This window comes from Cuculus canorus, chromosome 2 (assembly GCF_017976375.1).
Source record: "Cuculus canorus isolate bCucCan1 chromosome 2, bCucCan1.pri, whole genome shotgun sequence".
In the NCBI taxonomy this organism is placed as follows: Eukaryota; Metazoa; Chordata; class Aves; order Cuculiformes; family Cuculidae; genus Cuculus; species Cuculus canorus.
In genome coordinates, this window is record NC_071402.1 from 42,054,382 (window position 1) to 42,126,470 (window position 72,089).

Sequence of the window (72,089 nt, forward strand, 5' to 3'; positions counted from 1 at the left end):
CAAAGCTGGTGAGGGGGCTGGAGAACAAGTCTTACAAGGAGCGGCTGAGAGAGCTGGGGTTGTTTAGCCTGGAGAAGAGGAGGCTGAGGGGAGACCTTATTACTCTCTACAACTACCTGAAAGGAGGTTGTGGAGAGGAGGGAGCTGGCCTCTTCTCCCAAGTGACACGGAACTGGACAAGGGGAAATGGCCTCAAGCTCTGCCAGGGTAGGTTCAGACTGGACATCAGAAAAAAAATTTTCACAGAAAGGGTCATTGAGCACTGGAACAGGCTGCCCGGGGAGGTGGTTGAGTCACCACACCTGGAGGTATTTGAAAGATGGGTAGATGAGGTGCTCAGGGACATGGTTTAGTCGTTGATAGAAATGGTTGGACTCGATGATCCAAGAGGTCTTTCCCAACCTAGTGATTCTATAACTCTATTGTTTGATTATACAGTATCTAGTGTGGGGCAGTCAACTGATTGTCCTCAACCACAATGCAGAAGATAATCTTAGAACAATGTTTCTCCAAATTACCAGGATTGTTTTCACTTCTAGTTTTATGCTTTATAATGTTTGCAGCCTTTCCCAGGCTGATAAAAATCCAGATATTTTGTTGCATATCGTCTATACTCATCTGACTCCTTATAAGTACAAAATAAAGAAATTGGCCTGTATAAGGATTCCATCAAAAATAACTTTTCAATTTCTAAGTTAAGGCATTGATAACTATTCTTAACTGTGTTTTAATCTGGTCCACATCTCCTCAATTTAAAAGAACGTAACGTATAGCATCAGAAGTTCTACCTTCATCAAGCTATGTCTATTGCTTCTCCCTACCACATTCAATCACTTACTCTGCTAACACAGGAAATCATGTTTTATTCAGAAAATTTGTTCATGAAAAACCTGTGTGCTCTCGCTACGTGTATGGCAGTGTTAATTGTTTAATCTTTCTGGTTAGGCCAAATGATTTGCAACCCTCCAGGTCAGGCTTTCCTTAAGAAAAATACACTCTATCCTTTCACCTTTCAGAGAATCTTCCTCAGGACTGTAAAACAGACTGCCATGATTACTCTCAGTAAGCTATCTCCAATTTTTAGATTTTTTTTTTGTTGTTGTTGTTTCTACCAGTTCAAACATCATCATTTTTAGAAAACTGGAGATTGCATAACTATCACTTCTGAAAAATTTCGCTACACCTAGTAGTGTAAAACTATTGATTTAAAGGCCTAATACAGACAGAAGCCAATTAACTTCCACTTGAATAATTTTCTCCATAGTTCTTGACTACTGTAAATTTTTTTCCCATGAGTTGTTCTTCCTCAGTGCTTTGTATTTAAGATGCTATTAATACAGCACAGTGTTTCACATGATGGTCTCCATGCTTATGCTGTAAGAGGAGGGAAATCTTGTTTGACAAAAGAGTTTTCCAAGCTGTGACAGCCATAGTTAAAACTGACACTGTTTATCTTCCTGTTATCAAGGATAACAGAGGTAAACTTTGGAGATCAGTTAAGTTTCTCTTGCTTTAAAATAAATCATGAGAATTCATGCAGGCTACAGATATTGGAAAATATCTGTAATTTCTGGGTATTACTATAGTTCTATTTTAGGCAGTATGAAGAGTCAAGTTAACATGGTTTGTTTATATGGGATGTCACAACACTGTTATTATTATTAATCACTTGGCACAAAAGGAAGCTTGGAGTCTTTCCAGACAAACTGTGAACTCGAGTAAATTCACACAACACTTGAAACAGCTGAAGAGGTAGCACCAGAAACAGGTTTTTATCTGTCTCAGACACTGAGATTCACTCCCAGGTGTCAATTTAAGAACACTTTAGGTCTGTGATAAATTCAGCTCCAAAAGGACCTACTTACACTGTACGAGCAATCACATATTCCAGTCAAGACCCTGCTCTCAACTGAGGTGCTGTTCCACAAGGATGCAAGTCTTTAACAGGTCTTATGTCGTATCTGCCAGTCTTGTGTTATTGTCTTGAACATCCTTAGGACACCTGAAATTGCATCAGACCTTGAAGTTTAGGCAAGTCTATCAGGCAAGTATTATTCTGAGGGCATTTGGATCACAAAATCCATTGATGAAAAATACATTGAAAACCTTGAGAAAATATTTCTTAGGGGACAGATGAGAACATAGCACACAAGAATGACTATAAATGTCTCCAAAACTCAGGGATATGCTATTGCCTTGTTGCTGATGTAAATTAAAGACGAAGTTAAAGGCAATCTTACTGTCACTGCTTAGCTGCTACGTTGCAGAGGTGGGGAACAGTATAGGTTACACTGCAGAAGGAATCACGAGGAGCTTCTAACATTTATGGGAAAATTCTGATCTTAGATCCGCTGCCAACAACACTTACCATGAACACATCACAATCAAAGGGGATTAAAAGCAGCCACTACTTTTCCTATGTAAAATAAATTCTTAGCAGCAGTAGTAGTACAGTGTTGTGTAAGGTGAAAAGCTATGGTATTACGCAAATCCAAACCGAAGTACAATAAATGGTTCTGGATTACAAAGGGCAGCTACCTGCCCTGCTAAAGCTTAGGATCCGTGCAGTTATTTCTGCAATACCCAGACCATGCATACACAGCAAATTATATGAAGGCCATTTGGGAATAGTAAAATGAAAATTCTCGCCCAAGGATCTGTGTTGTAGCCAGGGACTGTTACACAAACAGAGGAAGCAGCACAATTATGTCAAGGTTGTCAGGCAAGAGAACAAGCCTGAACATGCTGTGTTGTGTTACTACAGTAGGGGGTTCTCTACAGCCGTATATTGACTGCACTATTAACAGGAAGTGTATTTTGATAGCACTAAGTAGTCATTCTGAATTACTTTATATATACCAAGTTAATGCAAATAGCCCATCTTGACTGGCAAAACATCTAAGGTGCCAGGAACGCAAGAATACTCATGTCCGATTTATCCCTAAAGGTCTGCCTGTCACATTAGATTTTTCAAATTCTGCTAAAACTAAAGAATTACCTATAAATACTAGCAAGTGATTTGCTGCGTTTCTAACATAGATTATAAACAACACATTGCAATTGTTATCATAAAGTATAGAAATGAAGATCAAGCAACTACAAGTTGTTATCAAGTCATATTTACCCCTTCTTAGCCATCTAGTGGTCACATTCCCTGGCAAGACTGCCCCTGAAGGCAGTTAGCACCAACCTAACTACATTCTCACCAGGAAGCTTATTGAGGGAAAGTAGTTATTTGCTCCCTTATGCATATTTGATTTTTTTTCTAGTAATGAAAAGATACGATAGATGAGTTGTGAAGTCTGCTCTACATTTTTAAGAGGAGAAAATTTTGAAGACAAATCAGAAAGAGTAACTTTTGCTCTAGAAAAAGTTATAAGGTGCTACAGCGTTGCTACACTGGTATTACAATCAGAGGGAAATGCTGCATAGACCCAAACCTTCAACAGCACTTAGCAGCTCCTCTGACAGTTTTGTCAACACTGATGTGCTGAAAGATACCACTCAAATGCAGGCTGAAGGGTTAGGCACTTGCATGTCTGCCTCGAGCCAGAAACAAAGCTCCCAGTGCTGATAGGGATAAGTTGCTCCACTACGGTGCCACATACACTACTAACAGGGCAAAACTAGACTGAAGAAAAAAAAATAACCAAAAAAACAACAACAAGAAAAAAACCCACAGAACAAAAAAACAAACCAGTAGTAATTTAGCTTGGATCAGTGTTATTGGTATTGTCACCATGAAAATTGCTTGTGGAACTACAGCCTCAGATTTGTCACTCAGGGTAAAGCCCTGAAAGAGAATTTTCAAACCGACTGTTTCCTTCAGAGTGGTGCTCTGAGCTTCATCTCCTTAATGCAAATCCTTTTTTAGTTCTTTTATTTCTATCTTGTCAAGGTTCTTAAATTTCTAAAGGAAGTGTTTCATTGAGTGACAGGCTGTTTGGAAAATTGTCTTTCCTGAGATTAGATTCATCTGGATGAAATTTTTGCAAGTCTTGAAAGTCAAAGCCTACTTCTCTACATCTTGTAACCAGAACAGGTGGTGAATGACTATACAACAGACTATATTGAACAGTCTATAAGTGACTACATAAGCTTACTTACATAAATATCCCAACCCACTCCATACAACAAACCCATCTGTATTAGCCATCCTCCACACTAATGACATGGGATATAGGTGATGCTATTCTTGCTGGGAAGTTAGTAAGGAATGCTTTAGGTGCTCTAAATTGAAATCAGACTCTTTTCACATAGATGAAACACACCTGTCTCTCTAAGGCTCCTTGCAGGATGCTAGGAAAAGGCTGAAGGAGTAGAAGATATTTTTCAAGCATTTCAGTTTACGGCAACAAAATAACATCCTTGTTGTTATTCACATTTTCTGCGGGGATCTCCAGACTGTAAGTGAGTAGGTAAAAAAACAGCACTTTATTCCCCAAGACAGTTCCCTGATCTATTCACGAACAGCAAAACAGACCTTTTATTTTTTTTCCTCAGCTTTGCACGTGGGTTTCTCATTCTTCTTTCCAAGGATATTTGTAATGAAATAAACATAGGAAATTTTGGCTGAGAATAGAAGCAATAGCATTTGTATCTTGACAAATCCTAAAAAGTTTTCCATGCATTAAATAGCTCTCTACAGGTTTAACTGTAATTCCAAATCAACGATGAATTAAGTCCATTCTTTTAAAAGCCCAAAACATTTTGAATCAAGGTTTTTACATCAATATTAATGAGTATTTTTGTTATATTACACTTTCAGACATTATACCCCATTCAAAAGTATGAAAAAGTTATATATATTGCATTCATCTGATGCCAAATCTGCTTCACTTTGCTCATGGAAACCACTTACTATTTTCACTGCTGATTTTAAATGAGCAAAATACATTGACATCTTGAAAGAATACGCACGTAATCAAGGAAGTATATGTAGTCTAGCTCGGAGTAACTTACAGAAGTAGCATTTTTCATCAAAATAATCAAAGCATAAATGAAAATCAAGACTACACAACTGACTGTACTCTAGACTGTTCTCCAGTAATACCAGTCTGTGCATTTGAAACCAAAATTTGTATTGTATCAACCAATCAAAATCCATAAATTCACAAATATTGGTTTTACTTTCCAGTTAATTTTAACACAACCTTTAGCCAACAAAACATATTCTAATATTCTTTATCTTTGTTCAACAGGGGACAAATTTTTGTTTCAAACAGGATGTGTGCAGGATAAATTTTGTTTCTAAATGGCAACAACAAGAAGCTTTAAAGTAAATCAGACATAAAGTTATTCCACAATGCCTTGGAAAGAACCCAAGACTCACTGGTACCTAAACATATTCTCTATGGGTAAATTGAGTGGCCACCCTGAATGTGAACAATAACTATATTCCCCTGATAACTCCACGTAATAATCTGTTAAATGAGTTTTCTCTCTGATAAGGAAAAGATGGAAATTGATTTTCTCTGAACTGTCGCTTATTAAAAATGCAGATAATACTAGAATCCTACTTTAAATAACTACTTGGTAAAATTTTATTTTAATGAAAATCTTTGTTTCTAAAACCTTACTTAGGTATTTTTTCACTGTCAGGTACATATGAAAAATAATACCACAGAACAGCTATGATCTACAAATTAATTATTTAATAATGAGAGGAGATATCCATAACAAAAGAGCCTCAACAGCTCAAACATTTTTAATTAGCTTGTTACTTTTTCGCTGTAGGGGAAATACATTCCTATAACAAGTGTTCTGAAATAGTCTGAAAACAGCTGGAAACAGAACTTAAAATTTATTTCATTGTGAAATTCCTGGAGACTGCATCAAGTTTCAGGACAATCTGTGGGTTTTTTTAAAATTTAATAATGTCTCAAAAGCTATTTCTGCATGTGCATTAAAACTGTATTTTTTCTGGTGCTCTTCATTTTGAGATTCGTTTTACTAAAGATCTCATGAGGTCACAATAATGTTCGTTTTACCTGTGTCAGGTGACATATACCATAACCTTTGGGTGTTTCAGTTTCTTTTTCTCAAAACTTTGAAACTTACATCATCAATAGTCTAAGAGCTGTGGCATTTTCAAAATGTAGACATACATATGCATTACATTCATGCTTTAATTAAATCTAAGACAGACACCTTAGAACTAAACTTAATCTCAACAAATACAAAAAAATAAAAGAAATAATGAGAGTATGCTACAATGTACTAGCTGTTTTTCAGCTGCAAGATTTTCCATGGACAGTAATACACACCGTGAGAAATGGCCTGTCTCTACACAATCATGTACCTATTTAATTAAATACATTTTTAAATCATTGAAGTAAGCAGAGGTGCTTATTCATAATTTACCTGACAAGAAGTATGAGTTAGCCATTATTTAGGACTATGGTCTCATAGTTAAATTGGTTTTTCTCCACTAAGTATTCCAGACTCCTCCACTTAATATTGGAATCGGTATCCCAGAATTTAAAATATATATATCAAATTACATTAACATAGTAATTATTCCACATACAGCCATAAATTTATTAGTTGCTAAAACATTTAATATATTTCCTTGTCTGAAAATCCATATTCATTTAAGAAAGATCCAGTTTTTTTAGTAAGTAAATCAATAGTTTCAAGAAAATCCATAAAGAGAACAATATCTCACTATATTAATATGGAAACTAATCAAAGCCATGTGGCGTCTGTAGAACAGCTCTAAGGAACAAAACAAAACAAATAAATTAAAATATTAAAATATTTAAGAGCATTTACACCCAGATTTCTAATTTACCATACTGTTGGGCTTGGATGTACGATGACCCTTGATTTATCATGACAAAGAAAACACTGTCCCTTTAAAAGTTCCACAACCGTGCTCTGATAACCTGAGTTAATCAGGACAGCCAGAACCGTCAGGGACTGACAGGTACAATACTTACCAGCTCATAAACTCCTCACGCAGCAGCTCCAGGAAACCAACCATGAATCAGGGTGAGGAATTCAATCTGCACTGCCCACACTTAGACATCAGTGTCAAAGTAGGCGCTGCACAGGCAAGCCCCAGCCAGCAAACAAGGAGACAGGCAGCCACACAAATTAGCTTGGTACCCAGAGCACGCAATGGAAGCTCTTAAACACACTACACACCGCTGAAAATGTGCTTGCTGTAGCCTGTGAACAGAGATAAAAACGGGATAAAAATCCCTACACAGGATTTTTTGGAAAATAGTTTATGGCTGAACTAACACAATAATTAAATTATATTCCTAAATCAGTGGCCACCTCTGGTAAACAGCCCAAATGCCCACCAAGTAGTATACTTAGACGGTATCAAATGTGGTAGAGGTAGTGACGCCTGCAACCAAAGTAATCCCAGACTTTCTGTTCCAAGAATATGAAGTCAGTTTTCTGTAGTTTTAGTGACACATTTGGACCAAGAAATTTCATCCCAGACAGCTGGCTCTAGCAGAGTGCAGACGTTTCAGCTAAAAATGGTCGGATGTTTCAGAAAATAAGGCTAGGAAAAAGTTATTTCAACTGTACGAAACCCATCTTAGGACCCTTTTGTAGTACAGTTGTACTATTTAGCCTGGGACAGGCATTGCCTCAGCATCAGAGGTATGACTACTATTGTCCTCCGCGAAAAGCTGCCCAAGTTCTAAAGCCGAAACTCTAAAGCATGATGAGGATGCTCCATCATAAAGGTGGAGAGAAAAGAGGAAAGTTTTACAATGAGATACGAGAAAAGGGTACCGTTTGGGCAGGAACAGAATCAGGAGATACTGAGGAGCAGGAGTAAGGATAAAGAGAGCAGGGAACTATGACACGGAAAGAAAAGGGGGTTAAAAAAGAGCAAAGCAATTAAAGAAATAAAGTTTAGAATATGAGCAGATTTCAGACAAAGTGACAAAGTTTGGTATTTTGAGAATGGAAAGAGGATAAACAAACCAGGTAGGAGTGTTTTGACTGTTACAGAAAAGGAAAAATACTAATGTGAGCAACAAAAGGAATATAAACTAGGCAAAGAGTACAGTATAAGGAAACTGTAGCAGAAGGAAAGGTACAGAAAAGACAGAGGCAAAGTAACAGTTGTCATTCCAGAAATGAGAACTGAACCAATTATTCCACAGGCCTGGCATAATTTCATTGTCCTCTACTACTACTTCAAAAACCCACTATCAACATTTACTCCTTAGTCTTCACCTTGTGGCAAGTCAAAATTCAAGCTCATGCAGAAGGAGAGGATAAATTTGATAAGGCATTCCTCAACTGCTGTTTCATTTCATGAAGATGATGTATGAAGTTCTAAGAAGAAAGCAGCATCAGAAGGCAGACAGCAAATGAAGGAGAAATCAGCGAGAGGTCAAGTGAAGCAGGAATATGGTCACCTAGAGGTTAAGACACATTAACAATGCTTTGGAGAGCTGTATCCTCTAAACAGTATAGTTAAAGTTCTATGTAGTAACAGATATCCTTTGAGATTGATTGCATTGCACCGGTGTCTCTCATTTCACCAATCAGTTTGGGAAGATGTGAAGAAGGGTTGAGCTCTCATAACTGCAACTGAAGGCAAGAACAATTCAATTAAGGAAGGAAAAAAACACTAACAAGCGCTGTAATTATAGGGCATTTTTGGTTAAAATCTTAATGTATCATTTCTGTGCAAGACATGCATTATATGTGTATATCTTTTACAATTATATATCATAACATCAACTCACTCAGAGTTCTTAGAGCTGCACTGCTAACCTTAATTCTGGAAGTTCTTTGTTTAACTTCACTTTGGGATTTCCTAAATTAAACTCACTTTACTTATTTACTTTCTTTTACAGGAGGACTGTTTCTAAATTTTATAACAGAATTCAGCTAGGTACTGTGGCTATTGTATTATAGAAAAAAAAGATAGTCTTAGGACATCCGTACCAAATCAATATAAGGAAAAAACAATACAGATAAAATTATTATTTCAGTACACCTAAACATCTATTCAGAATGTATCTAATGTTTGTCTTTACTGTTCTTTTGGCTTTCTTGGAACAAGAGCATTTGTGCAATGGCATGAGCAAGAACAACTCCAATGGCATTAGAAGTCTGTAACTGAAGGAGTATGACTACCATAATGGTCACCAGAAGGACTAATCATCTAGGAGTCACAAATGGACTAATCCAACCTGTTCAACTACAGTTTTCACTGTTTTTAAACTTGGACTAGTTTATCACTGTAACACGTTCGATGTTTCTTTTCAGACAAGTACATTGTATTAAAATAAGAATGTCTGTTTTTCTTAAAACACTGACATAAATACAGTTTTATTTCCCATTTTACACCCAGCCCCCTAACATTAGAAACTCAACCTTGTCCTTCACACTATCCTTATTGTAAAGATGAGGGGAAAAAGATGTTTTAACATCCTGAGGCAACCATGATTTCAAGTGAACTTACTCAATATTACATTTACACATAGTTAAAAAATGTCACTGACATCAGTAGAAATAATCAGGGTTTCTTCCTACCCAAATAAAATAACATTTTCTGAATTAATAAATAAAACATTACCTGCTCAAGTACGTTGCTACTAGATTATTTTTCTGAAAATAATGCAGCTAGCTCTGTGTACAAAATAGGCATTCAGAAAGTGGTCATCATTTAGTTTTTATAAAACTAAGCATGAATTACACATACTGAGTTTCTGTAAGATTCCTTCATCCATGACTCAGACTAAGAATCTAATGTCAGACAAAGTAACATTTATCAAAACATATTAGGAATTTCAGTTATATCACTTTTGTACTGTCATTTGTAAATTACAGTATTTGAACTCTCTACTACAATTAATCATTGCAATTTGAAACCAGTTTGGAACTCTTCCAAACAGAAGAGACATCAGAAACATTGCTGGATTTATGCTTAGCTGACAGTGTTATGATGAGAATGAGATACAGTTGGGCTCTAGCACTGGCAGAAATGTCACAGAGCAGTACAGCCGAACATGCTAAAACCCCTTCTGTTTTAATGACTAATTGATAGTGTCAGTTGATTGAAAGCAATGGAGATCATTTGGGCAGCATTGTTTTTTCCTCTCTACTAATAAAAGCCTGAAACCCATGACAAAAAAAAATGGTGTAAATCTACTTGAAGGTAGGTGGAAGTGAAAGAACATTACTAATGCTATCTGTGAATCAATTGATTCAAATAGAAACCACTAAGTAAATTACCTTCACACACCCACAAGAATCCAATGGGGTTCTAGGCCCACATTAAAAGTAGTATCTCAAACTTACCTAGCGTCTTTTGTTATAGAGACTGTATTTTCAGGGAGAAGGTTTTTCCCAATGCATAAATAACAACCGCAAATTCCAGCTGGAACTTACAAATCAGAAAGAAAGCCCTACAAAACACAAAGTACAGTCATACGTTCTGCATGTACTCCAAGAGACAGAGAGCAGGTACAGCTATGTAACGGGAATATAACCACACCTCTAGGAACAAACTTGTTTAGTCCTGGAAACACTTTAGAGCCACTGTCATGGTCAAAGTGTCACACGGTACTTGCATTTGCTTTACTCCACCTTAGGGCAAGAATGATTTAACTTCAGATTAGCCTCCCCAAAGGGCCACATGGCCAAGAAAAATGACACAAACAGATGAACATGTACTCATTTTACTGAAGTAATTAAAAAAAAAGTATAGTTAGAAACACAATAAAAAATAAGAAACGTCGTTCTTCCAAGAACAACGTTAACTTGGAGCGCGGATGTAAAAAAAACATGTAAACATGCTGGCACAGCAGTCGAAAAACAGTTCGAACCGTGCTTTGAAACTGCACGAAAGTCCCGTAGTTCTACCCCGATGGGCGGAGTGCCGCTCTCCCGACGAGACCCCAATAAATTAGATAAATAGGAGCGGGGCGGGCGCCCCCCGGCAGTCCGTCCGTGCGCGGCCGGTCCCTCACACGCCGGGGTAGCCGCAGTAGTAGACGGCGCTGCTGGCGTCCGACACGGCCGAGGAGAGCGGCGCCGCGCCCTCGGGCAGCCCGGCGGCGTCGTGGCCCGCGAAGGGCAGCCCCAGCTCGGGCTTGCAGGCGAAGCGCAGGTACTGCTCGAACTCGGCGCGGTCCACGTCGCCCAGCAGCTCCTCCTGCGGCAAGTGCTCCAGCGGCTCCCGGCACGGCACCGCCTCGGGCGGGGGCGACGGCTGCCCGAGCGCCCCCGGCGGCGGCAGCGGCGGCGGCGGCCCGCGCCCCGGGCCCGGCGGCTGGCATACCTGCCCGTAGTAGGCGTGCGGCGGCGCCGGGCAGCCCAGCAGCGCCTGCAGCGACCCGCCCGGACCCTCGCCCGCCGCCGGGTACTCGGCCGCCGCGTGCGGAGCGTAGCCGTAGGGCGCCAGCGCGCACTCCTCCCGCAGCCCCGCCGCCAGGAACGGCGCCTCGCTCTCCGCCGCGTCCAGCGGCGACGGGTCCGGCGTGGGCAGACCGTACCCGTCGAAGGCGGCGCCCGGCGGCGGGCGCTCCCGGTACTGGCTCGACGCGTAGCCCTGCTCGCCGTAGGGCGGCCCCAGCCCCTCCGCGCACATCCTGACGCCGACCTCGCCGCCCAGACCGGCCGCCGCCGCCTCCGCCAGCCCGTGCTGCACGAAGCCGCTCTCCACCCGCTTCAGCCGCTTCACCTGCTTCCGGCGCCGCGGGCGGTACTTGTAGTTGGGGTGGTCCTGCATGTGCTGCACCCGCAGCCGCTCCGCCTCCTCCACGAACGGCCGCTTCTCCGACAGCGACAGCGCCTTCCACGATTTACCTGCGCGCACAGACGCCGTCAGACCGCAGACCGCGCCGCCACACCCGCCCGGGCTGCCCTTCCTCGCCCACCGGCACCCGCGCCCGCCACCCGGTCCCCGGGGCTCCGGTCCCTGCAGCCGCCCGACGGGGCCCCCGGCGCCCTCCCGGCCCCGCTGCCCGCCCGACGGGACCCCCCCCCCCCCCGACGGGACCGCCGCCCCCGCGCTCACCCAGCATCTTGCTGAGCTCGGCGTTGTGCAGGTCCGGGTTCTGCTGCGCCAGCCGCTTGCGCTCGTCCTTCGCCCACACCATGAAGGCGTTCATGGGCCGGCGGATCCGCGCCTCGCTCTTGCTCCGCCCGCCCGCCGCCCCCGACGGCGCCGCCTCGCTCTTCGCCTTCCCCTCGCCCCGCGGGCTCAGCGACTCTGCCCACGGGCAGGGGCCCACGGCCGGCATCATGATGGGCAGCGAGCACCGCCCCTGCGCCTGGTCGTCGCTGCTGGCGTAGCCCGCATCGGGGCTGCTCATCTCGGGGCGCGCCGAGGCCGAGCGCTCCGGCGGGGCCGCGGGACGGGCTCGGCGCTCGGGCCCCGCTCGCTGCTGGCGGCCGCCCGCGCCCGGCCCTATTTCAGCTGCGGCGCGGCCAATGGGGCCGCGGGGGCGGGCGCGGCGCGGGACGGCGGCGGCTCCCGCTGTGGCGCGGGGCGGCCCCGCGGCTCCTCCCGGCCCGGCACCTGAGCGGGTCGGGGCTCCCCTCGACACCCCGTTCCCTCCCACACTCGGTTACCCCGACTCCGAGATGCTCCGGGGCCTCCGCGCTCCCGGCCGCGGCGGCGGAGCGCTGTGCCAGGCAGAGATTCCTTCCCTGCTCGCTGTCATCGTCGCTGCCCCACCGGACGCTCTCCTCCCCTCTGTGCCTTTCCTCCTTGTCACGTTGATTTCATTGAATCGCGGCATGTTCAAAATTAAGTCAGATCCTCGAAAGTTCATCGAAATATTAAGAAAGGCTGTGAGGGTCATGGAATCATAGAACAGTTTGGGTTGGAAGGGACCTTAAAGATCATCTCGTTCCAACCCCTTTGCCATGGGCAGGGATAATACTGTTTGCTTTCCTTGAAAAGCTCTTTTTGGAGGAGGGGTTGGAATTTGGCTAATTATTACTGTCCCACTGCAAGCGACACGTGAGCGTGGTCCTGAGAAGTGGGACGTGCTCATCGGCTGTGATAACTCTTCCTTTTTAAACTTTCTAGCATTTGATCGTATTTTAGATCGTATACCAGGAATTCTCATTTAAATAAAAAGGCTGTGCAGTTACAGGGTGAAAAAAAAAAAAATACTGACTCTATCGTTCCCTCATTAATTAATTTTCCCGGCCGTTAAGGATAATGCCTTTTCCCCTCCAATAAGGCGTGTTTTTCCGTGCCAGACCCTCTGCCGGGAGGGCGGTGCTCTCCGGCGGGGAGTGGGGGTGGGAGCATCCCCCTCGCTGCCCTCGAAGAACTCAGTCTTCTCTCCTGCGATCGACACGGAAATTATTTAAGGGATCTTACATTTTCCTGACCGGTACCTCTGTGTTCGTATTTCTGTTGAAGTCGAGAGTAAATGGTTTTGTGTTAGATCTTAACAAAGCACATGGTTGACCTGAGTTATTTAGTCCTCGTCTTCCAGAGCAAGTATGGAACTAGGAACCCGGGAAAGCGAATGTAAATGCCTGCAGGCCGGAAAGGGCCCGAAGGTTGGAATACATCTCGAGGAACAATCATGCGGCCATTTAATGATAATAATGGTAATAATGATAATTATGTGAACTTCAGTTTCATAGAAATCCGCTCGGACAGAAATTAGCTGAATACATTTAAAGCTCCTTCGACTGCAGGAAATAATAGTTTCTCCCCTCCATTTTTTAACACAAGCACACATAAAAATATCACTTATATTCTTTAGATACGCATTTTCAATTTCCCTAGTACAGAAATCTGCAGCTGCCGCGTTCCCCGCTGTAATCGGGAGCCAATTTTTAAGGGAGAAAAATGACACCCTCAAGGACAGGGGCAAGCAGACAGGGCCTATAGTACAACTCCGCCTTGCTTTTAATGGGCTGCCTCCGAGCCCGAAGCTGCACCGCTGCTCTCCTCGGAGGTCTGCACGGCGGCCCGTCCTCTTATTTCCCCTCTCCGTGTCCCTCTCGGTTAGCCTGGGAACTGTCGCCTGCTGTCCTTGTCTGGAGGATGCTGAAGAGAGACGTGGCTGCAGAATATTTGACCAGGAGACATGCCATCTCCAGAGCATGCAGCCGGGTGAAACCACAGCCTGTCTGAGAGCTGGGATCACATCATGCAATTCCTTCACGGCACCGAAAGACCTGACAGCGTGAGGTTAGAGGGCTTGTCCCATAAAGCGGTTCTACAGGTCATCATCGCCATTAGCAGCTCCCCTGAGGACGTGTTTCGGAGTGTCAGAAAAGGAGATGCAGCAGCATGCAGAAAGGACGTTAGGAGCGACTGTAAATGAATCGCATACTCCTCAAAAAAGGGCGGTGTTGAAACCAGTTTCGGAAAAAATATAACCCTCTATCTGCGCGCGGTCTTCGTCCTCGGAACTCCACATGCGCCTATGGGACACTGCAATCCCGGATAAGAAGGGATCTTCAGCGTGGACAGCAGCAGGGGCCGGGCGGCTCTGCACCCCTCAGTGCAGGCAGAGGAAACAAGTAACGTACCCTTTTCCTACACGTGTTCATAACCGATCGTTTTACGGGGTAGAAACTGATCACTCCCGATGGCGAGAATTTTCTTTTCTCTTTTTTTTTTTTTTTCTTTTTCTCTTTTCCTCTCCTCTGAAGGTGTGGGCTTTGGGACTTTTTTCCTGCCCAAAGAATAAAACCGAGGATGGATTCAGCAGCATCCAAACTAGAGAGAAATCGCCCAGACGTTAATAGGAACAAGGAGAATTACATAGCACTTGTTCTGGAAGGGATTCACATCTTAGTTGAAATCTCTCTGTGCTACGGACCTCCCGTGGGCTCCTGAGCACATCATTCAGGGTGCGACAAGTACGCATCATTCAGGGTGCAAAAACAGTATTGTGAAGGAGCAGCGTGAGAGAGGCCCTGGTGGGTCAGTGCACTGGGTTGGATGCAGAGACAGTTGCCGCATCTAAGAGACCCTATTCAAGCACTCGGTGAAATAAACTGTCCTCTTTTTGTAGACAGGAACCTGAAGCATGGCCATCGAGCTCTGATCTCACAGGCATGTAATCAGTGATCGCATTACTTGTCTGTTTAGCGTTAAGCGAATGTGGGTATGCAGGTACTGGATTTCACGGTCCTGGTCCTAAAGCACGTTGTTGGTGCAGCTATACAGGGCTCGTTAGCCATTGTCAGGCCTGGTGCACGCTAACATCTAAGTAAAGGACAAAAGGAGATATTTGCAGTGTTTTTCTGTCCCGTCTGGATAGTTGGGCGATTGTAACCGAGTTTGGCAGCCGGGAAAGCGCATCCCGGAGGACCGCGAGAGGCTCGGAGCGGCGAAGCCCCGGGCGCGCAGCGGGATCTCCCCATGGGCTGCAGCAGAGCCTCGGGGGACACGGGCGGGCAAGGACGCTAAATTGTCCGTTGGGAACCCTACACAGCTCCCTTCCATTAGTTGCAAAGGACCTGCCGCTGTCGCCTGTGTCCCCCTGCTGCTGGGCCGGTGCCCGCTCCGGTGTGGCTGTTGGTGCCCCTTCCTTGGCAGGCATGATAAAATTGGGGGGTTTTGCTGTCTTTCACAGGCAATTTAAACAGCGGGGAGGTGTTTAGTCCAAAACAAGAATAAAGCCGCCAGGTAAATAAGTGCAACTTGTCTATAAAGAGAAATTCTGCAGCAGTTTTACAGCTAATGCCTTTTACAGATTATTTTCCGTCCAGTTTGCAAAGCATACAGGTACCAGAAACGGATAGAAAGCCGACAAGCGAGTGTCGGGAGTTTTTGAGAGCACAAGACCTCGCTTCCTGACATTTTCACTCCCAGCTCTTCTCCACCAGTGAGTTTTTATTCTCCCGTTCTGACTTTTCTGCATCACTCGCCCTGTGTTAGATGAACATTGAGCTGGTTTTAATTCAGCATCTTTGTCTGAAGTCTCTTTCTCTCAGGTTAGGCCTGCTTGCCTTACTACATTTAAGGAAGAGAGCGTGTGCGCACATGAACACGCACCCGCACACACACAAACTCAGCCCTTTCCGACTGCAGTGTAACAACCACACAAGGAGCTCGTCTGTGTCAGGAAAAATCGAGGTCCAACTATGGACCTCTTGAAAACTGACGAATTGGTGAGACAGGAAAAACAACAACAACAAAGATCAAACCAAAACAAACCCACAAAACAAAGAGTTGAACAACTTCTGGTCACAAGTGTCCTGCATGAGCTGCAGAGAGCACTCACTGTCCCCTGGGAAGGGACCTGAAGGCGCTGCCCTGCTAAATGCCGCTGTTTAACTGGAGAGTGGCTGTTTTGGCAAGGTTAGAGAAGTGTTTAAAGATATCATCCTGTCTTTTTTTTTGCTTACTTTTTGGAGTAAAACAGAACTGCTAAGAGCAAATGCAGTTTCCAGGAAGGGAACTGCCTTGGGTGCAGTGCCCGAAACAGGGTGGCAGTGGCATATCCTGACTCTGGTGAAAAGTGGAGCAGAGTGACAAGGGTCACCTAGGTCTGGGGCAGGTACTTGCAGCCTTCCCCACAGCCTCCCGAGGCAGGTAGCGGCCTGGGAACTGCCAGAACTGTGCCACGGAAAACACTTGTGAAAATGATTTAATCGATCACGTTTGGGTCCCTGTTTTAATACTCACTTGTCACAGGCACTCATGGGACTTGAGGAAGATTTAATGTTTTCAAAAGGGCTACGGGACAGATTTGGGTGTATGTCATTTAGAAGCGGGAAGCTAAGACATGCTTTATGGAAAACAGGGCTTGAAGCGAGCGTTAGAAAATTTGCTCTAAGTATATTGTAAGTGCATAAGCTTGCTATATATTAGACATATTGAAGAAGATTCAGGCAATTCTTCCCACAGGAAGGGGCGAGAGGGTAGGGAGGAAGGAGGGAAAGCTACACATCTGGATGCATAAAGGAAAACCATGTTCCTTAGATTTGAGCCTGAAAAAGCAGTATGCAATGGGTTGCTGTAAGATCTGCCTATACACCATCACCACACACTGTTTGGCATCCAGGACTGCTATGCTGGCCGATCTTTTAAAAATATATCTATATTTATTTAACGCAACTTATTGCCCGTCGCTTCCGGCAAGTAAGTAGATGGTTTTGCACCTTTGTCATGAACCCATTTACAATTTCATGTTCACTTCAGCTTTCAACTGCCTGGCTAGTTGGGGTGAAGGAGAGAGGAGGGGATTAAGACCTGCACCTAATTTAAAAATGACAAGAAATAGTTGCCAAATTTATCAAAAGCATAATAATGATTTATTGCCAAGAGCAAGTACTGTCGTTTTACTCCAGAAAGCAGTGAACATGGGTGAAAAGGGCAAAACTCATTTAGTTTGATCTTGTAGGTTGAAAACATGTAATAAAACGAAAACTCGCGCAGTACAAACCTATCATTTTTCATGCATATTTCTTTACTGGGTATACATATGTATGCTTAGGAACACGTTACGAATCTTTCCAAATTAAAATACAAATAAGACACTTAATGTCTCTGCCCTGAGGTCTCACTTCACTCAGGAATACATCATTTTTCTCCTGCACACGTGGAAAAGGAGTGGGAGAGAGAAGCAGGGTGGGTATTTTAAGTATACCTAAGAAACCTGAAGACTGATTGAAAAGTAAAATGGGAAGGTTAAGAAACTAGAGAGTAGTGTATTTCACGGAATACTAAAAGTTTGAACTCATTTTATTTCCAGATGCACCAATAGTATGCAATTACATAGTCAATTTTTGCCAACGAGGCTGTGGTCGAAACTCACCGATCAAGGCAGTTTGCATCTGGGTCTGTGTACACTGTTTTATCTTTAGCAGGTATAAACATAAGCCTCTTTAAATATAGTTTGAAAACAGACCCCATTTACTTTCCCGTCCTCGTGAAAGACCGGTTAATCAGTGGGCAAGTCTGCCACCTCGGCCTTGGTCCCCTCCTCCCCAGGGCTCAGTTCCACAGCTTTATCTTCGGAAGCAAACGACCCAGATGACTGTTCCCCCCCCTTCCTCCTATTTAAGTAATAAAACATAATGAATTTATCAGTTCCACTCGGCAGCTGGACTCAGTCCTACCATCTAAATGAAAACGCCCTTTTTTTCCCATGAAAATTTAACTGGAAGGCGCATATTTGTCAATCACAAAGATATTTCTATCTAGAGTGGCGATTATATAGTATAAGGAATCTCTTTAGGAAAGGAAGATTCTCTGACGTGCCGCCGTGGCTGGGTGCCCCAGCAGGCTGCTCCAGAACAGCCTCCCCTATCAGAGGCTCGTATCGAAGTTTTTCACCTACTTTGAACCCCTTTTAACTGCTCCTGTTCTCCCCAGAGAAGATCTGATACCCTCGTCCCCCGTTCCCCGTCTCCTTCCCCGGCGCAGCTGCTGAGACAGGAGAGGCATTCTCTCCGGGGAAGTGCTTTAACTAGCGTTTATCGGTCCATTTCAACCAGGCGCTATTCTTAATGACATCCAATGTGTCCACGATTGCACTAAAACCAGATCCAAGTCCTTAACCCGTTTGGGTCGAGAGCTATCTTAGAGCCTTTTTACACGTCAGACATAAAATAGGTCGCCTTTCTTTTTTTTTTTTTTTTTCTTTTTTTTCAGTCATATTACTTAAAAGTCTAAAAAACCACCAATAAAGTAAACAAAAAGCGAATATACAACAAATTAAAGAACAGCGTGGGGTAGACAGTTTCTGAACGCTTAAAATTTGTTTCTACGTTGAGCAAAAGAGAAGGAAGAAGGCTGTGTCTACAGAAGGGGTGAGAGGATCTATTGCTCGGTGTAAGTGACATTAGTAAAAGTACTTAAAAAAGAAATAATAATGGATTACAAAGGACGATAATTTCTCTTCCAGGAGATATCAGCGACAAGTTTTATTATTTTCTGTTTATTTGTAAAAGTGCAAAATTATTCTGTACAAATCCAACATATAAAAACGAGCACTCTGTACAAATTACAAAAGCACACGGATCTCTAACAAGATCCCAGAAATAGTTTCCCACGTGGGTAAAAAGGATCACGATTCCACAGCAGGAACAGTTTTACGAGTCACCGCCGGACAGCGATGGCAACACCTGCCGCAGGTGGACGGTCAGACGGCGTGTCTCCTCCTAAACCTCGAGCAGGTCACGGCAACCCGGTCAGTTCTCAAGACTCCAATAAATTAGATAAATAGGAGCGGGGCGGGCGCCCCCCGGCAGTCCGTCCGTGCGCGGCCGGTCCCTCACACGCCGGGGTAGCCGCAGTAGTAGACGGCGCTGCTGGCGTCCGACACGGCCGAGGAGAGCGGCGCCGCGCCCTCGGGCAGCCCGGCGGCGTCGTGGCCCGCGAAGGGCAGCCCCAGCTCGGGCTTGCAGGCGAAGCGCAGGTACTGCTCGAACTCGGCGCGGTCCACGTCGCCCAGCAGCTCCTCCTGCGGCAAGTGCTCCAGCGGCTCCCGGCACGGCGCCGCCTCGGGCGGGGGCGACGGCTGCCCGAGCGCCCCCGGCGGCGGCAGCGGCGGCGGCCCGCGCCCCGGGCCCGGCGGCTGGCATGCCTGCCCGTAGTAGGCGTGCGGCGGCGCCGGGCAGCCCAGCAGCGCCTGCAGCGACCCGCCCGGACCCTCGCCCGCCGCCGGGTACTCGGCCGCCGCGTGCGGAGCGTAGCCGTAGGGCGCCAGCGCGCACTCCTCCCGCAGCCCCGCCGCCAGGAACGGCGCCTCGCTCTCCGCCGCGTCCAGCGGCGACGGGTCCGGCGTGGGCAGACCGTACCCGTCGAAGGCGGCGCCCGGCGGCGGGCGCTCCCGGTACTGGCTCGACGCGTAGCCCTGCTCGCCGTAGGGCGGCCCCAGCCCCTCCGCGCACATCCTGACGCCGACCTCGCCGCCCAGACCGGCCGCCGCCGCCTCCGCCAGCCCGTGCTGCACGAAGCCGCTCTCCACCCGCTTCAGCCGCTTCACCTGCTTCCGGCGCCGCGGGCGGTACTTGTAGTTGGGGTGGTCCTGCATGTGCTGCACCCGCAGCCGCTCCGCCTCCTCCACGAACGGCCGCTTCTCCGACAGCGACAGCGCCTTCCACGATTTACCTGCGCGCACAGACGCCGTCAGACCGCAGACCGCGCCGCCACACCCGCCCGGGCTGCCCTTCCTCGCCCACCGGCACCCGCGCCCGCCACCCGGTCCCCGGGGCTCCGGTCCCTGCAGCCGCCCGACGGGGCCCCCGGCGCCCTCCCGGCCCCGCTGCCCGCCCGACGGGACCCCCCCCCCCCCCGACGGGACCGCCGCCCCCGCGCTCACCCAGCATCTTGCTGAGCTCGGCGTTGTGCAGGTCCGGGTTCTGCTGCGCCAGCCGCTTGCGCTCGTCCTTCGCCCACACCATGAAGGCGTTCATGGGCCGGCGGATCCGCGCCTCGCTCTTGCTCCGCCCGCCCGCCGCCCCCGACGGCGCCGCCTCGCTCTTCGCCTTCCCCTCGCCCCGCGGGCTCAGCGACCCTGCCCACGGGCAGGGGCCCACGGCCGGCATCATGATGGGCAGCGAGCACCGCCCCTGCGCCTGGTCGTCGCTGCTGGCGTAGCCCGCATCGGGGCTGCTCATCTCGGGGCGCGCCGAGGCCGAGCGCTCCGGCGGGGCCGCGGGACGGGCTCGGCGCTCGGGCCCCGCTCGCTGCTGGCGGCCGCCCGCGCCCGGCCCTATTTCAGCTGCGGCGCGGCCAATGGGGCCGCGGGGGCGGGCGCGGCGCGGGACGGCGGCGGCTCCCGCTGTGGCGCGGGGCGGCCCCGCGGCTCCTCCCGGCCCGGCCCCCGAGGAGATCGCGGGCTCCAGCTCGGGAAGCTCTGCCCTCCCCCCCCCCGCGGTGCATTCAAGGGAACTGAGAGCGCGTTCCTAAGTGACCCTCGGGCTCCGTCCCTGCTCCCCGCAATGGCAGCAGAAACCGTCCAAACAACCCTCTCCGGAGGAGGCGCGCAAGAGGTGGAAGGGACAGATTATCTCCTAGACACCCTATTACACCCGGAGAGATGCAAGGGGCTTCTTCTGTAGGCAAACTTGGAAAGTTATTTGGGAAGAATAAGCCAAGTCGTCAGCGCTGTCTCCCACTTCAGCCTCCTACCTCCTAATGACACCTTAGCGTATTTTGCCTCGCAAGCCCAGGAAAGATGGAAATTGCTTGAGATATGAGGATACTGAATGCTCAGTAAAGCTTATGATATATATCCTAACCCACTTTTTTCATACTTCGTAATAAAGTTATTCAGTATCTGCCAAACGCGCAAATATATATTGTATATGGCTTTATAACTTTAAATCAGTTATGATTTAAGTTGAGCTTCGAAGTATGCATGGCTTGTTGCATTACTTTGTTCGAGATTTCTCTGATTTGCCTGAATAAATGAACTGTAAATACAAACAGATATTTGTAAAAAGCCCATCACTTGCAGAAAAAACAAAAATTCTATCTCACCACCGTACATGTTCTTCTTTGGCATACAAACTACTGTAAAACACGCCGTTTTCACGGTCGCTCTGATTAATATTTGCATTGTTATGTGGTGCTATTAAATGCATCAATGCTTATTTGGGAAAGCGCTGAACTTCAAACTGAAGATCAAAGAGGTTTATTTGGTGAAGGACACCTTTGTTTGGGTAACCACTTCGATCAAATAAACCAATATTGTAAGTATTCTCACTGAAATTAAATGAATGAAGCCGACATCACTATTAACTTCTCCTGATATTGTATTTCCTGTTTTCGTGCAACACAAAACCTGTTCCTTTACACTTGATAGCCAGTGGATACTCTAAAATGAAGAAAACGCAGTGGAGAGCTGTAACTGCCCAAGACTAAGACCGGGAAAGGTAGTTCTTGGGGCACGTCTTTCCGCTCCCCTCTGTTTGTTAGAGACTATAAGCAAGTAATGTATTTCCAGACTAATGGTATCTTATATTTATCCCTATTGCGAGGAGTCGAAACTGTCCCCGAAAGACTAGTGTCTGCCTAAAACCAAGCAGAGACAAGGTTTTAGGCCCCCGCCGTTCAAACCCAGGAGCCTGTCCAACGCCACGAGGCTGCGATTCAAAGAGCTCTGCTTTTCTTCCTTGTGTCAGATGCTGCAAAAAAGCAGCGGAGGTGAAAGCAATGTTCCTGCACGTATGTATGTGTACACTGATCTCATACTAATATATAATAATGCCATTCTTGCAAAAGCGTAATGCATTTACAATTGATTGTAAAAGAGGTGCATCGGGACGGTTTCCCCTTGGAAAGCAGATCGTCATCACAGAATTGGAATGCTCCTTAGGAATTAAGTGCTTTTTCGCTCGTTTTCAGTCCAGTGCCCCTGGGACTACGCTACCTTAGGGCGTACCTTTCTAAGGTTGGTGTGCCATTGACTTTATTTTTATGGCTGAGGTTGTGACATTCCCGACGCGACGTGCTAGGGCACAGAGACCTTAATCCTAGGCCAGCTGCCCGGGGACAGGTCACGCACTGAAGAACGGATGATACCCAGAGACGATTCGGAATTAAACAGGATTCGAATCGTATCTGAAACAAAGTCAGGCAGAAGGAAAGTGTCTGTATCTTTCACCGCAGAGAAGAGAACACTTCGCTGAGGGGAGAAAGCGAGGTAATTTCCTAGCAAAACAAAAATCAAGAAGGCAACAATGCACTGCCTTAACGAAGCCTGTGATTTCCAGCGACTCCCACACCAGTTCCCAGCTCAAGCCGTATCGCTGGCTCAGGGAGAACCGAGCGCCGAGGGGTTTAACGCGCAGGAGAGAGTATTACCTTTTTATACGAGCTGATCTCGTTAAAACGACAAAGCGTCCCCTTTACTCTATTTAGTAGAAACATTTTCGTCAGTCAAGGGAACAAATCCTGCAAGAGCTTGCGCTGAAACCGTTCAACGAGTAGAGGGACTGCTGACAAATACACTTTGCGGAAATTTTGAGGTTGTCACTTCCAGCAGAAAAGAAAATGTTTTTCTATATAATGAACATGAGGTAATAAACTAAGCAAACTGCCGCTGACTTTGTTTGGGAGATTTGTGCAAACTGTTTCTACAGCTCATTGATCTGGGATCAAAGAAAGAATGGTGTGTTTTGAATCTAAGCCGAGAAAGTAAAAGCTCCCTGGTTTGTACAGAAAATGTTGGCAGTTTGTGACCTTTTCAGTGCCCCTGGCATCATAAGTAGATTATCTCACCTTTTTTTCTCGCTTTCTGCGTTTTGACTGTTTAGGTACTTTAGGATTGTAACTTTACAGCACAGACTATGGCTCAAGTTGTCCTCTCTGCTCCTACCTCCCTTCCCTGAAGCTCTTACTAAAGAGCTTCTTCCGACGCTCCTGCAACCTTCGTGGTCGCACGACTCCTGGGGTCATTCGTTAACTTTCCCAACCTAACAATGCCGCCGAGAGTTCATCCTTCTGATTTATTGACCTTTTAAACCCGCCGGTACACAGCGCGGGGGCGCGGAGCGGGGATCCTCCGGCGAGAGATGTGTTTCTATTTCGGGTCCATTACAGAATGCGGTGTTGGAAGTGGTGCTCCCACCGTTATCAGAGCCGACCACAAATGCCACATGAAAAGCAGCAAACATCCGGAGGGTTTCCTGCAAATCGAGCAGTTTCTCAAGACAAGAGCCTTTTTTTTTTTTTTTTTTTTTTTAGTGTGTGTTTAAAGGCAACGCGTTTTGCCTCTTTAAAGCAGTTTCAAACCCACTAAACGAAAGCAGACCAGCCCGGCAACCCGGCATAGAGTGCAAGAAATCTCCCCCAATCAAGACTTTTTAGGAATTTGCGTTAGGAAAGTGTGTGGGTGGCAGAGAGCCATGTCAGGAACGACCCGCTATGGGAGGGGAAAAAAAAAATAATTAAAAAAACACAACAAAAATAAAGGGAAAGGTGTCCTTTTCAGAAATTCTACGTATAACTATAGAAACAGCGTTAGCTACTTGACAGGAAAGCAATAGTCCCCGACGTTTAAAAAGTTACTTCTTCGCCTCCTACGTCAGTTTAATCTGCAAATTGCTTTCTAGCAAATACACCCAAACACCAAACAAAAATCTCCCTGCAGGCAGAGCGGAGCCCCTTCAGGGGAAACGCAGCGAGCTCGGCAGCTGCCGGGGACGGACGGGCTGGGGGAACAGCACGGTCCCTGCCCGCAGCCCTGCGCTGCCGCTTTGCTGTGTGTTAAGCAACCGTGACACCGCCTTTTTTTTAGGACTGAAGGGTATCCTGCGCGGGGAGAGGGATGTGCGCGACTTCCACCTCAGAGGTAAGAGCCCCGGGACCCAGCAGCTGTTGACTCCTTTCGCCAGGAGCAGTCCTGAGCCTGACGAGCGCAGAGGAGGAGGGAGAGCCCTGGGTAACCTTCTCGTTTCGCTCATCCTTTCTTCTCAGCGCTGGGAGACGCGTAATTTATACACATACAAATAGATACTTCTCGCCATCTGTCGTTCTTCCAGCCACATAGTGGCATATAGCACTCCTGTGTTAGTACACTGAGGGACAGTCAGAAAAATTCCTTGTCTAAAGGAAATGGTGTTTCTATAAAGCTAATGAAGGTTTGAATTAATGCTTTGTTCTGGCGGTGCTCGTTCTGGAGGACCCGAGGTGCGGGACAGAGCCTCCACCGCGCTTTCTCCTAGGAAGGAGTTAACTCTGCTGCCCACGGGATTGCTTGGGCTTGGCTTTAATGGAGCTGTAGCGCCTTTCCTGCCCCCGTCTCAAGCCGTAAATCAGATGTATGGGAATCAACGGGAAATGCCATGTTTAACTAACACCAGTGCTAGGTGCTTCTGCAATATCTATTCCAGGTAGATAATACGTGGAGCCAAACAAATTCCAATGAAGACAATGGTAAATGCTACTCGATTTAAACGACATTGAAAGGAAGCCTAGAAATGGCACTTTCCTCAAACTGCTAAAAACATAATCCAGTTCCAAGGCTCACCATCTATTACATTAATAAATTGATCTACTCCTTAATATAAAGATTAAATAATATAAAGATTATATATATAAATATTAAATATAAATATTAAATATAAAGATTTATAAATAAGATTAATATAAAGATTAAATAATGAGGCTAAGATCGCAGACTTGTTGCATTCCAACAATAAAATTCTAACAGCTTGACTACTCAAGGAGTTCCCAGCTTCATTATGCTTTCGCTGCTCTTTGATTTGAGAATGAGTGGCATAGGACCACAAAGCAGCACAATAGGTGAGGCCGGATTGTACCTCCCTACACCTGAATTTCCAAGAACAGAAATCCTGTTAGTTTCCATACTTAAGTATATGCAAGTCACAAAAAGCCCAAAACGAAACACCCCCCCCCCCCCCAAAAAATACTTTATACAATGCTGGAGCCACTCCAAAAGATCAGGGATCTGAACTGGATTAAAGAATTTGGCCAAGCCTCTGTATTTATGCTGAGTTTATGTCAGCAGAGCTACTGCAAACTTGCACCTGTGTAAGAGTTATTCTGACGTGCTAGATGCAAGTCATGTAAGTATACGATTAAAAAGCTCATCCCAGTTACATAGGAATGAAATAAATTTCTTCTTCGTCACCAATCGGTTCTCAAAGAGTCCTTATTAAGGCCAGAAGAATGAGTGTAAATAAGACATTCTCTAGAAGATGGGCTGTGCTATCTTATAATATGCCATCGGAGTCTTGTAGTGCATATTTATGCATTGCTTCCTTTAGTAGGTAGAAATATTTTGCCATAATCTCAGAGCATAAAGTCCTTTGTCTTCAGACAGAATAAAATTGTTACATTATATAAATGAGAAAGCAGCTGAGATGGGCAGTTATTGTTCCATCATACCAGTTACTCACAGTTTCAGAAGAGATGGTCTGGAATTGTAGCATATGGAAATAACGCCGTGCTAGCATAAGGGGTAGCAGAAGTATGTTAGTGATACTTACAAAATTATTAGATGATGGTTAGTAAATCCAAACATCAACGGCTTACCATTTGCAGTTCTGATGAATCAGCAGTGACAAACAAGTAAGGACCATACAGAAATCAAGAATGGATTTGAACCCTCAGCAAGATAAATAAAACCTTTTTCCTCGATGGACAATATAATGCACTTTTATTCAGAAAAAAAAAGTGATTGCTGTCCTTTCCTTCTCAGATAGTAAATGTTGTGGTAATCTTGTTAAAAATAGCTGCTCCTATGTGACCAAAAAGGGCATTCTTTATAACCAAGATATATGAATACAAAATTTGATGCTGATTTTGCTAATCACTGTATCATATTGTTTAAAGCTGTCATTTCAAAATTTCCCCACTGGAAATGCTCTGAATTGTCATTGTATCTTTGCAATTATATTCAGTGATTAAGTGTACCATAACTTTTGACATCTGACATTTATCCAGATAAATAAATTATGAAAAAAAGCACCAGGCAGTTGGGAGTATTAGGAAATTAATTTGGTTTCATTATTTGATAACTGCAAGTGTTTGTGTTTCTGATGTTTATGTTTCTTGGATACTCTTAACTTTTAGAGTAAATTTTAATTGCAAATGAATTATTTTATTATGCAGTCATATTAATGTATTATTTGAATATTAATTAACATTCCAATAATGTTCCATTGAAACATCATAGGAAGTTGTAGATTATAAGAAAAACACAACTGCACATCTTCCAAATCCAAAGCAGTCAATCTGAGCATGTTTCTGATACCTTCTATCAAACTTGCAGCACTTTCAACGGCAGACGTCTGTTTGCTTTACAGGGCACAATGAAGTCTATAATTTCTCTGCTTAGAATCCATTAGTATTCAATGTTCTGAACGCCTTTGGCTACCACTAAGCAGTGAGAAAAGGCAACTGAACATGGTCATGGGATCATGACTAAGACAATTAGAAACTTTAAATAAAATGGACAACTAAGCTTGAAAAAACTACCAAGCTATGTTGAGCAATACAGTTTTTTTTTGATCCAGCCATTATTACTTGGTCCTGAGATATGTTTAGAATTATCTAGCTTTTGATTTGACCGTCACATCTATTTCACTTGCCTGGTCTACTTCTGTTTGAATAAAATTTAAGAACTAAAAGTCCCCTCTCCTCCTCCTTTGTCCCCTTAACATCACCTTTTTATCTTCACACAGCCTTTGAAGAGTATTTGCTGAAAGGATGAGAGAGCAGTTATCACACAAGCTGAAAACTTAAAAAAAAAGAAACCCCAACCCAGGAATTTCAATAAACTTAGTCTGTAGCTAGATCAAGAACTAGAGATCCTCACTCCTACTGCAAACAACCCGCAAGATCTAAGGCAATTTCTACACAGCTATCTCCAGTTTACCAGTTCTATTAAGAGAGGATACCTCTTTAACTGGGCTCGAGATTTAAAGATTTCAAGAATATTCGATTTAGAAATCTTGCTTCAATGATAAATTTAATGACTTTTTCAGTTTTTTTAAAAATTCAGTCAATTCTTCTGTAGGAGTCAGTTTATGTAGTACCTAGGTACAGCCTGTGATAGCCTTCTACCATTAAAGCCTGGAGAGATTTGAATTAATGAAGCAAGGTGGATGACTACAGAGCTTTAGTTTCCGGGTTTATATGTGTACAAATATACTTGCTACAAAAGCAAAGTGTATTTGTGCTTTTTTCTTCAGACCAGTATCCTGCAAAAAGTAATGCTAATAAGTCGCTCAGCATAGGATAAACCGAAAACCACCTAAGAAATATTAATCAACCACTCTGGTGATTTACTAAGGCCAGGGTTAGAACTGAAGGACAGTAAAATTATCTTACACAATTGTAAGACCTAACTTTCCATAGGCATCTGTTTCCAGCAGTCAGTCTCCTGGCCTCCCCTTCCAATCAGTGAGAAATTGAAAGTTTGCTATTGCAAGACCAACGCCACTTCAGGAAACAAAGAAAACGAGTGTTGACAGTTGCTAGCTATACTTTATATGCCAGTGCATGCGAGTGCTCAAATGCTGTGATTATTCATGTAAAAAGAAAATCTGAACTAAGACAAGCCAAAACACGTAGGTAGTTCAGTTGACAACCACTCAACCACTCACCAGAGGGAGCCCATTTTCCCCAAAAGCCATCATCTGTAGTACAGCCAGCCTGGTACCTGCTGGGTCCTCAGAACCACCCCTCTGAAAACTCTACAGCTGCTGGGAAAAGCAGTTGCTAGCTAAGGGAGCCACGCAGACACACCGTGGACAGGAAAATACAAGGCTGTAAATACTTTCTGCACCACAAAAAGACCTTTGATGAATAAGATGTTACATTTGCCTTTTAAATGGAACATTTTTGAATGAAATCAGTTGTATATCTACAGCATGTCACTGACAGATGTAAACATTTTATATTGTCCTAGGTAGCCTTCTTGTGACTGCTAGACTATATTTGTGATATATTGCCACTGAGTACTCTAAGCTAGGTTCTTGCAAGAAAAGTATTACTTTTTCAATAGAAAAATAAAAACTTTACAAAGAAAGACATTTCTCACTTTATCTTACCTCAAGAGAAAGAACCACCCTTCTAATTTGCTAATAATTCTCTATATTCCTTAAAGTCTAACTGAAAAACTCTAGCGATCTATCTTGGATTGCAACTAAGCACAGAAAAAAGTCTGAGCTCAAAGCTAACACCAGAACACGTCCTGTTCAAGAAGGACCTGCAGCTTCTTCCAGGGTCAGATTGTGCATGTACAATCAATGTTTGGAATAGGGCATAATACAGAGGTTTCTTGGCAGCTTTCAGAATCCAACAGAGCTGCAAAAGTTGGGTTTTTTTTTGTTTTGTTTTTAATCTTAGGCCAGCTAAACAGAAGATCCGTTTAGCAGTAAAACTACATTGCTGCCTATCGGAACAGGAAAACCTTGTAGTGAAGTTACATCAGCAACGATGTGTTTCACGTGCCTACAGCTGCATACCTCCAGGTATCTGCCCTTTTTTTCCTTCAATATTGTGAAATATGATTAAGTTACTCCATTTGCTTTTAGTGTCTTGTTTGTTCTTCACATGTTTCTTCCTTAATTACTGGTGAATACGTTTCTTCAGCATCCTTCTTTTCTCAGAAACTCCTAGTTGGCAGTCAGTAGATGCCACAACACAGACACGAACTGGAGATCATTAAAAATCAAACCACACTGGTTATCAACTTTCCATAAAAAGTAAATCTATTGGTGCAGCTTTTATTGGGCTGTGTGTGTAAATCTCTTTTTCAGGTTTGCAACTGTGCAGCAGCACATTTTTTTGCCAGTTGTCAGACTAATTCAACAGCAAAATCCAAGCAATGAAGATTTTGCCTGGGTAAGTGATGGTTGTACATAAGTTGTAAGAAGTATTTCAAACTAATTCTTAGGATTTCCTTTTCAGTTTGTAGCTTTGGAAACATTCTGAAATGCAGTCAACACAGTTTTATTTAAATATGTTTTTATGGAACTAAGGTTGGGTATATCACCTGTCTTTGGAAGGATTCCATATTATTGGTGACTCATTGGTCCGTCAGCTTTCCCTAGCTAGATATTGAACCTGAACACAGCACCAGCAACACACTAGCCCATCAGGACTTCACTTTATAGGAGCAAGAAATTAATCTGAAATTGAAACAAGAAGATAAGACAAAGTTATTCAGTTACTAAATTACATACAAGCATGAGTATGGAATCTGGGGAATCCCTTTGACAGATGAATACAGAGTTTAGTCTTATGTCTCAAGAGAACTCTTACTGTTAGGCACACAAAGCAGTGAAATACTCAACATGTATTTTTTGCCACTAAACAATTAATTTACAGAATATTTGATAATATTCTTATTAATCTTATGCATATGTTTATAAATCACTTATGTCATTGGCTCAGCCAATGAAATTTCAAATTTAACATTTCAAAATTTCCAACAACAAAAGAAATGGCTGCTGCTCATTTGCCTACAATTGGTTAATAAACATGCATTATCATTTTCTTATAAAAAGAAAAAAATCTGTGAAGCTATTTTTAGCCTTGCTAGATGTTTTCAATAAAAGAGAGGTGTTAAAATTCATAGAATCATAGAATAGTTAGGGTCGGAGGGGACCTTAAAGATTATCTAGTTCCAACCCCCCTGCCATGGGCAGGGACATTCCACTAGATCAGGCTGCCCAAGGCCCCATCCAACCTGGCCTTGAACACCTCCATGGATGGAGCATCCACAACCTCCCCGGGCAACCTGTGCCAGTGCCTCATCACTCTCATAGTGAAGAAATTCTTCCTAATGTCCAGTCTAAATCTGTCCCTCTCCAGTTTACACCAATTCCCCCTGGTCCTGTCCCCACAAGCCTTTATGAAATAGCCCCTCCCCAGCTTTCCTGTAGGCCCCCTTTGGATACTGGAAGGTTGCTATAAGATCTTCTCTGAGCCTTCTCTTCTCCAGGCTGAACAACTCCAACTCTCTCAGCCTGTCCTCATAGGGAAAGTGCTCCAGTCCTCCAATCATCTTTGTAGCCTTCCTCTGGACCCATTCCAACAGTTCCATATCTTTCTTACGTTGAGGATTCCAGAACTGGACACAGTATTCCAGATGAGGTCTCACAAGAGAGGAATAGAAGGACAGAATCACTTCCCTCACCCTGCTGGCCATGCTTCTTTTGATGCAGCCCAGGACAGTTGGCCTTCTGGGCTGGGAGTGCACATTGCCAGCTCATGTCAAGCTTCTCATCAACCAGCACCCCCAAGTCCTTCTCTGCAGGGCTGCTCTCAAGCACATCACCCCCCTTTGTGTACTGAAAATGGGGATTGCCCCAACCCAAGTGCAGGACCTTACACTTGGCCTTGTTGAACCTCATGAAGTTCTCAGAGTCCCACTTCTCCAGTCTGTCCTGGTCCCTCTGGATGACATCCCATCCTTCCAGTGTGGCAGCTACACCATTCATTGAGGTGTCATCCTCAAACTTGCTGAGGGTGCACTTGATCTTGCTGTCAATATTATTGATAAAGATGTTGATCAGCACTGGTCCCAGTATGGACCCCTGAGGGACACCACTTGTCACAGATATCCATCTCGACTTTGAGCTGTTGACCACTACTCTTTGAATATGACCATCCAAACAGTTTCTTATCCACCTTACCGTCCACCCATCAAATCCATATCTCTCCAACTTAGAGAGAAGGATGTTGTGGGGGACCATGTCAAAGGCTTTACAGATGTCTAGATAGATCACATCTGTCGGTTTACCCGATCATAGAAAGCCACCAAGTTGGTCAGACAGGACTTGCCCCCGGTGAAGCCATGCTGGCTGCCATTAATCACCTCCCTGCTCTCCATGTGATTTAGCATAGCTTCTAGGAGGATCTGTTCCACGATTTTCCCAGGCACAGAGGTGAGGCTGACAGGTCAATAGTTCTCAGGGTCATCTTTTCTACCCTTTTTAAAAATGGGCACAGCGTTACCCTTCTTCCAGTCACCAGGGACTTTTCCTGACTGCTGTGACTTTTCAAATATCCCGGAGAGAGGCTTGGCAACCACATCTGCCAATTCCCTCAGGACTCTGGGATGCAGCTCATCAGGTCCCATGGACTTATATGTGTTCAAGTTCCTCAGGTATTTGTGAACCTGATCCTTCTCTACTGTGGGAGGGGGTCTACCCCCAAGTCACCATCTTGCTGTTTCATGACCCAGGAGGGGCCAGGAGAGCAGTTATTGGTGAAGACTGAGGCAAAAAGGTTGTTAAGCACCTCAGCCTTCTCCTCATCTGTTGATAGATGATCCCCTTTTCCAGTCATCAGTGAGGGTACATTCTCTTTGATCTTCCTCTTTTGATTGATGTACCTGTAAAAGCCCTTCTTGTTAGTCTTTACTTCTCTTGTCAAGTTCAGTTCCAGCTGTGCCTCTGCCTTCCTGCCTACACAACCAGGCAGCGTCTCTGTACATGTCCCAGGTTCCCTGTCCCTGCTTGCACTGCCTATGCCGTTTCTTCTTCTTGTTTAGTTTTACCAGCATGTCTTGACTCAGCCATACCGATCTCTTCCCTTTCCTGCCTGATTTTCTGCATACGGGGACTGAGCACTCTTGCACCCTGTGGAAGGCTTCCTTAAATATTTTCCAGCTCTGTTCCACTCCCTTGTCTCAGAGGACCATGTCCCAGGAAGTCCTACAGAGTAATTCCTTGAAGAGCTGGAATTGTGCTTTCCTGAAATTGAGTGTCTTGCCTGGAATTCTGCTTTCCTGAAATTTAGTGTCTTGCCTATACTCCTCACCGGTCCCATATCACTCTGGATTTTGAATTCCACCAGTGCATGATCACTGCAGCCCAGGCTGCCTCCGATCCTAACGTCACTGATGAGTTCGCTTGTATTGGTGACCATAAGGTCCAGTATTGCTTCTCCTCGGGTAGGGGTATCTATTAGCTCGACTAAGAAATTATCTTTGATGCACTCCAGGAGTCTCCTGGATTGCCTACAGCCTGCTGTGCTTCTTCTCCAGCATGTGTCTGGGTGGTTGAAGTCCCTGAGTGGGATGAGAGCGTGCAAGCGCGAAGCCTCCTGTAGCTGAAGGAAGAAGGCTTCATCTATTGTCTCTCCTTGATTGGGCGGCCTGTAGTATACACCAACCACAAGGTTCCCGTTGGTTCTTCCACCTTTAATTTTTACCCACAAGCTTTCTTGTGGGTAAATAAAAAAATTCAAAATCTATATTTGAAAACTAGTGTACCGTGATATATGTTCCAATGCTCTCCCAAAGAGAAGCAGAGGAGTCCTGGCACAGCCCTTGCAGAAACACTTTTCCAGCTTGCTACATGTGCACTTGCACATGTTGACTTTATTGGATTAAAGCCATAGTGTTGAGATATACAACACATTTCTTCTTACAGTACTACAAATAAAAACTAACAGTGTTGCAGCAATGAGTGATTAGAAAGCTACGATAGCACTGCTTACAAAAACTTTAAATAACGTGTAATACTGAACTGTATAGTTGCCTAAGAGGTATATTTCACTAGAAATAAAAAGCCATTATTATAAAAGTTATAATGGACATTAAATTATATTATGGACAGAGACTGTTGATTAGTGGCTGCTTTCACAAAGCAGAGATTATTATTCAACTTTACCCACTTAAGCAGGGTTTATAGGTTCCCATATATTTAATGTGATCTCATCCACAGAGCGGCCATATGTTAAGGTCGTTTTTTATAGAAGTGTAGGTCAATATCTATCCTGCAATACTGAAATAAGAGATGAATAGAAAGACATATTTGTATGACAAAATTTGATAACAAATATTCTGAATAAAATATTTTTTCAGTGATGTATCTTAGTACATAACTTAGTTTCAAGTGTTTTTACAGAAAGAAAATGAAATGAAAATATTAATTAAATACAATACGTGGTACCAGAAATAATTTGGACATATCGCTAGGAAGATCACAAAGCGTTCAAGGTTATGTTTTAAATTCCTAGCCAGAATCAATAAATCTATCCTAGTAACTTTACAAGCATGAGACATTTACTAGGGGAAGTTTTCTTTCAAGAGCCAATTATTATCCACTGCTTTGTTAAAAATAATTTAAGAAACGGCCAACCAGCTTGAATTTTAGAAAAAGAGTTTGTTGCAATGTTAGTAGCATTAAGGCAATTTTCCAGAAATTACACAGTTCAAAATCAATTGTATAAATTTCACAGCAAAGAATTATTAAAAAAACCGAACAACAACAAGAACAAAGCCCAACCAAACCAAAAAAACCCCGGCAGTTCTAGATGTGTTTAACCATCTTTTTAGGAGAGGCTGTGACCAGATCCCACTTCCACGGAATAACTGCATGTCTAAACAGAAGTGTTGTCCAAGAAGGAGGAAGATCAGCACTTCCATTTCAGAAGACTCTGAAGGGCATACAACTGAGACAGCACACCAAGATCACATATATAGATGCAGCTTCACCCTTTGTCACAAGCTAAATTGGACATTATTTTGAACAACCATCGTATCAAGAACTAAAGCAAGACATTAAGGAGAAACAGCTCTCCTCGAGAGTTCCTGTGTGACTGCAATGCTGGATGACCAACTAAAAGTCATGTTTATCAGGCTACTACCTACTATTCTTACCTGGTAACTGAGGACATTCTGAAAAAAAGAGTTGAAACTTTTTCCAAGCTGAGCTTGTGTATACCATGTCACTACAAAGGGAATTTCAATTCTATTTTTCATCCGATATATGCTTTACAAAGGGGTCTTAGTATTGGTAGCACCCTTCTTTACCTTTGGGAACTCAGGACAAACAGTTATTCTAACCAACTGATCTCAAGTTGCAGGAGAACAGGAAAAGGCCATGGATCACGTGCTTCTCCCTTTCCCTTTCCAGTTTTAAGTGCAGTTCTGTGCTAAACCCAAATACATTGCCTTCAGTTTCCCTTTCTCCCATGTTCCTGCTAAAACGCCAGGGGAACCGGAGCATTATTAGGGCTCTTTAGCAGATTCATCTTTGGTAGGATGATTAGTCAGGGAGATCAGGAATAACAGACTGATTATGGTCAGTTATAGTGAAAAGGGTAAATCAGTGGTCTGAAAGAGAATCAGTGGTTTGGAACCCAAGCTGGGTTTAAACCCTCACTTCTACTGTGCATTCTGAGAGCTAATCTGAAACAGCAGCTTCACTCTCCTTTCTTCTAAGATTAATTACCTTTTTCCACGTTGATCCCAGAAAACAGAGGCAAGTCAAACAGTGGCAAGTCATACAGATAGAACAAAACCGGCTATATTTGTATATAAAACAGCACTTATTTTATAGTACACATTACCACTATGAGTCTACATTATTTCTTTCATTATTTTCACTACTAAAAGTGCAATGGCGAGCACAAGTTTGATTTTAAATGGGTACCAACATCACTGACTACATGAAAAAAAAAGTAGCAAATAATGGTCAGATGAGTTTATGTAGTTACTGTAATAAGTAACAAAATTAATCAGATGTAATTATTCCTTTTATAAATTCTGTCAGATGCCAAAATATACAAGGTACAAAATTATTAGGAAAAACATATTAATATTGCAAAATTAATTTATACATCTAAACACTAAAATTTGGATAGTTAAAAAAAATCTTGGTCATTTGTAAGTACGTTTTTATCTTTTTATAAAAAACAGGTATTGATAGTGCTGAATGAGTATATGTCAAATTCAAAATTGGGTAATTTTTGTTGACTCTTTTTTCTACACAGTGATTTCATACTGCCTAATTTCAGGCTCTTAGCTTAGGTATTTGAGATAGTTTATTAAAGATAAGTAGGAAAAAAAACCTTAAAAAATGTTGAATTTTTTTGATTTTGCATTTTTAAACTCTGGACAGTGCCACTACTACTCCTTCCAAACAACAACTACATTTTTATGATAAGGATATAATATAATATAATACAATAAGGATATTGTATATAATTTGCATAGAAATTTTGATTCCTTCATTTATATATGATCCTATATAAAAGTTTAGTCATTAGACATACGTGTTGCTTGCACTAAGTTTCAGATATACCTTTTTTCTTTTAGTTAAACTTACACAGAGAAGAATTTCCACTGTAATTTTTTCGTAAGTATTTTACTTGCAAGATGAGAATCTGAGATTGTTAATGGTTTGCTATAAAAACGGAAGGACAAATAGACTGAAGATTGATATGTATCAACTACTAGTAGAAATAAACTTTTAATGAAGCTGATTGATGGAAGAGGGCATATATTTATTAATCTCGCAAACTTCCAGCAAGTGAGGAGGGTCATCAAGGAGTTTCAAGACCAAGACTGTAATTAAAACTATCTTGAAAATTACGCAAATGGTCTAAACATTATAGCATAAAATTCAACATGGACAAGTGCAGGGTATTTCAATGAGGTAGGAATAATCTATGTTAAAGATAAGGCACTTAAAAGTAAGAAGTAGTACTGAAGAAAAATATTTGGAGTGCAATTGTAGATGACAGTTTGAACACCATTCGATAATGTTGCTGAGAGGAAAAGAGAAGAAAAACCCCATGACAGTGGGCTATATTGATATGAATGTTCTCTACAGCTTGTGAAGCAATCTTTCTCCTCAGAGAAGAGGAGACAAAATAATAGTCTTCATGTTACTACCTGGTTATGCACTGCAGATTAATATGCACCAACAAGACAGAAAAATCATGTCGAACTTAAAGTGCATTATGAAAAATTTATCTTTAATAATGAGAAAAATTGTTAAAAGAAGGTGAAGACAGTGAAGCATTGGAATATATTGCCTGTGGAGAACAAAACCTTTCATTTTTTATAAAGAACAGCAACTATGCTCTAAAAACAGGCTGAAAAACACCTGCTAAAAATGGGACAGGTATAGTCAATCTCACACAAGCTGACAGAATCACAGAATGGTTGAGGACAGATAAGACCTCTGGAGGTCGACTGGTCCAACCCTCCTGCTCAAGCAAGGCCACCTAAATCCAGTTGCCCAGGATCATCTCCAAATGGCTTTCGAATATGTCCATAGATGGAGACTTCACAACATCTCTGGGCAACCTGGGAGCAAGCAAACCAGTCAGCTCTGATGTTCCTTCTGTCCTTGGTTTTCTAAATTTTAATGAAAAATTATGCTAATATTTGACTTTGACTTTAAAACTAACTTGCTGATTTTTCTTCATCTCGTACTTAAATCCTTGTTTTACGATTTCAATTTCATAGTACAGTTTTGTTTGTTTAGGAATTGTTATTCATAAACTGCAGAGAAGAAAAATCATGTCCTATGTTACGCTCAGTCCTCAACAATATTTAATAGTCCCCCTCTTTAGGTCCCTAAACAGTGAATTGACTGAGCTGACTGTAATGTTTCTGGCATGGAATTTAAAAAACTTATTTCTAAAATACAGCTTAGTAAACAAATTTTATACCCAGGAAGTATGTAAACAAATAACCTCTCAACAGTGTTCCCCTCGAGAAGAAGCTATAACTATGAAATTCTGATTTCACATAGTACACTCAGATGATGCTTATTCTTCACAGTTCAGTTTTCAGCCTCATACATAAAGTACAGTAGTTCCATTGGTCAGCCTTGCAACAAAGAGAAGGGATGTGTTCCAGTAATTTTAGATATCATTGCCTTATGAGCTGTGTAATATTTGCAGTGAACAGGGCAGAACAAATCTTCTGCGTGCACATATCACTAATTGCCCACATAAAGATGTGGAAAAGTAATAATGTAAATTATAATGAAGACAAAAATTAACCATATTTTGAAAATCTTATTTTTCAAGTGAGCTTCAAGGATTTTTTTCTAACTCAACTTAAATGTTGGAATTAAAAAAAATAAAATCAATATTCAGGTCTGAAACCACCACAAGAAGAAAATGACAGAGAAATATTTCAAGAAAGCATACAGTTTCTCCCTCACTTCTTAATAATCCAGAATCATATGTGGTTAGTACTGACCTTGCAATTTATATCTAAGGACATGACAGTTCACATGTGATTAACATCTCTGCAAGCATCTCCGTCTTACCATATTCTTTAAGATATTCTGCTACATCCTAGGATACCTTTCCTAAATAAACTCCAGAAGGTAAATACTTAAGACAATAGTAAATGAGGGGTGAATGAATGTAAGAAGATCAAAGGTTCTCTGAGGGAACTGAACTACAACAGAAGCTTTCAACCCAGGTTAAAATGTCACAGGGTGCTACCTGAGCACTCCATTTATCAATTTAATTCCTTCAGAATCAACAAATAAACTTTGTGACAAAGATAAAGAAAATTTAAACTTGTATTTCGTTCTAAAAGCTATCTTTGAAGTTACCTCATGCCTTAATGTATAACTACCATTTTGTCACACTTTTTAAAACATTGAAAAAGAATTTCCCAACACAGTAATGAAAAGATTCACTCATATTGAGTCACAGACATACGTACCCCAAAAATCCAAGTATTATCAAATGGCAAAATAACAGTAAAACTATTTTTCATTTTTTAAGAATTTGGGGAAATAGATACCAGTTTTCCACTCAAGCATGTCTTTCCAAGATGAACAGCAACAGACATTAACTGCAGAACTTGTATCGCAGAAACTCCAACTATGAGAAATTCACAGAACTAAACACTATGCTCAGATGTTCTGGCCAATCTTTTAACGTAGGAACTAAAACTTTGCTTGCGAATCTAAGTATTGGTATCTAAAGGCTGTTTTGCATTCATATCCGTACTTTGAACAGAAAGATTTAGTTGGTACCAGATCTGTGCACACTAATCCATAACTGGGATGTATTTCTACTTCTCCTCCAGAAATCATTCCCTTTACTGAGGTACTTAATATTTTTTAATATGTTAAGTCTTGGTATAATTATGCCCCATGAAAAATGCTGTCTCAAACTTTCCCTGTTCACACAGTGGAAGGATGGGCAGAGAGCTCCAGTTATTGTTTTTCTTTCTCATTTTTTTCCCCCTCCACTTTGACATTGTCTGAACTGCAGCAGACAAGAATACTGGCTTCTGATGTACAATGAAGAGGGTGAGGAAAGGGAAGGTCGGCTTTCTCATGCTTCCCATAATTAGAAAAGTCAAAGGGAAAAAAAATGGCCTGTGAAGATGTAACTGCAAATTAGGAAAAGTTATATAGTTTTCAAAAGGTGGATGCATAGGAATGAATACAACAGAAGGCTCTATTTGCATCTAGGATGTTGTTGATCATTTAGAAAGGGTACCGACTTGATAACACTGCACAGAAATTTCTAGAAAGAATTTTAATTCTCTTAGAAAAAAAAGCAACTTGTGTTTTGCTTTTTTTTTTTTTTTTTTTTCCGCCCAGCACACACCAAGAACGCTTCCAAGAACTACTGAATACAGTGATTTAGAAAACCAATAGTTCTGGTAGTATTCCCAGTTTTAATAACTCACTGCTATACTTAGGCATGTACATTCAAAGCATGAACTACTGCATTTTCCACTTGTTAAAGAGACCAATACCAAAACCCACGTGTAAACATGACTTCAGCAGAATCCTACAGCTTTATACTTGTAATTCTGTTTCAGTCTACTGCCCTCAGGTGTTAGGAATCAGGTTAGTGATGAGTCTAAGCGGGAAGAATATGTAAAATTTCACAACAATTACTGAAACAGGTAGGACATGGAATTGAAACTGAAGCAGTATGTTTGGGGAATTTTATTCTATACCTGTATGGGAATGAGGAAACATACTGCATGTTTGAAGGAATGAAAGGATCTCAATAGCCAAGATGATGAAGTATATTATAGAATATTAGCAGACAATAATAGTTCTTAAAGGGAGTGGTTAATTTCTCTCAAGTTGTAGGACTTGGAGTACCATTGTGGCCTGGAGTAGGTTCCAGATAGTGAGTTTTATTCTATAGTCTGTCATGCTCAAACATCCCTTCCCTGGAGAAGCTGTGTCTTTGTCCAAGGACAATGCAGAATGTTTAGCAACTTCAAAAAAATAGTGTGAAAATGAAACAGAAAAAACTCAGATATTTTAGCAGGGATATTAATATAAGAGAAGTTTCTTGAAAATCCTCTTAAGCAGAAATTGCATAGTTTTTCAGACAGCATATATTTCTGCAGGTTTCATGGAACCTGACAAATCAAGACACTTCACAGAAATCTTTCTTAAACTCCCGACTTCCATAAACATACTCTAACACATACTTCGTTATGAAAACCAGCCTTTCACTTGGACCTCTGTGTTCAAATGCTGCCTTCTTGAACTCTGACAAGCTTTATTTTTTTATTTATCTTCAGGAGACAGAACACTGATTTTTAATCCAAAGAGTTTATGAACAATACATGTACATTCTTATTTGGGAAATACCCGGTAACAATCCTGTATAGCAATTCCAACCAGACTATCTGTGTAAAAGATAAGCAGATTTAGCCAAACATGCCTTTATCTGGGATTGCAATGCATACAAAGAATCCTGAAAACGTTCCAATTTCAGAAATTAGCTGTTTGTTTTGGAGCACCTGTATCAATAACAACAAAATAACTGCTCATCTGCCCTACAAAATTGCAAAGGAATGTTTTGCTTGCAAGTCTGAGAGGGAATAAAATAAAAGGAAATGAAAAATTACTGTCATATGTAGATCCTGATGATAAGCTCACAAAAGGAATCTAACAGCTACCTTACAGAACCTTTAATTTTTACCTCCAAAACAATTTAGGATGTTTTCATGTCTGAAAAATCCAGCTGTTTCTGCAATTTAGAAAGGAAAGTGCTGTCAATACCATACCACATCTTCTCATACATCCTAACCCTGTCATCTCAACTTCTTAATTTGACTTCAAGGTGATGTTAACACCTTTATGCACTAAGTAAGGCAAGGTACATTTTAAAATGAAGCCATATCTACCAAGTAGGAAAAAAAATTTATGAAAAAGTTCTGTCTGCTTGTCTGACAGTTATAAAGCTGGCAATGGGCTTTTCCACTATAGAAAAAAGTTCTTTATTTACTAACCACATTTTACCTATCAACCTGTTTTGTTTCCCTTTTAAAATTTTATTTATTTATTTTCCATTATTCTTCAGCTTGGATTTCCTGGGTTTGCTGAAGCTGACTGACTTATTATGACATGAATGGCACCAAAGTTTGAAAAGAAAAATCCAAAGCTGAGTGATATTTGGGCTCGAGTCCCTCTTCTACATGCAGTATTATTTTACAAATCAAGATCCTGAAAGCAGAGGTCTCCAAATTTCATATGCAAAAGTGGCATGGTCTTTGTGAGACTATTTATTGTAATACCATTTTTACAATCAGCTAGTCAAATGGGGATGCAGTTGGGGTGCTTAGATGGAAATAGCTTGATTGTTAAGAAATTTATTATATTTCTATAATAAAAATGGTGTGTTTCAGAAATGCAACACTGATGAGAAGTAGGAAAGAAAGGATACCTGCCACTGGAACCAGCCAAATGCCACCAATATACTGAACAAAACTTGGAAAGCTTTTATTGACTAGCAAGCTCAGCATGTTGGAATAATAAGGAAGTTTGGAATTTCCTCTCTCATTTGGTGTGTCTTTGCAGAACTATCAGCTGGTAACTACATCAGACAGTGCTATGTATAGCTTTGTTGATTTACAGAGCTCTTTAGAAAGCACACGCCCAATGCTTTTCTTCATATGAATAATCCCTATAGAGAAACTGCCAAGCATACCCAAAATTCAAAGAATGAGAGAGAATATCACTTTTCAAAATTTAGGTAATTATAAGGGATACTTGTTTAATTTCAGCATTATCAAATTGAGGTAATCTAACAGAATTAAGAAATTCTAATTCTACTTAAGAAAGCAGTTGTTCTTGTCAAAGGACAACTTCTTGCAACACAAAGAAAGAACAGTTATGAAGAAAAGGAAGAATGCATTAATTCATTCCAATCCATACAATTGATGTAGTTTATCTGCTTTGTTTTTTTCAAAATGTACTTAGTTTTTCAATATCATTAATTCATTTATTTGAACTGTTATTTTTAATAATGCTAAGTGAAAACAAATAGAAACATTGAAGAAACAATTTAGAGTTGTTTTTCAAATATTCCTCATTATTTTAACTTTTTAATTACTTGCATTACAGCAGTAACTTCAGAGACAGGAATAATGTCTTTCTTTACCAGAAAATACACTGAATGTTATTACTCCTTTTAAGATTATATAGAACAGAGTTAGAGGTTAGATGATTCACTTCACGTCACATTGGAAAATCTGTAGCAAAGGTCAAATTAAAACTTGATCAACTGAAGAAAAAGCAGCCAATATTCACGCTCATTAAGTAACCTCATTAACATAAATGTATGGTGGCTGCTTTGCTTCAGAGTAAGTCATCTCACCCACCCAGATTGCTTTCCTTCTTCATTCTTCACGTGCACAAATTCTGCTCAACTGCAAATGGGAGAGGCTGAGCAAAGGAAGAGAAAAGAATCAACATTGATTTCTGAATAAATAATCCCACTTTGATAATTTGACATTGCTAATGGAACAGAATTAACATAGTAATTCAAGTACACTTTATTTAGGACATTCCTAGAAATGTTGAATGCAAAACTGGGTTTTGGACTGGATCCTGTATGGTGCTTACCAGACATGAATAAGTGTTTAGCATTCATATTCCTGCTCAGAATTTCTGCAAATCTGCAGATTTTTTTTAAGTTACATCAGGCTTCAAGTAAAGAAGTAACAGATCTACAGATAACAGAATGATTTCTGAAAGCCGCTAGCATGACTTCTCCTTTAGCAATAAATATTGTGTGTATGATGAAGAGTTTACTTTCCCAGAAGTGCTTTTGGGATTTAAGATTGCACAAAAGGGCTGTGAAATGTGTTTCCCTCAGTTCTGGCTCTTTGGTTCCTGGAGCCTCAGGTCACATTCAACCCATAGTTCCTATCAAGCTTTTCCCAAGGGACGTTTGGGCTCCTGTAGTAGCCAAACTTCCCTGGAACAGGAAACTCTATTTACACTAATGTCTTAAAGCCTGGTGCTCATCCATAAAAGGAAAAATAATACTTTTAGGAACTGTGTTTTTCTTAACCTTTAACAGACCATGAATCTAGTCTAAAATGCACACGCCTTAAAAGTGTGTTTCCATAAACCCAAGAAAAACTGTTTGTGAATAAGTTAAAAACCCCCATTCCCCTGAAGTGCCGCAGCATTTTGACAACATACAATATCTTGACAGGAATGTGGAGCAGAAAAATACAAATTTATCTGTCAGTTTTCACTGTCTCATATGAAAAAAAACCCACCTATAAACAATAAGAGAATAAAATGTTAATAACTTTTACCGCATCATTTTTGATGCAGGTGATTTTTTGGGAGTTGAATAGTAAGCGAGTGGGCAAACTTTTGTTTCAACTATTGCTTCAGAGAGGAGAACCAAAGCCTTCCTTGAGGAAGAGCCCTTACAAGAAATTCTACCAAGGATTGAAAATAACCCTCATAATGACAATGTGGCTCCTGAACAGAGTCTGTAAGAGTCTGTAGTATCTGCTTCATTGGTATTAAATTATAAAAGTCTACTGGGAAGATGAAACACAGTAGATCCTTCTCCCTGTTAGTATTATGTGTTTCTGCTCCTCATCCTTGTTAATTGATTGTCTCTCAAAAAACATACGTAACTTTGATTTGTCAAGCAGCTTTTTTTTTTTTTTAAACTGCCTTTTGCATGCAGGAGAGCAATCAATTAAAAAGCGAAAATGAGATTTTTTGTTAAAAAAACCCCTGAAGACTCATTATGACTTCATCGAAATCTTAAGATGCCTTTTAATTTTACAAAAAGTTTATATTCCTCAGATATGAGCTTTTATTTACATTTTGATTATTACAGTACCAAGATCAAACTTTCCTGCATTACCACAGCTTATAATCACATTATTGGTCTTTCTTTCCCCATGACATCTTTTTTTCTGCTTTCTTTTTTGTGACAGCTGAAGTGAGACAGTAAGTTTCTGTAAAATGCCTAGTCCTTTATAAATCACTTTAAATAACAGCACCTGTCCTATGCAGGATAGGTGTGCTGAAGGCTGTTTTGAGATGCTGAGTTGCTTGCATGAATGCTACTGGAAATAAGCGAGACAGCTCAATGCTGTGGGTATCTGAGTCTCTATACGAAAAACCTAATCGGCAAGCTTTGTATTCAGACTGGCATTTTGTTTTGAGATGCACTGATGGTTTCATTAGAGGTTCCTTGATTAGCACCACTCTCCTTCCAAAGTCGTTGTCTGTTCAGTAAAATAAGGTACTTCACTTTTGGATTCTTATTCATATTTTTACAGAAATCTACTTTCCAAATACAGAGATTTCAACTCCTTTGTTAAGCTTAACTTAGCACCAGCAAAGAAATTCAGGTGCAGACGATGTAATCTGAGTGAAACTGCATTTTTTATTCTAAGTGCAAACAACAAAATGAAAGATAAAGGTGCTGTTACAGCAGCACATTCTTAGAGATGATATTATTTTGGTTGAGGTCTACTATTACAGTTTCTGGTCTGACGCTGAAAGCTGCAACATGCAGTCACCTTGTTTACTAAGACTGGCAAACAGCATCTGTATGACCTTTTACAAACCATGCTTTGATGCAAGATCTTCAATATTTTAATTACGGCTCCTCAAATGGACAAACCTATTTACTTTTGTTCCAAATGTTGGACAACTTCTGGCCTCAGACTAGAATTCTGGAGAGGTCGTAATTACATTCTAGGATATTAAAGGAAGCAGAAGGACACGGGGGTTTTCCATAACTTTCTTTCACTAATCACAAGGACTTGACAATGTAATATCCATAATCTGCCATCTAGGAAATGAGTAAGGTCCCTAAAAATAATTGGGAGTATCCCAAGGTGAATAAGTGTAAATCTACGAAAAAAAAAAAGATATGTTATCTCTGTATACTGCTACTAGTTTCTTTATCTTGGCATTTGTCCATCTCTGTCTCGTTCTTGTGCTGAATTCTCTTATCTGTCTAAGCCTCATCATCACCTCAATTCTTCAAGCTCTTCAAAGAGGCTGGTTAGATTTTTCATTACTTCCTATTATTACATTCTTATTTAAAGCTGAAATATAAGAAGAGATAAACTTACTATTAGTAGAAAAAGCTTTATTAAAATGTTATTCTTTCTCTAGATTTTTCTTTTCTCTAGTCCATAATTTGTGAATGAAACATTATCCATTACTACGTAAATATTATTTTCCATCTAGATCTTTAAAAGAAAGATTAATGCATTTAATTTAACTAGATTATTCTGGTTTACACTCATTCTTTTGAGCTACCAATTATTTTCTTGATTTTAAAACATAAAGTCTATGACACCAATTATGTAATAGGTATCATTCAAACACAGGGATCTGGGTTTCAGTTACAACCCACACAACAAACCTGAAAATGTGTCTGTTTGGTCAAACATACAAATGGCATTACTAATTTAAAGTTGCAGCTGAGCATGTTTATGAGGCTTTGTTCTGTTAAAACTTTTAATTTACCTGACAGACTCAATTTTAATGTAAACACTTATAGTTTACTTCCACTAAAACTACTACAGAAGTCAAACACTTATTGATACTGATTCTAAAACACTGTCTCACAATGACTAAAAGACCGTACTAATGGTGTACAAGATCTGACACATTTTACAAAGATGAAAAGCGGTACGTCTAGAAGAATAAAATGTCTTTCTGATATGACACATATCCCTGTTTTTAGATATTTTTCCACAGAAATGGAATAGTATATTTAAGATGTTCTGTTTTCTATGTAAAACAGAGGCCTAGAATCCCCAGCTCTGAGTTCCATTTTCTTCCCTCTGTCATGTGTTGTCCATTTCATGTTCTGAAAATATTTGGGAGACAAGAGATATGAAGAACATAACTAGTGTAACTGCATTACCAAGACTTACTTCTGTATTAATTTGGACTCTGTGTTGATCATCTAACTAAAACATAGATTTGCAATCTAAATCATGTAGCACTTCTCAATCTCTGACCGAGGTTTTAATCCTTGTACATCATAGTACCAAATACATATTTTTTTATCCATATATGCAGTCATGTTTTGAGCTATCTTTTGATTTTCTGCAACTGTCTGATACAAGTTTTCTGTCACAAGGATATCTAAAGGGTATCTATCACTTTGAAAATGGTAATCACTACAATATGTAGGCAACTGTATAAATTGCTAATCACAACAGCTGGTAGCTTGAGTTTCTACAGATTTATAGACCTAGACAGACAAAATCTAGCTTTAATAATTCAAAATCTATGCTTAACAATTACAACTGGAAAGCTATTTTTAAAATGACAGTCAGACACAGTATAAGAGATTAATTTTCATTTAGTACTTGGGTAAATAACGTTTGTCAAACATCTAGACTATGGATCTAACAGCTTGGACTCACATTTAAGAAGGAGTAGGAAGTCTATGTATATAATAGAATAGTTGACAGGGACCTTTAAGGTCTTCTAGTCTAACACTTCCCCTCCACCCGCACTCCACTGCCATTGGCAGGGACACCTTCCACTAAATCAGGTTACTCAAAGCCTCATCTAGCCTGGTCTTGAATATTTCTAGGGATGGGGCATCCACAATTTCTCCCAGACCTTCAAATATACTAGATTAAATAGTTCCCAGCATGTTTTATTTCAGCAATATAACCCCACACACATAACCCAACTACCCTTGCTTTAATATTATCTAGACAGCACTGGATTGATAAAACAGCTCTCTGTTCTTTCACTAAAGGAACTCAGTTCTATTTTGCATGGGCACAGGACAATTGTACCCAAATGTATCAATTTTAGCACAAGATGCCTGAGATTTCAAGCTGCTCCTTCACTCTCATCTGGACTGTTACGCAAAAAAGCTCTGAGGATTTAACAAACAAAAATTCAGAATTTATGATAAAAAAAAATATTTGCAGTTAAAGTTTTGTTTAGTTTTTAAACAGCTTTTTACCATTCTTTCAAATAATTTCAATTGATATTAGTTTCAGCTGGCTGACAGTCAGCTGAATATGAGCCACCAGTGTGGCCAGGTGGCTAAGAAGGCCAGTGGCATCCTGGCCTGTAACAAAACAGCGTGGCCAGCAGGACCAGGGAAGTGATTCTGTCCCCGTACTCCGCATTGGTGAGGATGCACCTTGAATACTGTGGTCAGTTTGGGGCCCCTCACTACAAGAAAGACATTGAGGTGCTGGAGTGTGTCCAGAGAAGGGCAACAAGGCTGGTGAAGGGGCTGGAGAACAAGTCTTATGAGGAGCAGCTGAGGGAACTGGGGTTGTTTAGCTTAGCAAAAAGGAGGCTGAAGGGAGACCTTATCACTGTGTGCAACTACCTGAAAGAAAGTTGTAGGGAGGTGGGTGTTGGTCTCTTCTCCCAAGTAACGAGTGATAGGATGAGAGGAAATGTCCTCAAGTTACACCAGGTGAGGTTCAGATTAGACATCAGGAAAAATTTCTTCACTGAAAGGGTTATCAGGCGCTGGAACAGGCTGCCAAGTGAGGTTTTGAGTCACCTTCTCTGAAGGTATTTAAAAGATGGGTAGATGAAGTACTCAGATATATGGTTTAGTGGTGACAAATATGGTTGGACTCAATGATCTCAAAGATATTTTCCAACCAGGTGATTCTATGATTCTATAATTTAGTGCTCCATAAAGTTGTACTGGGTGGAAGCAAGATTTCTGGCCCCAAAACCGTATCACCTAAATGTTCATCTATGAATAATTTTCCACTATACATTGTATGTACATGCACAGGTAAAGAAAAGCATAAAATCAACACATATGCACAGGGAATTTTAATGGAAATTACTAAATATTATACTTAATATTAAGGTGCTATTTTGTTTTTTATTTTTAAACGTATAATGTACTGCATTTAGGTGATGAACTATTAAACTGGCAAACAAGTCTCTTCATGGTAACTAGATATAAGCTTTTTGCAAGAAGCGTATTTTAAGGAAGGATGTTTAAGAGGAAAGGATGTTTGAGGTATGGAATGGGTTTGTTTAAAGGTATTGGTCAAATTTGTATGAGATGACATTGCTGACTTCAAATTTTCACTAGAGATAAATGTGGATTAGGAATTTTAAAGTAGTTTCAAATATTCCATCATCATACATAGAGAATTGTTTTATTGGAGCCTTTTCAGAAATACCAGGTCTCAGTCATTTCCTCTTCCTTTTATTCCCTCATTCTTTCTTATCTTAATTTATAGTGATGTGTTTATAATAACAATTTAGTGATACAGACACTGGTTAAGCAGCAGGAACCATCCGAAAATGACTTCATCAAACATATGAATCCTGTCTTTTGCATTTGTCCTTGACCTGAGTATGGGAGGTACCACCAAAACAGGAGGCCTCATAGACGGATGTCAAACTATCCATGAAATTGCCAGCCTAAGTTGTCTGTAATTATGAAATCTCCCCCCAAAAATATATAACCATTCTTTTGTTTTATGACTATAAAAAAAAAAATTAAATCTAACCTAACCCAAAAGTAACGTAATGAGTTTGACCACTTCTCTTCCCAACTAAACTTTAGAGGCGAATAATACTGAGGTCTACAAAGATTTTGACAATCACCCAAATTCAGTAGAAATTATTATTGTCCTCTTGGAAAAATATTCTGTTTCAAGGGAGGATCTCTAACTTAAGTGGCGTAATACAAGCTTTTCCTTTAAAACCAGAAGTTACAAACCTAATAAGCAACGATTTCAATACATTTGTGGAAGTCTTTGTGAAACTGTACAGGACAAAGTTGTAGCACAGCATTGCATGCGGTATTGCCAAGGACAGAACTTCAAAATCCTCACTGGTGCGCCCTAATCCTTTACTCTCCCTTCCTTTTTCCTCCCAATTCTGTTTATCCAGCCCTGCAAAACCTGAGTTTGTGTTCATCACTAAAAGGCTTCAGATCAGTTTTAGCACATCATATGGAGCTTTCAGTTATAATCGATCTGATTCCCCTTTGTTTCTAGCTAAATATTTAAACCAATTTCTAAAAATGCACCTTTATTTAGAAAATATTGCATATAAATATTATACAGGGGTAAAGAAAGTCACAACATACATCTGCACTACAATCAAAAAGTAACTGTAGCTTGTGTTGACAGACAAGAGTTGGTTTAAAACGGTTTAGGCCGCCTATCAATACAGCCCAGTAACTGTTCCACATCAGCTGCTAAGTCTGACTAAGCTACCAGGGAAACAGTGGCTAAATCATGTGTTACCAGTTCCAAACTGCCAACATGGAAAGAAGCTTCAGTACATTTAAATGAATAAACATAGCATCTTCAGAAAAAACTAAAGCCGTGTATGGGCAGAAGAAAGGGAAGTAGGCATGCACAAATACAATTAATACATTGAAGTAAATTATATAGAAGGAATAAAAAGAAACTTGTCCCCTTTAATTAATTAATTTTTCTGTAATCTGATCAATATATATTAATTATTCAGATGATAAGTACTGCTTCATTCTTGTGCTACACGAGTATTTCTCTGCAGACCTTGTAAATATGTTTCTGATTTTGATTTACATCCTTATGGGTTGTATACTGATTTATTCTTACAGAATATCATGCATGTAATCACACATTAAGACTAGAAATATCTAGAGACTTACAGTTCGGGTTTATGCATACATCGCACTGCTACGTATGCATATGCTAAGTATACTGACAGACGTTCAAGAGGGAAGAATTTCATAGATTAGTGAAAAAGCTCTCTTTAAGTTTTCATTTAAGAAAAAAAGCATTATAAGTCTTCAGACTGAAAGAAAAATCAAACTAAAAGGATGCCAAAGTGCTTTACCAATGTCATAAATTCTCCCGAGAAATGGTTCCCATGAGATAAGCTCTGTCTTTCATTTAGACAGTGAAGCTAGAAAGTACTAGCTATAGTTTCTCACTCATCCGAGCAGACCTGGCAGCCAGCACACTTCAGCAAAGAGCTAAGCCCTTTCACTATCACCAGTGTGGCACACGTGAGCATTATAGAAAAGTCTATATGAAGCTGGCCAACAGACCCCTTTGTAAGGTCTCTTCTATGACAGGAAAACAATAAATCTATGAACATACTAAATACCCATTAATTCCTGAGATTATCTTTTAAGACAGATAGACATACAATCATCAAACTAACTAGCATCTCATACGAGTTTAAAGTTTAAGTGTAGAAACAAAAACAGAAAAGCTTTCATGTTCATAAACTACTACTCCACTTCAAAGTGACATTATCACCGCAGTCTGAGGATCCTTTATATTACACATTTCTAAAGATTATAACTCAGGCAAGAGTCATAAAAATGTTTTGTGTTATCTGGTGAGCTGGAAGAAGCCATGGATGTGACTTTACGGATGGTTTCCCCAATAATTTTCAAATTTTATTTTAAACACTGTCCAACAATCAAATAATACATAGAAATACATATAAATACAAACAAATAATACATAAATACATTAAAATTTCGTATGGACAAAGCATTTGCTGAAAATATTTACTTATATCCAATATACATGTAGTTATAAAAACTCCCCATTTTATAATGAAGCCTACCGAAAACATTAACATTCAAATTGGCACTTCAGAATGGGGGACTAAGTAGGCTGATGGAGAAATATCAGTGCAGACACTACACTTCCACCACTCGTAATGGGTGAAATAACTTCTGATAAACTTTTTGTATGATAATGATGGTGGAGGGGGGGAAGATGGGCTCCTTTTATTAGTAAAACTAATTTAAACCAAGATGAATGATCTGATCTGGCATGTATATGATTCTAAACGTACAGTTAGATTTGTACAGATAAGAGGGCTAAGTATACAGATCCAACCACAGGAATGAGTTTTAAGTGAAATAGCAATACATGTGAAGACACCTGTTATTAAATTAGTGTCTTCATTTCTATATCAAGGAAATAGGAAAACTAAGACGTATCCTGCTAAGAAAATACTTTTCTGTACTTTATTAATTCTAAGCACTTCAGCCAACAGGACTGCAGAAAATTAAAGGCAGATTACCTTTCTAACACATAAAAAAAAAATGTTGAAATCTGATAAGCTACTACAGGACCAGTAGAGAAGTTAGTGAAAAACTCGTTCATAAAAGTGAAGAGCAAGGAATGTATGGTACGTCACATTGAACTAATTGATAAAACAGCACAGGACCTTTGCTATCAATTTAGAAGAAGCACTACCTCAGTTTTTTAGGTCTTGCTTTAATTCTTATGTGTACTGGTTTTACTGTTCATCTATGTAGGTGATTTCATCATCTGCATCTTATATTTTTATTTAAAAGCATCAGTACTGGGAGGAGCTGTCAGACCCCTGGGTCATAGAAAAGGCACTACAACCCTCCTTTCTGTTAAGGGAGCTATGGATTTATAGATCAAATGATAACTATATGGCAAATACTCTATGTTTTCCTGATTATCAGGAAACTTTCTACATCTGAAATTCTATTAAAACTTCCCTGAGATACAAGTCAGTCAGTCATTTATTAATTTGAAAATAAAAAATGGAAAGAACAGTACAGACAATTTTAAAAAATCAAATGGACATTAAACAACATATAAACACTTCCATGAAATATTTCTTTCTATTTCACTGATATGTCAAATTGAGGTGTTTGGTATCATCTGGTAAACATTCCTGTGTCAATAAAATATGCTCTCTTCCGAATAATGCCGTCTGAGTTAAACTATGTAGACAAAACTGTGACACATTATGATGCTTACACAGGTTTGACTGGGATGATTGATGATTATAATGGAATTTTTTTCTGAAAAAGGCAAATAATTTAAAACTCGTGGCTTGTATTTTGACATCTTACTGTTGCACAAGCCCCAGCACTGGTATTAAAGACCTTACTAAAGCTACAGCTACTTTCTTAAAATTTTGTACTTCATAAAACCTGAATTATTCCCTCTCTCCACACTTCACTAACCCTAATGGGTATTCCCTTATTTACTAATGTAAGGGAATATTTAAGAATAAGCCCTAGTAATCTTGAAACGTATTTCCTTCTTCCTGCAATGAGGTTTGGTTGCTGTACAGAAATCAAAGTAAGGTTTTTAACTGCTGTTGATAGACCCTGTTCCTTCACTCCACCAGGAAGATTCTAACAGACACGTATCTAGTTCAAACGAAGATGAAAATCTGGCCTATCATACCACAATCTCTCTCTCATCTATCTCTATCTCTATCTCTATCTCTATCTCTATCTCTATCTCTATCTCTATCTCTATCTCTATCTCTACCTCTATATCTCTCTCCCCCTCTCTCTCTATCTCTGTCTCTATCTCTATAATAATTAGATTTTCTAAATCGTATGCCTTTAACATACATCTACACTACAGAGCTATTTGTTTCCTAAACTAAAATGAATTGGAATGTTTATTAAATATTCATAAGTCAGTTGTTAATATCTCATGAACATCTCACAGAAACTGAGACTGTTATTCCTCATCACCAATAGGAACATAACATGCCACAAGGGCAAGAGATAAAAAGGAGTTGGAAACAGCAATGACAGAAAACATCAGACTTGTTCTAAGTGTTTTGGGTTTTTTTAGAGATAGTGTATAAATTAAGAGTTCTTTTCTAGTAAGTTTTCTACCTTTCCTACCCATCACGTTGTTTACATCATACAACTTTATAACTTCTCCTTACTACAGTTAAAATGAAGCGAAAGAAAGGGAAAAATTGATTTGAAATATCTTGCTTCCTTTAGATGTAGTTAAAATTGACATCTATTGCAAAGTGTTACAGTATTAAAGATTTTATTAAAGATTTTATTAAAGATTTTATATTCCTCGGACTCAGCTGGTGTTATAGAACCCGAAATAGAAGTTTACCCTCTTTCCCTTGTGAGTCATGATGGATGTCATGTCAATCATGACAGAAGAGACTAAAAATACAGTACATTACTGCATGCACTGTCTGCAAATCCCAGGGAAAAAGTAGCTTTAGACTTTTATACAGAGCTAGTCTGGTGACCAAGTGTCGGTGAGTGTTTCAGCAAGCTGCTGGAAAGCGGACAGTTTGTTGCTGCTGCTCTAAGGACAGGAAACATCGAGAGTTTCTGCAGCGGTGGTTGGCCTGAGATAATACCATTGTATGAGAAGGCTGAGCAGCCTCTCCCAGTGCTGGGAGCCCAAAGCCTGGCGTCTGGCTGCCTGGCCCCCAGCCAGCCTGGGCCATGGGCTCTGTGGGGAGGGAGCTGCACAGCCCGAGCCACACCTCACCTTGCAGAGGAAATCTGGCCGGAGCTCCAGACTTTATGACTTCTTCTTTACGAGTCCTCTCTTTTTTTTTTTTTCCTTTTAATTTTTTTTTTTTTCCACTCCCTAGTGGTATTCACACTGGGCTCTCAGGGAACTATTTAAAGCCACAAGCAATAAATGAGCTGGTGACAGGATTATTGGGAAAAGTCATACTTTGCTACCCAAAATGAACATTACATTCCTCTCACTTTTTAAACAGCAGCAAATTGCTCTCACCACCACCCATCAAACAGAATAAAAGATTCGTTTCAATGAGCAAATTCTCCAATTTATTTCAATTTTTATTCTCTTTATTTCTACCAGGCTTACTTAGGACGTATATTCTGTTTTTTTAAAAGAGACATTGTTCTTAACACACAAAGGAGTTCAAGGATGTGGCATCAGTGTGTTACCACCCACCATTTGCTCTGGTGATGTTAGGAGTGTCTGAAAAAAACATGCAAGTCTCAGTGAAAGTATCGTGCTGAGTGTATTTTTGAATTATATATTTCGGTAATGGAGGATTGAAGATAGTAAAAGTTGAATAAAACCTTTCCTTTTACAAAGTCTGTATGAAAAAACTCACCAACCAGCAAATAAATATGATAAAGCACAGCCAGCATCTGCTACCTTTGTTCCAGAGAGGCAACATTTTATACCCCAGGCAGCTTTCCCAACAGCATCGCTTATATGCTCTCCAAACATATATTTACACATAGGCATAAATGCTTATAATGTGGTATTTACGGATCTCCTTAACCCCGTTCTGTTGAAAAGGCAGCAAATGGAAGAACAGTAGGTAAAGTTAATTAGTAAGAATGCCTTTTCTAAAATATCAGATATTTATTAAAATCTATGGATCTATGGAAACTAGAAACAGATTTCTGTATCAGCACTAAATAAATCTATTCCTGTTTTTACCTTAGTTGGAAAGAAATAAATTCTCAAACAGTATGCTGCACTTCATAACTTTTTTTTTTTATAAAATAACAATTATCTCAACAGGGGAAGTACCTTCCTGTACTTATTTTATAAAAATATCCTATACAACCTATTATTATTAAGCAATACTAATTTAATTGGCATAGCAGTAATATTTGATACTGCAATAATTCTGGCTAAAAACATAACTGGAGTTCACTTTTTTTCTGCGACACTATTTTTAGGTGTCTATCAAGTTAAATCAATACAGCAGCAAGCCTTCAGTTCCTAAACAGCATATGCAAAGGCAGTCTTATATTTAAGGCACTACACTTAGCATGGATCTACAGAAGGGCTGTCTAGAGTAGGACCTCATCCATGAGAGGTACAATCCATATATTGTGCAGTAGCAAAAGTGCCCAGATTAAAACCATTATAGCTGAGTTCGTAAGTTCACATTTTGACACAGATCTCGAAAATAAAAATGCCTCTAACTTTAAATTTCTTATTTAAAAATATTTTTATTTTTAGAATTTTGAATCTCTAGGTTTTGCATTCGCAAGCTACTCTGTAATCAAGAAAGTGAGAAAAATACTTTAATATGTCATATGTTTTAAATCACATTACATTCAGACTTCAAAGAAAAAGAAAATCACTTATCTAAAGCTTGTTTTGATTAAACAATTTAGATATATATTAGAAGAATATAATAGCAATAAAACTCAAATTTCTCAGCCAAACAAATACAGGTATAAAAAAAGGGACACATTATAAAAGAGGTAAAATTTAAAATATATTATTTTGTTGCATATATCAACATACTCAAATTTGATAAAAAGTGATTTATCAACATTAAAAAAAGAGTGGCGGGTAACTCTGGACATCAACTTAAGACATCTTAAATGTCTTGGGTTTGGAGATGATTGCTCAATCAGTGCAAAAAAGCAATTATTTTTGAATAATTGAAAACAAGAAACTAACATACAGGTTTCTCTTGGCTCCTCTAAAAGATTTAGTAGACATGAAATGTCAAAGGGTTAACCTTTGTTACACTTGTTGTTTCTATGCAGAACAATATAGAAGACCTGCTAGAAGCCTAGACGTGACCCTGTAGTAACCCTGCTGTATGAGTGTCTCCTTGGGACTGATCCAACTGGTTGTCCAAAGATCCGGTAAATATTTGCATGCACAGAGTAAGCTAGTGGCACTTTCCGTGTAGAGCTGGTAACAAGACACAACATCTCAGCTCTATGTCAATAGTGAAAAACAAACAGTGACTGCTAGTGGTGAACATCAACTTTCATGCAACAGTTGGCACTCGGTACTCATGACCGTGACCTACAAACTTTATCACACTCCAATCTGCATTGTGAAAGCAAAGACTACAGCGGTGGCTGCCCATAGTGTAGCCTCGTGGGATCTCCGGTCCTGAAGGTATCACATTGATCCTCCTCTCTGTTTCTTCCTGATACCTTTTACCACTTTATGCGGACAAACAGAAACTACATGAAGGAAGATGAGGTATATCTATGTAACTGTTGATCTCAAACACAAAAACCTGCAATCCAAGGGCAAACATGAGGGTTGCACACAGTCTTTCTACTATTAATTGTAGGAGTCTGAAGAATTAGGTAGTAAGGGGCACTATCGGCTTAGGCACTGAAGAAATTAAAATGCGGTCAAATTTAATGAAATGCCTGAATAAAACATTTTATCATGTGCATCTGTTCTTCTGTCCATGAAGAATCCTATTTAAACAGTAGTGGCAATGTTTTCTCTCACAGAGCTCAGGCTCCTCATCTGCCTCAGAGTTCTACACCCATTTTAAACAAATGCAGATGTGTTTCAGTAAACTATACATTACTCGAACAGTGAGATGTATTTTGCTGAAGGAAAGTAGCTCTGTACAAGATCTTACAGTAAAATACGTCTTTGTAGAGTCAAGAACCTAGCTAACTAATCTGAGATCAAAAAGAATTAAACCTTGAAACCTTGACCTTGAACATTCCTTGACTAAGAATTAATGCGTTACATTTAATTGCCTGTTCTTCTGCAGCCTCCTGCAGAAAGTACTTTGGAATACAGTTTCGTATCGATCTACTCATATACTACTTTTTATCAAGGATACACATTACTAAATATCTTAATATTAACATTTTTAAACTACTAGTTTTGATTTGAAATAAAAGTTAAAAGAAACTGAACTATCCAAAGGAAGTCAGAAAATACTATCCTTTTCTTCGCCCACTTTATTTCATTTATGTCAAATGAATATTTTCATAGTTGATGGAGAAGACAACATAGCCCAGGCTAGGTGTAAAGACAGCCCACATTTATGAAATATCAGTGAAAGCCTTGTAGTTTTTGGCAAAATTTGGATCTCTACTGGAACAACTCCAAAAAGCCATTTTATTACAACATATTGCACAGCCCTCATGACAATGCAAACTATATTTGTACAGAATTCAAAGGAATGTGAGAGCCAGATTCTATTCCATCTTCTTCTATGGAATTTATCAAGAGTGGCTTGCCAAAACATGCAGAAAGAAAACAAAAAGTCCTCAGCAAAACAGATTGTTTTCCAAGAGACGAGAGCTGGAATGGTGAAAGAAAGAAGGTTCTTTAATCAAAAGAAGCCATAGTCAAGTAAGAGAACAGGTATAAAAATAAATGTTTGCCATCAGCTCAAGAAAGTTTAGAACAATATGTAGTTGAAGTTCTTTCTTCTTTGCCCTTTCACCCACAGGAGTCTGTTAGACAACCACAGGGTTCAGGTGTGACAGCCTGAGCGAGAATTTTAGACCAGAGTGGTTGGCAAGGAATTTTGTGATCAATGTCTTGCAGTGGTCCGTGGCTTTAAGGCTGTCTGGAAATAATATGCTACGGAGCAGAAATCAATATTCAGATCTGCAAGTAACAAAGATCGCATGGCACTTCATCAGGAACAAAAGACCTTATAAAGCACTTGACAGAACGAGATCAGAGCAAAGCTAGGGAAGCAAAGCTTCAATACGTTTTGTGATTACAAATGAGGCAGTTTATCAAATGCATTTATAAAATATTTCTCAAACTGTAGCTGGACATCAGTGTCATAACTGTACCTTCTTTTGCATGTTCCCAAGGTCTCCCTGGGTCGCCTCCTTTTGTCAGCGCTCCTCTGCTCCTCCATCCCCCCAGTCTTTCTGCTGCCTTCTCACTCATCCCTACACACTTTGCCCCATATTTTTCTGTACTACTACTGTCTCTTCCACATCTGCCCACTAGTAGGTAGAGCATCACCATCAGAAAGCCCAAGCCATGAAGCCCTCTTGTGGACTGTTATGATGGGGACACAGAGAGCAGAATGAATGGAAAAATGATTTGCCTTTGTTCTATAGGCAGAACGCAGAACCTTGACAATGTTGGATTTATTTCCAGGTTCTGGAAGGTGACATGCTATATCAACTACAGACTTTTCACTTACACAACATACAATTCCTACAAATTCTCTTTCTATTCTTGAATAATTTAATGCATTTCTTATTCTTTTCCTCTTTTTATAAGTCTCCTTTATTCCTTCCCCAACATTAGGGTCTCCCTTATCCTATGCCAACTCTTTTTTTCCCAGCTCTTTTCATTTTAAATTGCCTTTCTTTCTCCAGGATAACAGAAGGAGAGGAAAAATATGAGAACTCTTTCCAACCAACTTATATATCTCAAGACTAGTTGCAAAAAAAGGGCCGTCCTTACCCTCTGCTACTGCATATTGTAGCACACTCAGTAGTGGTAGAGACTCTAACTACACATTAACTTAAAATTTAGTGAAAACTATAAGCACTTAAAATTCCTTTTTTATTTCTCATGAAAAGTATAAGGTATATAGCCATGGTAATTCTCTTTCTGCCTCCAAACAACTGAAATTTCAAGTTTTTGTGCCAAATAATGCAGCTGTTAGATTATTAACGTTAAGTATTAATTAAATACCAAAACACTACAACATGACTAAAGAATATGATTTCAGGAGTTTCACTATATTTTGATTAAATTAGAAAACAAACAAACAAGCAAACAGCACTCAAAAAAAACCCCACTGTGATCCAGAAACTCAGAGGAAATTTGTCATCCAAACGGTTTAAGTATGGTAACATTAAGAAGATCTTAAAGTGGGGGTTAGGGGCACCTGAGCTGGGCCCTGATAAAGTGCAATTATTTCCAGTGTGACCACTGTGATATGATCCAAGAAAGAAATTCCAGAAGAAAATCCCAGGAGTAAGGTAAAAGTACAGGTTCTCTGCCCATTCAAAGATGTGACCCGCAGGGTAATTTTTAGTCTTAATACTGCAGCCTATATTGAAAATGCAGAAGCTTTTGACAATCTCTGTTCAAAATTCAACATCTTATTCCTCAGAAATAGAAAAGTATTAGCAATCTTACAGCCACACAAGATCAAAGATACTTAAGAACAGACCTTGATGAGACTGAACAGAGGCAAAAGCCATTCTGAAGTCTCCGATCATGACACTGGCTTTCCCCTGCTTTTTGACCTCGCAGAAGAGAGGAGATGAAGAGGAAGAAACTGAAAAAGAAGTGGTTTGTAGTATATGATGGCAGAGGGGAAAAATATGTGATTCTGCACTGCACTAGTTTATCTTTGGGTCCCTGTGATAGATACCTAGAACTGAGCAGTCCCAGAGAAGCTGCGGCTGCTCTGGGAACAAGTGAATTCTGGGTGCCACAGCATGGAGTAGGGCTTGCAGAGTAACTATGCTTCTCAGGAAGACTGTATGTGGAAAAAGAAGCCCTCAGTACAATGAACGAGGTAACTGTGCCAATTCACTTATACAGAGGACAAGGTAAATTTGTCAAATTATACATATATAAAATTCTCCTCTATCTTATTTGAGAAGGATGATATTTTTTGGTGTAAATTTGTATTGTCTTGTTTAATAAAAATCAAAACAATAGCACACACACATAACAACATAAATGAAACAAGGGAAATAATCTTGCTTTTTAAATGAGGCAAAATGGAAAGAACGCAAATTTGAATGATGGTTTACATAGGTAAAAAAGTTTTTTATGTCAGTGCAAGAAGAATCACTTAGAGAATGCATATTTTCTGCTTTTCAACATTATTGCTATGATTCATGACAAATCTGTACAGAGATCATATCCTTGTTTAGTGTAAAGTGAAATAAAAAATATCACATTTATAATATGATTATTTCACTCTATGTGTACTATATATTTTTATATCCTTTGTGTATCTTGCTAGAGAAGCTGTACTACATGCACTTGCTTTCTACTGAACACTAACTGACTTTCAAATACCTTATCTGTACAATGAAATCAGGCGAGGGGGAGGCTGACTCACATACTTGCTGATAGACGTAGCAGTATTACAATGTAAGGAAATAAAGTAATGCAGGATTAACTGAAATCTTTTTAAAGGCACTGCTCCGAGTGTTCTATTGCTCTAAACATCACCTATAACGTGGCAGTGCCAATTTACTCTTCTTGTACAACAAATGTGCAAGATTCTCAGGGAAAATATTCCTTTTTTTCCTCCAATATTCATATATAGTTAACTTGCCAGATATAAACTGCATGCCATCCTTTAAGCATGTTTTCAGTTGCCCCTTAGGCTGCAAAAAAATGAATAGATTGCAGATGCATATGAATTAATACACATTTCACACAATATACCAAAAGGTCAGAGCTTACTGCAGTTCAGGCCTAGAAAGGCTATTTTCAGATACAGTTGCCCAATGGAGACATGCACAGGAACTTTAATGTTTTGGCTATTGATACTGTTTTGCTTGAAATTATGAAATTCAGAAATTGTTTTTTCATTTTAAGATGTTTTTTATAGTTCAAAGGTTAGGACTGTGCAGGATGGGCCTTATTAGTAACACACATCAAAAACCTTTGAAATTCAGTTAATAATAAATATTTGATTGGCAGTAACAGTTGCGTATTTGAAAAAATATGGCCATCTCAGGACTCCCAGAAACCATGAAGATGCAGGTACAAAGCAAATTTTCTCTCTTGCTTATGTTTTCGTAGTTTCCAATGCACTACATTGTAGCACTAAACCTCCTGATTAAAGATAACCTGTTACTTAATAATAATTAGTACTATTAATTTAATTTAATGTCATTAAACTGTAGAAACAGTGAAGACAGGCCACCAGGAAGATGTCTTCTTTAGGAAAGCCTTGTTAAGATCTGATAATATCAAGCTTAGAAAACAAGTTACTAAATTGGCACCTGCTTATATCACTACTTCTTCTCTTCCAACACTCTGTACCACTGCATCAAGGAAGGCACAAGGTTGGTATATTTCAAGTGAACCCTTAATACATGCATATCTGGAGAGGTAAAGCTGGAAGAGAATGGCTACTGCAATGAGACATCACACCTCTTTTTTTTTATTTTCATCAAGTTAAAATAAAAATTAAAGTCCTTTACAGAAAGACTCAATTATAACATCCATAGTTCTGCCAAAATTCTTCTCTAAGAGCACAGGACAGAGAAAAAAAAATGCTCAACCACTGCCGGGTTCATGTTGTCATCTGTTAGGAAGGTAAGAACAATGTCTCTTTCTGTGCTGCTGATCCTGGAGCTTTAAAGACAGTTTCCATTTGGAAACAGAGTACAAGGACAGGCAATTTCAACTGAGGCTTCAAAACCAGTAATAACCTGGAAGCCAGGACTCCCAGGATTTATAACAACTTTTACCATCATAACAAATTTCCCCTTGGATTTTCATTTATAGAATCATAGAAACATAAAATAGTTTGGGTTGGAAGGGACCTGAAAGATCATCTAGTTCCAACCCCCCTGCCATGGGCAGGGACATCCCACTAGATTAGGCTGCCCAAGGCCCCATCCAGCCTGGCCTTGAACACCTCCAGGGATGGGGAAGCCACAACCTCCTTGGGCAACCTGTGCCAGTGTCTTCCTAATTCTTCCTAATGTCCAGTCTAAATCTGCCCCTCTCCAGTTTATACCCGTTCCCCCTGGTCCTGTCCCCACAAGCCTTTATGAATAGCCCCTCTCCAGCTTTCCTGTAGGCCCCCTTTGGGTAATAGAAGGTCGCTATAAGATCTTCTCTGAGCCTTCTCTTCTCCAGGCTGAACAACTCCAACTCTCTCAGCCTGTCCTCATAGGGAAAGTGCTCCAGTCCTCCAATCATCTTTGTAAACCTCCTGGACCCGTTTCAACAGCTCCATATCCTTCTTATGTTGAGCATTCCAGAACTGGACACAGTATTCCAGATGAGGTCTCACAAGAGAGGAATAGAGGGGCAGAATCACTTCCCTTGCCCTGCTGGCCACGCTTCTTTTGATGCAGCCCAGGACACAGTTGGCCTTCTGGGCTGGGAGTGCACATTACCGGCTCATGTCAAGCTTCTCATCAACCAACACCCCCAAGTCCTTCTCTGCAGGGCTGCTCTCAATCACATCATCCCCCATCATGTACTGAAAATGGAGATTTCCCCAACCCAGGTGCAGGACCTTACACTTGGCCTTGTTGAACCTCATGAAGTTCTCAGAATCCCACTTCTCCAGTCTGTCCAGGCCCCTCTGGATGACATCCTGTCCTCCCAGTGTGGCAACTACATCACTCAGCTTTGTGTCGTCTGCAAACTTGCTGAGGGTGCACTCAATCTTGCTGTCAATATCATTGATAAAGATATTGAGCAGCACCGATCCCAGTATGGACCCCTGAGGGACACCATTCATCACAGATCTCCATCTGGACTTTAAGCCATTGACCGGTACTCTTTGAATATGACCATCCAAACATTTTTTTATCCACCTTACTGTCAACCCATCAAATCCATATCTCTCCAATATAGAGACAAGGATGTTGTGGGGGACCCTGTGAAAAGCTTTACAGATGTCTAGATAGATCACATCCTTCGGTTTTCCCATGTCCACTGCTGCAGTTACCCCATCATAGAAAGCCACCAAGTTGGTCAGACAGGACTTGCCCCTGGTGAAGCCATGCTGGCTGCCATTAATCACCTCCCTGCTCTCCATGTGATTTAGCATAGCTTCTAGGAGGATCTGTTCCATGATTTTCCCAGGCACAGAGGTGAGGCTGACAGGTCAATAGTTCTCAGGGTCATCTTTTCTACCCTTTTTAAAAATGGGCACAATGTTACCCTTCTTCCAGTCACCAGGGCCTTTTCCTGACTGCCGTGACTTTTCAAACATCCTGAAGAGCGGCTTGGCAAGCACATCTGCCAATTCCCTCAGGACTCTGGGATGCATCTCATCAGGTCCCATGGACTTATATGTGTTCAGGTTCCTCAGGTGTTTGCGAACCTGATCCTCCTCTACTGTGGGAGGGGGTTTACTCTCCTGGTCACCGTCTTGCTGTCCCATGACCAAGGAGGGGCCAGGAGAGCAGTTATTGGTGAAGAGTGAGGCAAAAATGTTGTTAAGTACCTCAGCCTCCTCCTCATCTGTTGATAGATGATCCCAATTTCCAACCATTTATGGCTTATATATCTTTATGGTTTATTTGTAAACTCTAAAAAAACATTTCTGAAAAAAATGTTTTGCCGGTAGAATATGCTAAATCATATAAAATTCTGAAAGTCTTCCCAGGAAAGAGAGTCTTGCTTGCAAATGACCTCATGCACTGAAATTCAACTGTAAGCTTAGAAATTTCTGTGCCTTTCCAATATTTATATTGAAATAGTATGTTGTGATACATGATGGAAGCTATAATGCAGAAGAAATGACTCAATTTATCTGACTTAATTAGCAAGAAATATTCGGTTTGTACTGGAGGTAAAAGTAGGGAAACTGAGCAAGGATTTTGTAGCTTTTAAGTTTCCAAAAATCTGTGATTCCATTAATATTGGTTTATCATTATTTTCATGTCTCTTATCCTATAACTGAGCATTAGCACAATCACATCCATGACATAGTTGTAGTGGGTAACAATTCTTTTTATTCCCCCTGTTCTTAATAAATGGCATTATCAATATTTTAGTCTTAGAAGCATTTTTCTTGCAAAATTTTATTTTAAAATCTTCTCACCAAAAATATATTATTGACTTCATCAACTTGCTTCAAACTTGCATGTCTCTGCCTTCACTTTTTTCAGGACATGCTCATTAGAGTTTTGTCTTTGAAGCAATCTTCTACTGGAGAATTATGATTTTTAAAAAAAAGATGTTTTGTTATCTCCAATTAATTTCTTGTTAAGAGGCACAAAACTCTATTTTCTTAATTTCCACCTAGAGAACACACATTGCCCTCCTAATTTATGCCAAGCAAGGTTTGTTTAGAAAAGATGCTCATTTTGAAGAAGTAGACACATGGTCCTATGTGCTATTTTCATATTCACAGGTATTCTTAACAGTAGGTGCTGCTCCGTGTAGGCAAAGATAATTGCAGTAGCACTACCCTTACTTGTTTGTACAATCTTCCAACAGTAGCAACCTGTGCTAATTTTTGCACAGGTATATACAGAAATTTTGGCACATTTCATACAAGCAAGTCTGGTCTTGTGTTCTCAGCCTGGGCAAGTCTCCAACAAACCAGTGAACCAGCAACTTGCCTGGCTGAAAAAATGCGTGATTTCATTACATTCTTGCTTTGATACTTGCAGAAAGAAGAACTGAAAATCTGCCTTCAAAGTTTAGTTCTTGTATTCTCAGCTATTTCATCCAGCTGAATAGACAGCTTGATGTGTCATACGGTTCTATCAGCTGCTGTCTCAACAATTTTAAGAAAAAAAATGAGATCACAGTAACAAAGTTGTAAGGCTACAAGAGCCTATTTTCAATTTTACAAACAGAGCTGTGAGAGGGACACTGAAAGCATCATTAACTAGCCTTTATAAACTTCCATAAAACACAACTGCAGGAAGACAGCAGATCAGCAGCCACCACCCAAAAAAAAATCTTCAGCCTTCGTACCAAAGTGAGCATGCTGACATTTTCATGTGGTTGACTAACTTTTCTTTATGGCTGCCATAAATTCAACTTGTTATAATTACTGTCAATAAAATTAATGAAATTACAGGCTGCTCAACAAAAGGAATATCAATCTGTAGCATTTTATTAGGTCAGTAAGACCTTCATTTATCACTGGTACATTTTGTATAAGGCAGGGATTTGGCTCATGATTTGTGGCTGTTGTAATTTCTTAAAGCTACATTCCAGGATCTTAGAAACATCTCATATATTGATTCTGCTTGCTTGATCAAGAACCAGCTTCTCAAATTAAGCAGAACTTCTAAAAGACTTTCTAAATACTTAGAATAGCTTCACTCCTGAGCCAAATGCAAAAAGAATAGAGTTTAAAAAACAAAATGCAGCAAATTTTCAGTAACTGCTGATTTGGAAAAGCATCTTGACTACAATCTTTCCTAAATGGGTTTGTAAGGTTTTCCACTTTGAAGCAGTATGCGTTAGGTCCATACCATTTTAGTTTCCTGTTTACTGTAAAACAATAAAGAGAATGCTGCACTTATTTCTATTTGTGATACAATATTTTCTTTTTTTGTAATAAACTTAAAGTCACACAAAGCCCTTTCCAATATTAAAAAAAAACCAATTAACAACACACATTCAAAAGCAGAGCAACACAACTGTGTTTTGTCTTCCTGTGTTACGTGAATAAAGAAGTTCTTGGTGGCTCTATGATCAACTAATAATTGAACTGCTTTCAGTTGCCCTGAGGGGGCAGCTTTTTCGATTGAACTTTGACACTGACTGGCTGATACTCTGGTGTCAAAATGCAATTCTTGAATCTCAGACAACACTGAAAATAGGAAAAATATTGGAATTTTACTTTTGAAATTGTGGGCGATCTTACTTTCAAAACTATCTAGATTATTTCATAACTTGCTTTCCATTTTCGGCCATGTCCCAGGCATTGAAGAATTCAAATTTCACTGAAAGTCAATGGGACTTAGGGCTTGTATATGTGAAACCACAAGCATTACTGTATAAGAAACCCCAACAAAAAGCAGTTAAACAATTAGCTCTACAGGTTGTACTATTTAGTCAGACTGAACAAAAATAATTTATTTACTTTCCAGAGTCTTCTGACCTTGCTTTAGTAAAAAGCCAGTTTTGGCAGGTTATGTCTAATGATCACAAGTTTCTGTCAGCAGTCTTGACTCTCAGTGAAAAAAATCAGCTGCTACTCACCGGAATGATGAAGGCCTAATCCTAAATGTTGCAGCTTTCAGCCATCAGCAGAGCTGCTTTTTTTTTTTCTTTCTTTTTTTTCTTGACGGGTCAAAAATAGTTCTTTTTTTCATCGTGGTAGCTTACTCCCATTTCAGGCAGGCTAAACTGAATATCACAGACTGCCCAGCCTAAAATTCTGTAACAATGCAGATAATAATGATGGAAGTAAACACGATAGTACTTCATGAATATATATTCCTGGTCAGAGTTTCTTTCTTCAATGTAAGTATCCCGGAATCAATGAGAAGGAAACTAGTTCCTTGTCATACAACTCCACTGTAAAGAAATATTTTTTGTCAATTTCACGTGGAGTTATACAAGACTTACAAGAAGCCCTCTTTTTCAATTAAGCAACAGAAAAATAGGGATTTAAACCAATAAAAACTGATATAGGTCAAAATGTTTAATAGTATTTTCACAACACTATAACCAGCTGAAGTGTAGTACTATGTGCCATCAAGAATCTATGCTAAAAATCTAGATACTTAAGTTATTAAGTCTTTCAGGCACCCAAAAGAAAGTGAGATGTATTTCTCTTCTTTGGATAGGTTTGAAGAAAGAGATTGATGTAGAACTCTATCCACCATAGGGTATCCCACCTATGCAAACACAACAATTCCACTACGTATAGTGGTTGCTGCAGACTGACAGTATAGATACTTTTTATAGCTAGAAAATACAAGCCCTACAATTTACTTCTTTTTGTGATGTTAGCACACCCCAGGAAATTAATTAGGTCTTCTTTATGTTGCACATATCATGTAGCTAAGGACAAACTTGTTCTTTTCCAGACCCCCACCTTTGGGATTAGAAGACAAGTGTCTTTTCTCACTTAGCAAAGCTGGGCACTGTCTTCAAGTAGTGTAATACTTCAGCAATCAACACTCCTTTTTGAAGCCAGTCAGAAACATAACGAACACTGAGAAAGAAAAGTTGATAACTTATGGTAGGAACTTAACAAATTCACACTGAATTTCATAGGAGTTGACATTGCAAGCGTCCCTTTTATTAATCAACTGGAACGAGGTGCTTATTTTTATACTGTTTACAAGTTTCCTAGGTTAACTTAAAGAAGTCAAGCAATTAAAAATATTAAAGAATCTCCTAAACTAGCTATATGCAAAATTACCTGCTGTTGGACAGGATACATTGCCCTACCCAGTGCAAATGAGGAAAATTTACAATATATCAGGATTCTTTGAATGCAATAAGACCTGTTGACATTTAGAAAACTCCCACAATGACAATTCTTTTTCTTTTCATGTGGCTTTTTTTTTTCTGCTAAGCATTCTCACATCAGATCTTGATAAACAGCAACTTCAAGTAGGAATTAACTTTAAGTAAAATTATGAAAGCACTTTAGGAGAGCACAAATCTGATCTGCAAGGAAAATCCCTCCTACCTCTACAAAAGTGATTAAGGACCACGAGTGTCCTGCCTATACCACAACAGCAGCCATGACTGGTGTCACAGTAACTGGTGTTTCCTAAAAGAAATACAGGAAAACTGATTTAGACGTGAAGGGAACACGCTTACTTTTTCAAGCAGTAAAAATTGAAAGAGTAGAGTAGACTATCTAATTTTGTACTATGAAAATCATTATCTGGAAAAATAATTGCAGAAGCTTCTCATATGAGGAGCTGACCAAAGGTGAGGAGCAGAGAACCCATGAAAAGCAAGCCATCACTTCTCTCGTGACTACTGGCCTCTCAACTACAGAAAAAGAAACCCTTGTTGCCTTCTGGTTTTAAAGTGCTACCTGCACAGTGTCTCTGAGGAAATATTAGAATTAATCTTCTTTTGTTTATCAATGTATTCCTCAATATGTATTCGAGGTGAAATATAAACTACACATTTTAAGGTGCTAAGAAAAGGACTTAGGTGTTGATTTTACAGCTTGCGAGAGTTTACCAAGCAAGATCACATTAAAGAACACTAGGTTATGTCCTCAGATAACTATTTAATTTAGAACAATGAGTCTATGTTTGGAAATTATACTTGTCACTTTAAAATATACAACACTAATTCATGGCACAAGCTCCAGTTTCAAAATTACGTAAAGATGAAAGCAGTGCTTTTTAAATGATAGGTCTGAACCTAGGAACCTGGGTGATTTTAGTGAAATATAGTTATTTGTAATTGTCACATAAACTGGTTGGTTTCAAACATGTAATTTTAAAGAGAAAGAAAACTCTTAAGAAGGTGGGTTTTTTTCCTCCTGGGAAGGAAAAACAAACACCTTAGTGTGAAACCCATTTTCTAGTAAAGTAGAAAAAGTACAGTGAAATTATATGGTGATTTTATTAAATAATTGTCTCTAGTCATGGGGCAGCAGCACTTAGTAGACCTGGTGAGAGACTAAGTGAAAGAACAAGTACAAATACAAAATTTTTATTCCACAAAGTTTACAGTTTAGAGGATAATAATCACTTTATAGCAGGACACTTCTTGAATTAATCTTTTCTTTTCACCTTGTGTGAACTCTTGTGTCACCCTAGACTCTTGTGTGAACCCTGTGATGTGACTGTTCTGCTCATCACTTCTAAAGATATGAAGATTCCTGCATATTTTGACTTTTACTGAAAAATACAAATTTGAAATTGTCCTGCAAATGCTACTGAAGGATACTTGGAGGTAGATGAAATATATCTTTAACTTTAAATCCCTCTGTAAATTTTTCACTGTTTACGGAAAATACAGTTATTTTCAAAGTTCCGATTCTTAAGTGCCTTGAAGAACATGTAGTATCTAATACAGGATTTGTGTCAGTGCAACTGCAATGCTGGTAGTATGCCATTTTCTAGGAGCCTTCCCTCTGAATAATTGTGCACTGTATTGCTGAAACTCATTCTCTAAAGGATCACACTGAGGCCCACATGTGGCCTGAACTAAGCGGAGGAAGATTTCTAGCCTTCATTTTCACCTCACATCATATTATGACTATTAGACCTATAGAAGAGGCCAAATTAAACAAAGCTTTTACACCTGGAGTAGCTCTCTCTTACTTATTGTGTTACTTTAACAATGTTGTTTCAGAGGAAAGGTTTGTCTTATCACAGGATTTCACTAACAGATCGAAAATCATAAGCAGCCTCAAATAGGAAGGAGATAGTGATCATATTCCTGCAGGACTAAAATGTCACATTTCTATGTCACCCAATAAGCAACCAATATTCCCATCAAAACAAAGTACTTCCAACCTATGATTAGCTTCCAGTAACTAGTGAGAGGTTTACACGTTTTCAGTACACCACATATTACGGAATATGGATCAAATTAACTTTATAAGCAGAAATTTCTACCTTAGAATAACTTGAGTCTTGAAAGACATAATGCGAAATGAAACCATCAGTTTTATGTAGAAAATTCAGAACCAAAACAAAAAAAAAATTACTGCAGTGAGTCAGAGTAACGGCATAAAGTCACGTTATCTGTCTTTTTGCTAACAGAAACCTGCTGTGGGAAAAAAGTGTTTCTCAACTCAGCTGTTTAAAACAGAGCAACAGCAGACAAAATATGCTGTGCTGAGATGACACATCTACTGTACATCCTCTGGCAAGCAGGCCCCAATATTCTAGACAACATATAAACAAGTGCCTTTTTACAGAGGGACAGAACGGCTCCAGCTTCAAATCATAGCTTCCAATAACAAAGCAGGGAAGTGAAAACTCCAGTTTATTTACAAAGCGTACGTGCTACAAATGACAGAGATAAAAGCCTTCCCGAGAAGAATTTCAGGCAGCATTATTAGCTTGTGGCCTTACAGTACTCTCTTTGATATGCATTACGAGTAGAGATATGTGTATGTCTCAAATAATTTGTGAAACTATGTCAAATACTAATTTGAAATCTTACCAAAAATTGCTCTTAAAATTAAAAGTAATTTTAAGATTTAATTAAAAGTAATTAAAGATTATACATATATATCTGTTTTTAAAAAATGAAAGTTGTTCCAGGAACTATAATTCCAGCTTTTGAAAGAAAGAAATTCAAAGATTTTTCTTGGCTCAATATTTTTATGGGTCACCTGCAAAACCAACATAAAAGTCAACAAGCATTTCAGGAGGAGGAATAAGTTTGCAACAGGAAAAAGAATGTGACGGGGAGAGCAGAAGAAAAAAAATCAGATGGTCCTGCATGGCTTGCATCTTCTAAAACATTTTTTGTGTGATTTTGTCATCCTGTTAGTTTCTTTTTATCCCTTGTTATCACATAAATTAATTACACAGAATTAATTTGTCAACGGTATTTCTTCCTAGAAGTACCTTGTAATTAAAAAAAATCAGCAAAATCCCACAATGTGATTTATAGGTGTTCAAACTAGATTGTCATACTTTCTAGCTTTATAACCCATGAAAATTTAGCCTATGAAACTATCCTCATTATAAAATCTGCTTTTTCTTACAACAGAAATAGAACATGTATTAAGTTACCAAGAGTTTTGATGTCTCTTAGAGCACTTATCTGCACCGCAAAGAGGCTGAACTGACACCAATTCATACATACCAACAAGATTTAAAACATCAGCAGCTCTCTCTTAATAGAATGTCTCTGATAACCACTTTCTTTACAAATGGTTGTGGCACACTCTTCATCCAATAATGTTTTTAAAACCATAGCCATATGCCTAAAACAATATGGAAACAACCTATCCCCAGTTTTCAGCAGCTTAGAAGCTTTGTGTCTTTCTTGTTACTCTGGTCCTGTGCAGAGGAGCTGGATGTGCTGCTAAGAGAGAATTTCATGGCACCCTTGGAAAGAGAGACTGCGTCTGGCTACTTGAACGGTGGAATTATCCATCCCCTCTCCCCAGCTACAACAGAAGAGACAATAAACAAAATCCTCTCTTCCCTAGAAATCACAGCTTCTCTGAGGAAGGCAGAAAGGGGCATGGCTGAACGCCTGGGGCAGACTCACCTTCCTGCCCCAACTCCTTCTGGAGGCTCCCACAGAGGTCTTCCCCAACTCTTCTTCACAGACATCAGCTGCACAACTGGCTTCACCAGCTTAATCATGCTCATAGTCTCATCACTCCTGAGCGAGTTCCATTCAGATCCAGAAAAATAAAATAAATGTGCAGAAACTATATATCCCAGGGAGAGTGGCTGAATCTTTCCTGTCAGCACGTGGGTGCCAAAATCTCCTCTCACCTCCCAGCCAGGGTTGGGACTCTAATCTCCCCAGTATCCCACTATTGCTTCCCTTTGAGATCAATCTTCACCCTCTTTTTTCTCTCTTTCTCCCCCAACACAGAGCTTTTCAGAGAGCCCTTGTTCAGAGGAGCCTCTCAAAGACAGAGCCACCAATGTGTGTGGAGGGTGGGAGGAGGGACCAGCCATATCAGCTGAGGTGCTTCCAGGCGTCGACTGTGCCCTACCACCTGCCGCCCGCTCCAAAATGCAACCCAAATGGAAAGCAGAACTTGTCCATCAGAAACCAGGCCATATCGCCTCTTTGCCAGACACGTAGCTGCCACTCGCAAGCAGCAGCTGTTGGACAATCCAGCAGAATAGCAATGGTTTCCTTCTTTATCCTGCGTGTTAAAATGCACAGTCTGTTTACAAGTGATGCTGTCACACGAAGTAAAATGAGTGCTAATAAGCAGGAATGGTTGAAGGTACTTGTGTTGTACTTAAATCTGGAATTTGACATCTTATTTTCACATACATTCCTCTAAATTTCCTGCTTGAATATAGAATTATCTTATGGGAAGTTTCTATTTTACTTTCATTATAAAAAAATCATGTTAAGATAGGTACTTCAAAATTTGGCACCCGGTGCCATTTTTTAGTCATAAATTTTTCAATGGAGGAAAAAACAGAGACAGAGATTCCTGAGATTTTTCCTACAATTAAAAAAAAAAAGCATATAAATTTTATTTTTTTTTTCACACATGGCTTTCAATTAACAAAGGCACAACCTAGCATAAATACTTTTGCATATTATGTGTAATGTATTACCTTATTTTTGGACAATTGCACATTGACTGCAGCTGTTTTATAGGAAACTATGGTTAAAAAAGCTAATTATATTTCAAGTATTCCAGGGGAAGTGGCCAGAAGAGAGCATAAATGGCAAGGATATTCATCAGTCACTGGCAAGAGTAAAAGCTTTTTGTGACCGGGATTTTAACACATTTCAGAAGCCTGCTGCCTGAGATACTTTTGTGATTACATACCTACTCATCTATTTCCCCTCAGTGTTTATGTTGGAAGGATGGCACTTTATTTTGTAAGAAACGAAGAAAAAAAGGAGTTTGCAAAGGAAACTGTAGCAACTGGTCCTGATATGGGGTAATTTAACACTGAAACATATAAGCAAAACACACAAGTTAAACGTTAAAGAAAAACGAGCCTGCAATACTAGTGGTTTGATTCTTTCAAAGTAGATTGTGTACTATTATTGCCGTGAAGGTAGTATGAGTCTTCTTCTTGACTCTAAAAGACCCTGAATTACACCATATGCAAAGATCTTCCTGGTTGTTTTGGGAAGATGAAATTTGTTTTGCTTTAAAAGAGAACAGAATATTCCCTTCAGGCCAGAGGCCAGGTCTTCTTGTCACTGTAGATATAGGTGCAGGCATTGCCTCTACTGGCATTTCCCCTCATCTTTCCTGTTGTGTTATTGAAAGAATGTATCTGTTGTGCTCCCTGTATTTCTTCTGATACAGGCAGTTCTCTTGGTCAACACCCAGCTGGAGCATTAAAAAGAGCACCGGAGATTTTGTAACTCTGAGTGGCACTCAGGACAGGGCAGGGTCTATCTGCAAACAGTGAAACAGAGCACAATATCAGACAAGAATCTGTTGGCATTCTCACATCCCAATTTCTAAAAGGAAAATTAAAGATTTGATGGCTTTGAGTTTTTTAAAGAAACAATCTTATTAAAGTCTCTACTCAAGTTTCATACATGCTTCAGGGAAGTCAGAAACCCAATAAAATCACAATTATTTCTTTCCTGTAGTCATAGTAAAATTTAACCACAAGGAAGATGAAAAAATTTGTACCTGCAGAAATGGTTGTTTATTTAACAGAAAGCAAAGAACTCTGTCCTGCAACATATTCTCTTTCTTGATGAACGAACTTTCCATAGCACCACAGGATTTCCCCACTGACTATCAAAACCATTGATCAACACCTTTTCAAACAAAAAAGCTGGTAAAAGCATATTGGCTTATAATGTACAAGATTAAAAAAGAAAGAACAAACAAAACACTGAGGTCTTCAGTTAATGAAGAGGAATTGAGGCAGATGAAGTTCTAGTCAATATCCTTTGACTCGGTCCTTG

At 40.2% G+C, this 72,089-nt stretch overlaps 2 protein-coding genes and 1 long non-coding RNA gene across 3 annotated transcripts; 1 reads left to right on the forward strand and 2 right to left on the reverse strand.

Moving 5' to 3' along the window:
- Positions 1 to 8,725: 8,725 nt before the first annotated feature.
- Positions 8,726 to 12,432, reverse strand: LOC128851269 (transcription factor SOX-17-like). The gene is made up of 2 exons (XM_054059011.1): positions 12,005 to 12,432; positions 8,726 to 11,793 (listed from the first exon to the last, which is right to left on the reverse strand). Exons 1-2 carry the CDS (start codon positions 12,300 to 12,302, stop codon positions 10,952 to 10,954), a joined length of 1,140 nt encoding a protein of 379 aa, XP_053914986.1. The 5' UTR covers positions 12,303 to 12,432; the 3' UTR covers positions 8,726 to 10,951.
- Positions 12,433 to 18,551: 6,119 nt separating this feature from the next.
- LOC128851277 (transcription factor SOX-17-like) lies at positions 18,552 to 20,631 on the reverse strand. Its single transcript, XM_054059066.1, has 2 exons — positions 20,244 to 20,631; positions 18,552 to 20,032 (listed from the first exon to the last, which is right to left on the reverse strand). The coding sequence occupies exons 1-2, from the start codon at positions 20,539 to 20,541 to the stop codon at positions 19,194 to 19,196; spliced, it is 1,137 nt and encodes a 378-aa protein (XP_053915041.1). The 5' UTR covers positions 20,542 to 20,631; the 3' UTR covers positions 18,552 to 19,193.
- An 8,114-nt stretch (positions 20,632 to 28,745) lies between these two features.
- On the forward strand, positions 28,746 to 58,766 carry LOC128851458 (uncharacterized). The gene is made up of 3 exons (XR_008448846.1): positions 28,746 to 28,872; positions 29,161 to 29,245; positions 54,671 to 58,766. It is a non-coding gene; the product is annotated as an uncharacterized LOC128851458 (long non-coding RNA).
- The last annotated feature ends 13,323 nt before the right edge of the window (positions 58,767 to 72,089 follow it).

Excerpts from the sequence above, each read along its gene's own strand:
- LOC128851269 (XM_054059011.1), bottom strand. The coding sequence starts at position 12,302 with ATGAGCAGCCCCGATGCGGGCTACGCCAGCAGCGACGACCAGGCGCAG. Across the intron at positions 11,794-12,004 it reads CGAGCTCAGCAAGATGCTGG|GTAAATCGTGGAAGGCGCTG; the intron begins GTGAGCGCGGGG and ends CTGTGCGCGCAG.
- LOC128851277 (XM_054059066.1), bottom strand. The coding sequence starts at position 20,541 with ATGAGCAGCCCCGATGCGGGCTACGCCAGCAGCGACGACCAGGCGCAG. Across the intron at positions 20,033-20,243 it reads CGAGCTCAGCAAGATGCTGG|GTAAATCGTGGAAGGCGCTG; the intron begins GTGAGCGCGGGG and ends CTGTGCGCGCAG.